The 60,948-nt window shown below is 41.3% G+C and overlaps 1 protein-coding gene across 9 annotated transcripts; it reads left to right on the top strand.

Annotated features, from left to right (window-relative positions):
* Positions 1 to 11,710: 11,710 nt before the first annotated feature.
* On the top strand, positions 11,711 to 41,865 carry tle3b (TLE family member 3, transcriptional corepressor b). Of its 9 annotated transcripts, none has more exons than XM_029427451.1 (22): positions 11,711 to 12,191; positions 12,725 to 12,952; positions 13,532 to 13,632; positions 13,812 to 13,875; positions 16,068 to 16,112; positions 22,097 to 22,159; positions 22,927 to 23,001; positions 26,260 to 26,295; positions 28,694 to 28,898; positions 29,855 to 29,913; positions 32,407 to 32,529; positions 33,124 to 33,174; positions 33,609 to 33,764; positions 34,766 to 34,901; positions 35,243 to 35,415; positions 36,036 to 36,112; positions 36,207 to 36,456; positions 37,243 to 37,490; positions 37,697 to 37,844; positions 37,939 to 38,089; positions 39,399 to 39,475; positions 40,430 to 41,865. In XM_029427451.1, exons 2-22 carry the CDS (start codon positions 12,929 to 12,931, stop codon positions 40,535 to 40,537), a joined length of 2,370 nt encoding a protein of 789 aa, XP_029283311.1. In that variant the 5' UTR covers positions 11,711 to 12,191; positions 12,725 to 12,928; the 3' UTR covers positions 40,538 to 41,865. The 9 variants fall into 9 exon arrangements, with proteins under 9 accessions (XP_029283311.1, XP_029283336.1, XP_029283304.1 ...); XM_029427476.1 differs by having other exon boundaries at positions 22,927 to 23,031; positions 26,263 to 26,295; positions 29,897 to 29,913; XM_029427444.1 differs by having other exon boundaries at positions 22,927 to 23,031; positions 26,263 to 26,295.
* The last annotated feature ends 19,083 nt before the right edge of the window (positions 41,866 to 60,948 follow it).

Below are 60,948 nucleotides of genomic sequence, written 5' to 3'. Positions count from 1 at the left end.
GTAACTAGAAGTTGGTGGTGTTGAAAGTCTGGCATGGAACCATTTGGTGATGTATAACTGTTGACACAAAAACTTGATGGGAAGATGTGAAATAGCACAAAATGTATCGCCTAAAGCATCGCCATTAATAAAAGCACACAGTCTCAAACACCAGCAATTAGACCCATCTCCTGGAGGAAGTAGCCCACAGCAAGCCACACCATTACTATGTGTATTCCTCTATATAATGTGTTAATAGACATTCATTGTCAAAAGACATGGCGCTAATAGGTCGAACATGCAGGATACTAACTGTTGAATGTAGCTGATACAAGATGTGAGCGCCGTGACTGTCAACATTTAACATTGTGGGATTTATAACGATTCCGTCTGAGAATGTTTTTTGTAAAAACATTTCTTTTATTTAAATAGAGTCTCTGTATGCAGCTAATCTAACTTGATAACTTTTCACTCTCTGAATCTACTAATAGGGAGTTTTAAGCACAACAAAATAGTAACTTTGTTTATATCGTGCTAAATGTCAATATCTGAAAGAGCTGTTTCCTTGTCTGAACAAGAGAGTGAATGAAAGTGATGGGCAGTGGGCAGCGTGCCAGCCTCAGTGATAAGTGGACCACTGCAGAGCTATGAGTGTGGAGAAACCTGATATCAGGATGGCAGCACTCAGCATGTTAGAGGTGAGAGACAGGCGGAGGGAGGGCATAACACTGACAACAGCATTGCTTTTAAGTGGACGGCTTGAAGATATTAACACAAGGTGCTGTTTGGCTGTGTGAGTTAATGACACGTCAAGCAGAAGTGGTGCTGTGAGGAAATCTAACTAGACCTGTGAGTGAAGGTGAAACTCTGCACAGACTTCCATTTTGTGCCATGTGAGCTTATTGGTTTCAAATCCGGTGAAGTCTGCATTTTCGTAAGCGGTGTATTTATGTCACAGTTACTTTCTGTTCTGTTGCTTTGTGGTCATCTTCTAGCCTGCCTTATCTTGTCATAGTCATGTGACTGGTACAGCCACCTGGAGGGTACGACGACTGGGACCTCTATAGAGCTACCGCACAAGCCTGTAAAACGTTCATCTTTTACAACCTACAAGTGTTTAGATCATCTCTCAAAAGAGGAAAAGCAAAGATCAACAAACTGCAAGGCACATGTGACCCATATACAGCTGTATTTGAATCATTAAAACGTTACATCTTGTGGAGAATCCATCCTCTTATACTGCTGCCAAGATGAAAGCATTCAAAAGATCTGGATGGGTCAATGATGCTGTTTGAGAGGTGATGATTAGAGATGATAACACATCTTGTAAGTGTGTAGAGCCGGCACACATTCACATTTAACTGGTGAATTAAGGGTTTACTTTGTTTGTTGGAACATTGGAAAGACTGACCAATGATCAGCGAGGTAAAATAACTGTTAATGCCAATGGAGTCTGGTGGCTTTGAGGAGAAGTGTTCTCGCAATCAATCCACAACGTCCTCTTCACTCGGTTTTCGATTCTGTAGAAACACAGCGCTGGCTTGTTACCGCTTTGGTTTGTGCATCCAATTGAACAACAACTATCTAGCATTTTGGCTAACAGTGGGTGTTCCCTCTGGGCCATGACGTGAAGTGAAAACTATGAATTATTTCCCCATATTAGGACACTTTGTAAGATGTATGTCTGGTTGAATAAATAACCATTTCATTATCAACTTCTATTTTCTGCAATCTTGCTTAGGTGTGCTAAAAAATGTCATCTTATGCTAATATTACGCGAGCTGGTGCAGTGATGACTACAAATAAAATCAGAACAGCAGGCTGGATGTGATTGGTTAAAGCAAAATCGAGTCTTTTCCTGAAAGAAAACATCTAACACGAAGCTAATGTGGTTCTGAATGTGAAGCTAGGATATATTATATATATATAATATATAATATATAAGGAAATATGCTTTAATAAGAACAGTAACCTTGGTGCGATTACATCAGCGATATCATACTTCCCCATTCCAGTTCCTTGAACACAATATGATAGGTTCTGAATTTATTGCAGTGGGTGGAGGAGGGTAATTAGAGCTATTGATCTGCTAAATGATAGCCTTCGCCTCGTGCTGAAGGGCATGTGCTCAGCAAGTCCCGGTGTTATCTGATGACCCATGAAATCAATGGCCTGGCTGCAATCTCCCAGGTGATTTAACTTATTCCATTTATCTCACAAGGCTGAGAGGGTCCACATGCACGAAAACAGCACATAAGGCCACGCACACCATTGCATACTTTTAATAAGCATGCATTAATGCTACACAATTCCCTCTGAAGTATACATGAGTGCAAAAATCTCATCTTGCTTACAGTCCGGAGGCGCTGCGTATAGGGGCTTGTTCCCTAGGAAACCATATTTTGCTCTGGTCCATAATGGATTCAGGTTGCCCGCCGAGTGACTGATGAAAAAAGGGTCATTACATAGAGAAGACATTTTGAAATGTCACCAAGATGTCAGGCTGCCCTCACATACTTGTAGACAATTTTTTCCCCTCGTTTCTAATAAAGATTTCACGTTGTTACAAGAAGACACGCGGCTGAGCGCAAACCTCCGCCAATAATAATCAATTTCCAAATTTTACGTGCTGCAGCCTTTGCAACAGTTTTATGTTTGTTATTCTTATGGTCTGGTTTTCTAAGAAGATCATGTGACTTCCCAAACACCAAGTGAACCTGAGAATAACAAAATTAAAATGACGAAACAAAACCACCAAAATTGAAACTTGATAACCACATAAGCACACAACCAGAGGAGCGAACATTGGAGATGATACTAGAAATTGATTATCGAGATAGTGACATGAACACATGAATAATGAGAAAATGCCCTACTGGTTTCATATCACCTTTTTGAAACTACCAGTATGACTGTAAGCAATAATGCAAAGTAGTCTCTTTTATAAAGGGACAATAAGGACAAAGATTAATGTTCTGAAAATCATGATAATAATGTATGACGATATGTACAAAATGAATGCTAAATAATAGCTGCCTGATATGATTATGTGGAGAGCAATAAGATAATATCTCCCTCTAAACCCAAACCTGTCTCCTAAAATGTACATTCATATACAACTAATTGGCCACGACAAGTAAAACCGGTCGTGTTACGTTTTCTATCAACATAACGAGGAAATGTTATTAATTAACATATGCGGCAAGTCGCCAAAATGAAATTAACATATTTATCCATATAAATAACCAATCATGCCTGCAAAATCCATTCTAAGTGACTACCGCATTATTGAGCTGTAAAACCATGGGAATTATAATAATGCTCAATTAAACTTATATTAGTTTAACAATAACGCTTTATCATATTGATCATCTTACAAATAAGGAAAGATTGTTTTCTGGTTTGTCCAGAGTGACTTGAATCATGAGACACTATGTGATTGTCAACATTTAACTGAAACCACAATCTTTTCCTAATCTTAACCTGAAGCGCTTTTGTTGCCTAAAGCGAACCACCGACGGGACCCTGAGCGCTGTACGCCCGCCCACCAGTGACTCTGCTGTGATACATAAATGTAGCACTTCAGTCACTCAAAACAACACGGCCTGTTAACATAATCCATGAACAATTGTCAGCACAACGTAATTGGAAAAAAAAGGTTTCGTAATATATAAAAAAACGTATGTATAAAAATCTGCTGATCCATTTTCTAAGTCTGAACTAAATTGTGTTAAATGTTATCTGTGAAAACAGGGAGGAACACTTTTGTTGCTGTTGTCAGGATAATAAGTGTGTGTTGTTTTCTTACAGTTATGTTTTAGGGATTGTTTACCATTTCATTTACCCAAATGGATCCCCAGATAATTTGTTCACTTGCCTCTCAGGGCTTTCGTAGTTGCCAGGCCAAGCACCTGTTCTTCATTGGTAGCAGTAATAGTAGAAGGGGTACTTGGCACCTCCCTGGCTGTGTTATCATTCACTTGGTAAAGGCGAAGTGGGCCTCATCGTCATCACCAGGTTCCCTTTCACTCTCCAGCTGAAGGACAGGATAAGGTCGTTTTGTTGACCTGCTTCTTACAGCAGCCACTTGGACGGTAATCACAAAAAATAACACCAACCCACTAAAGAGCCTTACACCGGGCTGGCCTGTAGACCCGGGCTCAATGAGTGCTGACTAAATGAGCTCATTAATCACAAACAGCACCAGAGGCAGAGCCATTCTTAATTCATTAATGCTCAGCAGAGCAGTCTGATAAAAACACAAATTCATGTTTTCGGTATCAACAACCATGAACTCCAGATTGACGCTTTGTGTACAAATACTCAAATTTAATGAGTGCTTAATATTTCGTTGCAGGGCGATAGGTCCATAGAATACAACAACACTTCAACTAACCTGCATTTACATGTAAGCTGTATTTACAAAACTACAATTCTAATGATATGTTTTTTTAGGCTTTTAATCTGAATTATCCTCTTTGTTTTAACAATACTAGTTGCAGATTGTTACTGCCGTATAAAATATAGCTAGGAATGAATCCGAACATCTTCACAGATAATGTACAAACTGGAATAAGGCAAGTCTTTCAGAGTGTTAACATCTCCAAGGCTTCTTAAAATACAGGAACAAAAGGCACTGTAAGGAGCCTCCTGTCTTTTCTCACTTCTTCACTCTACCTTTAGTACCTTAACAAATTGCTACGATAGACAAACCTTACTTGTCACAGGTTTTCTCTTCAGAGGATGTGGCCTCCTTTCAAGGAGGGAAAACGACAAAGCACCAGATAGGATTTAAAAACAAGAAATTCCTCAACATCCTCTCTGTATTTGAAAATCAGTTCTGTGTAACTCAGCTTACTCCGTTGTAGTCTAACAGGTATGTTATATCAGCAGAAAACAGGAGTACAAATATTCTCCATATTGTATTTTATTCCTCCTTCTATTTTTCCTCCTGTTTTCTGCTGACATGTCATACCTGTCACGTTACTTTCTGTAGGCATGATGAAATGGACAATCAGAGAAAAGACTGCATGTGTTCAGTTCCACTATTTCTTCTCCAAACACGCACGTGTGTAGGCCTACATATGTGCACACACACATGCAGTATACACACCAGTCAATAGGACAAACAAATGCATGGACTTTTGCCAAAAAAGGCCTTCACCTTTTTTGTTCAGACACTACTCATGTCTGTGTTTGTCTCTTTTGATAAGGCCCTTTCATCTTGTTTGCATTGATTACAGGCTGACGAGTCACAGTGATACACTTAGGGGCCCTATTCATGTCTGCAGCCCCCGCGACACACACTGGGTCCATTGTGGCGAGGAATGTCTCCTTTCATGGCCTGAACCCGCCTGTGAAAGCATGTCAATAATCCCCAGTCAGTGGGTGCTTCACAATACTGCTGCGACCATCCCACCAACCGGACCGCTCTGGAAATAGGCCCCACTTTGCACTCCTCCAAGGAAAAAGTGAGTGGGATGGCTGAAAGAGCGGACAGTTGAATGGATGAAGAAATTAATCTGATGGATGCTGATAATCAAACAACCTTACAAAGGTGAGACTACTTACACAAGAAGAAAAGCGCTAATCAATGTTAAGCCTTTGAAGCATTATGCAATCCCTCTTCATTTATAACCTTCTCACATATTCCACCAAAAATCTCAAGAACAGCTTTATTGCTTTGCACAGCCCCTCCTTGTTTTCACACTGCAGGCCTCCTCAAAGCGACTGAACATGGTTTCTCTTCTCAGGAAGTATCAAGATCCTTGTATGCAGCAGAAGCAGGAACAAGCATCGGTTTGCTATAGAAGCTGTAGACTCTGTCCAGAGGAGTTGTTTCAGCAGAGAATGTGATACCATGAGCAGAATAAATGGGATTTGATTCTTTGGTGGCCACTAAAGTCATTGAAAATATACATTAGTTCTATTTATTTTGGGGCTGGTGTGTGGGGAGGTGGCTGAATGAGGCTGGAGGAAACCATTGGCCAAACTCTTGCAGAGACGGGAGTGAAAAGAGCCAATCATTGCTCTGTAAAGAATTAAAACCACCTCTGCAAATAGCCCCAATATTTGCCTAGTGCCTCAGAGTGGGAGTTTCACAGCGTCTGGGTTTCCAGTGCAAATAAACAGTGCAGAGGTCTACAAGGGTGGACTCGCCCCCCTTATCCCAGAGGTGAAGCCCAATCCTTTGTTGCTGCCTAATCTAGGCCACTCTCTATTGAGTGGGATAAAAAGTGGATCTATGTGTGAGTGTGTGTGTTTGTGTGTGTGACATATCCACGGTCCTCATAGTGTGAGATGAAGCTGTATGATAATGTCTGTTTGTGTGTGGTTCTTGAATCAGAGTCTCGGACCTGGGGAGACCGCTGTTGTGTTTGCCAGTTCCCAGATAACCCACATCCTTACACTGCAGCTACACATACCAATCCCAGGATCCTCAGCGCAGAGCACACTGACAAACATCAGCACGATTGACCAGCAACTCTGCATAAATCAACAGTACCGGCCTGCTTGAGATACAGTTTGATGAATAGAAGATGATGTAGATTTGATTACAGTTGATTTTGGACAGTGTAAAAAGAGCTGTAAGGCATACTTGACATACAACATACACTGCAAACTAGAGGTCATCACAGGTCATACCCACAGAGACCTGGCCCAGGACCTCAAAGTGGGAAGGGTCTAAATTATATTCAGTCTAATTGGGTCTGTTAGTATCCCATTGTATTGCCGTAGGTCTCGGGTTTGTGTGTCAATGTTTCAAATCCCAAGGGGGATCAGAGCAAACCATCAGATCATGTGTTCTGTCATAATCATCAATGGAGAAAAGATAGTTTTTTAATGCAATATGGAGAGTGTGAAGTGTGAAATCTAGAGGAAAATTACATGTATTGCTTCCATTTCGGCCCGCAGCTGCTCGTTAATTGGTGGCACATCATACTGCCTTTCTCGATTAAGGTCGTTTCGGGTCGTTCTGGTATCATTATCCCCAGATCTATTTGAAGTGGGTCTGACTGTCCTTGGGTGCCTTTCAAATCTGGGTGTTTTTTAAAAGTTATTTATGCGCACCAGGTCCAAAAATGTTGACCTGTTAAGACCTCGACTGCGAAGGCATTATGTGGACGAGCAGTGTGGCTCGTTTGACAGACTCATTATATACTTCTTTTTGTATTCCTTTATGTTAAAATAACAAAATAGACGTGTATGTTTTCAGTGTTTCTATGTAATAATAATAATAATAATAATAATAATAATAATAATAATAATAATATAATGTAATGTAATGTAATAATAATATGTAATAAATCATGTATAAAGTGAATAGCAGAAAAAGCTACTTAGAGAAGTACATAGTTTCTAAACTTCTCAAAAACCATCTCAATGTCATTTTCATGTATAGTAACGTGGAAATTAGTAGGTTGAAATAGTGCCTTGGTAAGTGACTTCCAAGTCATCATATAATACTTACTAGTCATTTTCTCCCTCATTAATCTTGGCAGCATCCCATATTTGAGGTGTTGGAAGAGATTTTTAGCATCTTTTTGGGAACTTCAGTCTGTCAAATTAACTGGTTTATTCTGTTTTTAACACCCTAAAACTTCATTACACATAAGTACACATAGACATTCAATAATTTCAAGGCTCGCAGTAATTTATACCAGAATAAAGTGTGTAGAGAGCAGGTCGCCATATTCTGATAGAGACAAATTAGCATTCATACCTTTTGGTAATTGAGTCTCTAATGAGTCACTTTTTTATACATCTGTCGCCTGAATAAAAATGCGATCGCCATTGACAGCAGCCTGAGTATTTACAAATGGCGGGTTTGTGCAGGATGTCCCTTGTTGTAATGATGATTCTCTCTGATCAATCAGTGGTCTGCAGTGTTTTAACGAGGATGGCGATGTTGCTCCGGGCCCTCTTAAATTTCTACGTACATTTCCCACGAAGCAAAACTTAATGGGCCAGTGTGTAGTATAGCCTCTCAGCGAGGTGAAGGTCCTGAAAGATACCACGGCGTTACCACAGTCTTTTGTACTTTTCGGCTTGTTTTGCTTTCTTGTAAAGGGAGGGGTGAGCGGACGGGTATTCATTCGCAACGCTAGATGCCGCCAAATCCTACATACTGTCTCTTTAACGGCGAGTGGACACACACGCTGTTAAAGGCTACTTAACGTTGGCTGTCTGTGGTGCTGAAGGTGATACTGAATACACTTTAATATAACTTTGCACATTTATCTGTCTGAAAATCATGTTATTTATTTCAAAAAAACATCTGTGTGGGTGTTAAAGACGGCACAAAGAAATGTATTTTACTTGGAATTGTTAAGAATAAATTAAAACAGTCTTCAGCTTTATGATTCATGGCAAGAGGGTAAACTTTGATTTAACTGCTGCTCGAGAAAGACGTTATGCTTCAACTTTTATTAAACCTAGAGTAAGACAGTGATGGTTCCACGTTTCACAAATAAGCAGGTCTATTGTGATTTGTGAATGTCATTCTGCTGTCATTTCCGCATTAGACTCACTGTGTGTGACAAACACACGCTTATATAAATAGAGAATATACCATCAGGAAAGTGACATTTCAGCCAGAATACATTAGTTGACAAGAAAGGGAGGAAGACAATGACGACATAAACTTGGCAGATCAATTGTGCAAAAGAATTGATGGTGTTCATGATAAAAATATGGACCTAAAATGAAAAACTTAAATAAAACATGTTGTTTTTGGTTTCTCCTGCAAGTCTAAGAGGTTCTTAAGACGCCTTTAGCCTCCTTCGAGTAAGCAGGAAGTACTCGTTAATCTGGGAACATTACTGAGAGCCTCCTCAGTTACTATGCTTTTTGGAACCACTTAGCCTGGAGATGCTTTTGGGCAACAAGTCCATGGTCTTTACAAAGGAGGCTACACTAAATTGCTCCTGGAGCCTGAATTTGTGTATCTGTTCTTGGTCTATTTCTCGTACATATGTAGCCAAGACTCTGCAAGTATGTGTGTTCAAGGTCAAAGGTCAAACAACGGAGAGGCAGACAGGAAATTATTTCAGTGGATATTTTTCTTTTACAGAAAGATGAGTTGATAGTCAAAACATTTTTCATAACTCAACAATGAACTTTTCATACTTTTTCATTAAATATATCAAACATATACATACATTGGAATATATCACCATATTATAGCTCGGATTACATAATGAACCTTTATGCAACCTTTCTTTTATAATTCCACTTTTTTTTGGCAAGGCTGTGTCACACTAAAGCCTAATTTGTAATAAGTCTGTATATCTATGCCATTCTGCACCTGCACTTTACCTGAGTTAGGTCCCAGCACAATTCAGGTGCATCACTGGCAAGGAAGGACAATTCTCTCAAAATGTCTATTTGTGTCACTTTACAAAGCTACTCATGCATTTTGCTATTTTACGTCAAGAAATTGTAAATTCTAAGTGACCTTTTCATATAATAATGATGGAGGGCCATTACATGTCTAACTAAATATATGTTTTAAGAAAAACAGAATCATCAACATGGTGCTGTTGGTCAGTGTAAATCAGTGTGTGTTATGAGCAGCTGGGAGAACTTGTCAAGTTCCCTCAGGAAGCTTTGATTTTGAGAAGTGCAGAAAGTTTGTTGCTCACACAGTTTACAGTTTGTTTCTACTCCAGCGACTCTGATTACAACCACGACTGTTAAGATAATTCATCATTAGGGAAGCTTTGTGTGAAAAACTCTTCTTTAAAGTCTCCCGGTGAGTGTGTAGCTTACTGACATGCCTTCAGTTTATGAGTTATTATCCCAACTCATGTCAGAGTATCTGCAGGAGGGATACATTTGTTGCTAAGCAACAGCTAAAGCTCGCAGCATGCTCGCTATAGTTGTGTGCAAAAATGTGGTATACTTCCTGGCTTTTGTACACTTTGCAAATTATATCAAATGTAATAACATTGAGTTTAGGTTTGAGTAGTTATATCTGCATTTTAGAAATGCTTTTCTAAAGTGTTAAAAACACAATTGAAAAAAAAAAAATTCAATCAAGGAACGGCCATAAAGTATTATTCACAAATAATTCACGTTTTCTAATCTGATTTAGTTGTTCTAGATTGTGTCACTGGCAAATATTTATTCATTTATGACATTTTGTATCATATTTTCCACACACTTCAGTTGAAGTTTCCTCTTATTTCCCTGTTGACATCTGTCAAATACATGCATATCAAAAGAGTTCACTTTTGATATAATCTTGAGGTAGTAATAATAACTTTATTTATATAACGCCTTTCAAAAACAAAGTTACAATGTGCTTTACAATAAAAACATGATTATAGTAGGGATAGGGATACATTTATTTTAAACTTAGAAAAAAGTATTATCTTAAGACAATCAAAATACTGACCCTAACATTTAACAAAATCTTAATAAACCCATAACATGATAAATGTCCTAGTGGTCTAGCCAAACACAATCTACTTGTTTCAGAAACCCCATTTCTAAATTTAAATATAAGTGTACTGAATGGACACCAAGATAAACAAATAATAAATAGAGTTTTCTAAGAAAAATGAGGGCAGAAACGGAGGAGTGAAACGAGCCCATGTTTGAGCGAGGTAAAAGCTTTGTTTTGCAGCAAATGTTTTCATGGTGGAGGGTATTGAAGAGGGGGGAGAATCAAACTGATATTTAGCCCCTACTGGCTTTTTTTTCCTCCTGCTTTTGTTTTATGCAAGGCTCTTTTTACCACATGGTAGTGACAGATTGTTTGAGCTGAAAGGAAAAGCCATTCGAAGCTAATTAAGCAGCCATTCCAGGCACTATTCGCAGGCAGGAGGGAGAGCAGCACAGGCATTTGTCAGCGCCGGACCCAACGTGGGTTTAATTGACAACCCGGGCTCCTGACTGACAGCTTCTCCATCCCTGAGCCAATCGTGAGCCGCGCAGGAAGACAGCTGCGACACCATTGGATAGAATGCAGTGTAGGGGGCGGGAGAGGACCCACGTGGGGGCCGGCACAGTGAGCAATTCTTGATAGGCTGATATCCTCACGCGCAGACGTGTTGTAGACTACCTAGTGCTGCTGATAGGGAAGCTTGTAGATGCTTGAGGTCTCGTTAGAAATAGGTCGATCAATTCAAGTCACTCAAAGGACACTCTGCTGTAGATTAAGCCGTATTCACATCTTCTACTGCACTACGGGTCTTGAATTAATTCTATGTGCTTTCTATTTTTCTTGGCATAGTTACATGACTTATTTCTCATTCTTTTGCTTCTGTACTTCTCCTTGAATTGAGAGCAGAAACTGTTCAACTATTGTTCAGGTTCAGACTTATAATTCTTCACATATTATAAGCACATACCACATTTACAGCCTAATACTTTTATTAAAATGAAAATTAGGTGGTAGGGTTATTATCTGGTTTACTTCAGCATACAGTGTTTGGAACGACATAGTTTTTAATGATAAAACTCGCAGGTGAATACGTATAATGTAAAATTCTGAAACACCGGTTGAAATGCACTGATATATAATAAATTATTGCCTTTTGTTTTGAACAAGTTGTTGAACGCACCGAATGTCACTTCAAATCCAAAATGGCGAACATGTGAGGTCACATACCGCAGCCCAATCAGATCGCAGGTGCACTGCACACCCCACGTGGGGGATACCGCGGTGTGATTGGTCACCATGGCTAAACTCCTTTCGGAGAACGCGATTGGTTAGAGCAGGGCCCTCTCTCGGCAGTCGGTTCCTCGTGTCAGTGCACAGTCTGTGTGTGGTACAGCGCGCGGCGGAGGAACTGGGTATACCCAACAGCAAGCTAGTGGTATATTTCACAACGGCCGACATTAGAAAAAAACCCGATTACTCGCCAAAAAAATAATCTTTGGACTTACTGGAAGACTCGTGTACTACTACTGGATCTAATATTCTTTGAAGTTGTATGCGGTCAACTACTCGTCCCGATCGAGGGGTATTTCAACGTCCGACCGGACGGAGAGACGCTCTCCGCCTCGGGATCACCGGGGTTTTAAAGGACTCTCAAGGGGCAAAGAAGAAGAAGTGTATGAAAAATAGAAACGGCTTCGGACATTTTCCGCCCTTATCACTCCGTGGTGACGGTTTCAAGTGAAGGATATTACGCTGTTCGTGTCTGGATACTATTATTGTTACCTGTGCAGCAGAGACAGGGGAGGAATCAGCCCAGACAAAGGTAAAAAGGGCGACATGAAGAGAACCGCTAACAAGACGGGTGTTGGTGTGGCTTTATGGCAGCCCACTTTGAAAGCAGCAGCTCCTTGTTTTCGGGGTTTTTTTTCCCCCGGACCACCTAAACAACCCCGTTGTGTGTGTTCTTGTTCCCTTTGTGGGAGACAACTCGTTAGATTTACGAGAATTACAAAGCCATCAGGTCGTTGAGGTTGTAATCAAAAGTATCAACTTTGGGATTTATTTGATACGATACAACACATTTTGCTGCCACTCTTTGTTTTTCCTCACTGCGTAATGCAAATCCAGGCGACAGATTTAGATTATTGACCAAAAATTGGAAATGAATGAAAAGATAAAAATGTTAATTACGATTTTAAAAAAAGCTTTTGATTCTCATTTTGTTATGGAGTAGATAATAAACCGGTTAAGTTCATAAAGCTTTATTTCCTGTCGATTTACAACCAAGGTGCTACAGTCGCTTGCTGCGAAAGTGATTCAGCTCCTCAGCTGTGCCTCGTTTTCTGTTTTGTATAGGTACAAAGGAGAGGCCGACGAGGTGATACATCCAGTGGTCGGGGTCTGAGTGTGCGCCTCGCAGCCGAGAACAGGGCTTTGTCCGCCGCCATCCTGCGTATACAGGGGAGGGGGTGGCGGTGATTTACCGCACCTTCACTGGGATTACGGAAAGAAAGAAAGAGAGCGAAAACGCACCGAATTCCCTCGTGCAAAGGACACGACATGTATCCACAAGGCCGGCATCCGGTAAGTAGCTTTCTTTGTCACTATTTGTAAATTGATGCAAATGCACCGCCCTTCAAAGTAGCCTAATTAAATCGTCAGACTGGAGCTGATCCACACCTTACTATTTATGGTCTGCTTAGGCGCTTCACTCTGGCAGGAGAGAAACTGGAAGATCGTGTTTATAGGCGATAAGATCAGAGCTTTTGGTTGAACTCAGGAAAGTAGATCATTGCCTCCTGCTGTAATACGACTACATTCCTCAATGCAGTATGTTGAACTCACATGTTGACACGGCTAAAAGGTGAATTGTGCTTTTTGTGAAGCAAACTGAAAAACCACAACTTTATGTATGTTTTTTAATCCCTCCCTCACCATCCTCTGCCTATAACGTAACATTACTTTGGGGATGAAGTGACTCTCCGTGCACATATTGTTATTCTGCCAGCCAGGGCTCAGGGGAAATGTGAGGACAAACCATCAAAAGAAAAAATAACTGTTTACCAAGAAAGAGAAGGGGGCGGCTAGGGAGAGATGGGACTATTATCTGGACTGTGGTTGCGTTATTTACACCTGTGGTATCTCCAATCTTGCATGTTTCAGGCACCTCACCAGCCAGGGCAGCCTGGCTTCAAGTTCACAGTAGCAGAGTCCTGCGACAGGATCAAAGACGAATTTCAGTTCCTGCAGGCCCAGTACCACAGGTAATGACCAGCCTACTGTAAACATCATTGGCTTCATGCAAAGAATAGGAAGAGGAAGCTGCGTCTGTCTTGTTCCATTTTTCTAGCTTCATACACTGTTCAGATTGTTTTACTTTGCTTAATATACCAAAATAAATGTATGTAACGCCTCATTTTATTTCTCTCTTCTCTTCCTAAAGTCTTAAAGTGGAGTACGATAAACTGGCCAATGAAAAGACAGAGATGCAGCGTCACTACGTCATGGTAAGGACTGTCATCGTAAAAATCTGTGAATCTGATTTAAAGCCGTATCCTCCCTTTAGCCTCAGGTGAACAGTCACAGGTGGTGCAGCCCTGGTGTTTAGCAAAGGCCATGTTAGCCTTTGTCCCTGCTTTGTATCGTTGACTCTCGCCAGTGTTTTCTGGTTTCATTGGATAAGAAGGTGCAGGGTGGGGGTGTTGGTTGTAACTCTAGCAGGGGTCAAATGTCCAACTATTGATTGTTGGGTGTGACGACCCCCTCTATGGCTCTGGGGTCCTCTTTATGACCCTCCACCACCCCTCCCTAACACACCCAACATGGCCCACGGGGGTTAATGACTGGTCTGCTGCTTTTGTGCATGAATCAGATGGTTTCCTGTATTTTTTAAAAACTTCTTAACCCACAGTGAACCATTGGGTCATTCAGACACTTTAGACACACCCAGGGGTTTCTCAGATATGGGGAGAACAACCATAAAGATAATAGACTACTTGTTGGTGCCAGGCGTTTTTTGAGAAATCACCATCACAATATAAATGAGAATATTTTTAGATTATTGATATCACAATATGGGAAATGAATGCAACATTTCACATAATATTATCAAAGTGATGTTCAGTGCCGTGAACTACACGCTTTCCACCGTTTTGTATTTTATCAGACAAAACTCTGCTTTCAATCGCTAATGTGGAGAACAGACTTGTGTAAGAGGATGATGTGATATCATATCATCTAGTTTAATCAGTTACTCAACCAAAAGGAAATTAATCAGCCACTGTTTTAAGAATTTTAAGTCTTCTTGGGTAATTTTTTTATCAGAAATGTCAAACATTAGCTAATTCCAGCATCTCAAATGTTGGAAATTGCTGCTTTTCTTAGTCTTTTTATAACGGTTAACAGAATATCTTTGGGTTTTGGACTGTTGGTCGGTTTGGGAAATTGTGATGGGCATATTTTCTCTATTGTGATCATATTATAGACCAAATGAGCAGTCGGTTATATGAGAAACGGGTCAACGGTTTAATCGGGGCTTAAAGTAAATAGTTAAAGCCCTAAATATTATTACAATACAATTCAATTAAAGTCATGTAACCAGTAATGTCAAACTGCTGTACAGCCCTACATTGCTTGTGTGTGTACTTTGTGTGACAGCACTTTTACCATTTTCTGAAAACCTTACTTGAGAGCTCGGATTCCTTGAATCCCTAAAAATAGGTGCTTAGTTTTTTATTATGGAGCTGTGAAGGAGTTAAATGTGAAACTGTTTCAATACTGCAATTAAAACATTTCACTCAGTTCAGAGCTGATCAAATATAGACACAACAAATACGTGTCTCTGCAAAGAAGACCCAACTCAAAGGTTATTTCTAATACAGTAACTTCTGCATTGTGTGCGTGGAAAAAAAACATCCTTTATCTGACGAGTGTTGAAACTTAGACCTCACTCTTAGTTTGTGTATGTGCGAGCTTATCTCGTTTGTACATGAAAGAAATGACTTAAACCAAACGCAGCAGTATGTTTGTTAAATATTATTTTCCCTGTGAGGAACCAGAAGGTGGTGGGAGTAGCTATAATAAATGGAAGCTGTTTGATAAACAAAACAGACAAACTACTCGGCTTTAGTTTGTATCTGTTGGTGGGCTCACAAGCTTTTGGTAATCATCAGTAGATAATGTTGTTTTCAATGATGGTAGTGCCGTTCGCGTGTGTTTTGAATTCACAGAGAGTGTGTTTAGCTCAAAGACTTGCAGTGCCCAGTAGAAGTAAATGAGAACGGTAGCCAATCGTCTGTCAGCTGTGGTTGCACGGAACACGAAGTTGTTAACGTCTTTGGTAAATGTCAGAGTGTTTTTAATAGCTCACCCCTTGTGCTGCAACAAGTATTCAACTCGTCTCTTTTATTGTTTGGGTGCTTTAGAGGACGGATAAAAATGTAATAACAATCAACCACCATTTTCTTCACAGCCAAACTCTCCGTTCCTCGGTAGATAAAAGTCACAAGTAACTTGAGGTTTCTATTTAGTTGACCGCAATCAAGAAATATAGATATCACAAAGGATACATATCTGGGATAATGCCTCTACTTACTTCATTGTACAAATGAAAATGCATATTTGAATAGTCTTTGAAACAAAGTTGTTGGGCGTGCTTTATTACGTATTAATGTTTTATCTTCTCTCCTGTATTTTACAGTACTACGAGATGTCCTATGGGCTCAACATTGAAATGCACAAACAGGTATGTAGCCATATCAGGGATGGTCTGTGTACAGCCAAAACACTGTTGTTTTCCCCCCTAGTGATCGAGGACCACACACACACACACACACACACCTGACCTTACTTTCTACCCACATCCTTAAATGGCTTTAGGAGGCATACACATACTGGCTTCCTGTAGTGAAAATGCTGACATACTAAACAACACGAAGGGCACGCTGCCTGATGGGGATGGTTTGATAAGATTAAAGTGAAGTATTTGGCAGACTGTCTGCGAGGATGTGTTTTTTGTGTGGTTTGTCCTTCTGATTGTGTGTGTGTGTGTGTGTGTGTGTGTGTGTGCGCGTGCGCGCACATATGCCTGCACTATTCTGTGTCTTCGTCCCCAGTGCCAGCCGGGCTAAAAGCTCATTAGTTCAGCTGCCACCCAGCACTGGGCATCATGCTGCAGTGGAAAGACTTCTACAGATGAATAGGGCAACAATATCTGCAGTTGTCTGGAGGCATGAAGAAAAAGGGGAGGGGGGGGGTCAGTTATGTTAAAATCATCTACGCCTTAGAAGCAGTGGTTACGTTTCACATCGGGCTTCTTTGTTGGTTTGGCCTGTCATGTCCAGAGTTTTTGAGGCATGTTGGTTTAGTGTTTGTAGAAACCATCCTTCAACCCAGATGGTTAGTGAGCTTAAAGCCCCTGCATCCTGCTGAAGTGTCCCCGAGCAAGACACAAACAGCTTAGTAGCTCCAGCAGTGCTTTTCTGTCAGCTGTGCTCTCATATTTCCTTGGGATCAAAATAAGTGTTTTCTTAAATTACTTTTTAAATGTAGTTTTTTTTGTCTGTCTTGGTGACATCTTGATGTCTCCTGACACTTTTGTTGGAAATATGTTTTCTCACTCAATGTGTTTTTGTAGGGCTGAAACCATTAAATTAACTTTTTAAAAGTCAAAGATTTGCTTCTTTTCTTTGTTTTTATATTATTCTAAATGGAATATCTCAGACTGTTGATTGGACAAAACAAGCTCTCTCTGTTTGTCATGTTGGACTATTCTTGTGACATTTTATGGATTAAAATGAATCTGATAATTAAAATAGTTGTTAGTTACAGTTTACAATTGGCATTAAATCATAAATATTCCTAAATGCTCAATCTGACTAAATGTCAGATTACACCTTTTTAAAAAACAATGCAAAATGTCGGTTTAGCTAAAGATCTGACCCGAGGCCTTTTAGTCAGCCGTGTAAAACCTACGCTTTCTTTTCTATTAACAGACATTAGCATAATGTTTTATTCAGCTCACTTTAAAAGAAGAAAAAAATATTACCGTGATCTCAAGATGCCCCTCTTTTATCTTTCTCCATTTCCATTTTCTCTCATTCTGTCTTGCCTTCTGTTTCCCTCGGTCACCTTTGCCTCCTCAATTCTCCTTTTCCACCTCCTCCTCGTGCCCTCATGTCTTTTCATTGCTTCACCCTCCTCTGTCTGCACCCCTACCCCAACGACGTGATGTGAACGATGGCCCTTGTGTCATTAGCTGTGTGATATGATGTATGAGAGTGGGAGTCTGTCAGAGGGGGAGATAGAGACTGAGAGAGGTGGGGTGGAGGCTTTATGACTCTCAGATCCAGAAGGTTAATGGCATCAGTGGGAGGGTAGCCCAGTTGGAACATCAGCACACGGCACAATTCATCAGGTGTAGACTGTGTGTGCTTGTGCGTTTGTGTGTGCTAACTAGCTGTTATAGCCCCCTCTGTTCTTGAGCGCTTTCTGTCAGGCACTTATCACCAACAAGAAGGTTGCAGGGTGGGGGTGGAGCTGGTTGTTGTGGGTGGATGCTAGTGCAGTGGACAAAACAAAGGGGGATGGAGACAGGAAAAGAGTGAGAGGCTTCAGGGTAAATGGGTTAATCGACTGGTCCTCTCCTGTGCATCCCCTTTGTTTATCAATAAGCCCGGTGGAGTCGGCGGAGCACTCTGAATAATGCATGATTCCTGCCACCTCCCTTATTCTCTCTCCCTTCTCCCCTCCCCAGTGAACGAGTGTTTGTGATGACATCAGCGAGAGGTAAACAGACAGCCCTTAGCTGTCCCTGTTATTGGTAGGTAGGGAGGGAGGGAGGCTGGATTATTGGATGCAGGCAGGCACATTACTTTGTGTTTGTGTTGGAAGATTTATTGCAGAGTGGAAAAAGACATGATAAACTCACTTTGTTGTTATCGCTACAAAGCTGGATTGAAAAGCAGGGGGATGTGCACAAACCACACATGCATATATAAATAAATACTCATATCCCTTACATGGTAGCAGAAGATGTGTCTTTGCACACAACCACTGTAATTGAAGTTCCGACAGACACGCAGCTTCCTCTACGCCGCTGCTGGGCTGAATGGTTACTAGCGAAGGGATCTGTGCGGTTGCCGGGGGGTAATTTGTTTTGACAGTGTCTCTTATGATGGCAAAGAGTGCAGGGTGGAGGTAATCACCCTCGCTTGCTGTCAATAAGTGATTTTAATTAGCGCAGCTCATTAGGCTGCCTCAGCAACATGCCCTGCTGACTTGGTGGTGGGGGTTGCTTTGTTTTTCACTACCTCTGTTCTCTGTTGTGGTCCATGTTTATCTTTTTGTACACTTGCCTACATTTTGATTTCAGTTCTCTCGTTTGGTAAATTGAAAGCACAAGGAACATAAATAGAAGACTTAACAATAACCGGATTCAATACCATGCTATTATATTTGGCTGCTTACTTTTGTTGCACCTTAGGTAGCCATTTTGTGCATCTGTTGTATGTATCCATTTCCTCACTTGTTGAGTGAATGAGGGAAACAAAGTGCTTCATGAAGGAGAGTCATGTCTGTTTCCTCGATGGAGGAAGAGGGTGAACGGAGGAGCAGAGGGAGGGAGAAAAAGAGCTTGTGCAAATGAATAATTTATACAGGATTCCTGGAATTGTTTGCCAAGGTGATGATGGCCGACCTGTCTCTAAGCCAAAACAAACTGACGACGAGAACTCACACGCTCTCTCAAGGGAGCTTGACGAGGTTATTGGAGGCTGTGAGACATGCTTTATTTTGATAGCCAGGCTAGAAGGGCTGGTAGAACAGTGTTACACAGTGTGCGTGTGTGTTTACATGTACGCAACCAGCTGAGGATAGTTTTGTGTGTTAGTATGGTTAAATGGAAGAAAATATATAGTGTGTGTCTTTACACGTAAACTGCATAATTCAAAATGAGATCTATTAAAAAATATTGTTCACGTGGCGATTTGAAATCAGATGGTGTGTGTGTGTGTGTGTGAGAAATAGAATGACATGCACATACAAAATATTCTTCATGCATTTGTAATGTAGAAGATACCTCTAAGTGCCTCTTTCTTACTCTGCTCTGGCTGAGAAGATAATTCCCAAACACCATCACCGTCATATGCCACTTGGTTTTCTTGCCAATTGAATCCTAGTCAGAGACTCTGTTCTCCACTTGGGGGCTAATGCCTGGAGCGACAAACAGCCAAATGGCTTTCAATGCACCATTGACAGAAGAATGCAATGGAGAGAGAGCCTCTCCAAGCTCTGGTGCTACTAGACAACCCTGAGTACCTGTAATTGTGGAGCTGCAGTGAAAAGCTTCTGCCGGCTCAAAGGCTTCTGTTTTTAGTGGCTTTAAGTGACAATAAACTCTTTCCAGTGCCTGTCTCTGTCACTAAAAGCACTGTGGAAAATAGTGCCTCCAAAGTAAAGAGGGAGTAATTTAAGAGTGCTGCGTGTCATTGGATGTGATGTGTTATGAGTTTTTTCTCTGCCAAATGGCTGTGAAAAAGTCGTGTAAATAAGCCATGTGCCCATTTGCCCTCCCGAACATGTGTGAACTCTGTCTGAACAGAGTGGGGAGACTCAATTTGAAAAAGAAAGGACAAGATGGGGCCGATTCAGATGGCGGATTTTACGGTTGATGCACGAGTTGTGCTTGCCCTCACATTCTCTGATATTGTAGCTGAGATGAGACGGGTTTAATGTACAGCATTAATAATTAGGCCACACAAAGGAAGTCTGTTCCTTTTTTTTTGTTTTATTTCCTGCATCCAAAATAATATTTTGACTGTGGGTAAATTTTAGAGGAAGCTAAGAGGTTCGGGAACATTTAACCTTAAAACACCGTTGACACAGCTCGACATGATCTCAGCGCTCAAAGCACCTGGTGCTCCAGCTCGCACTAACAACTCGACACAAAAGGCAGAGTGCACCTGAAATCCATGAATGTTTTTGGCTTCCATTGGAGTGGTGATTTGCTATGAACAAATGGATGCCTTTCTTGGTGAATCGGTTTGTGGTGAGGGTTTGTAATGTCGTTGCTCTAATAGCTGAGTGTATCAGCATACCGCTGTTTCCTACAAGCCCCAGGTTGCTCCCCTTGCAGCCATTTCCAGAGAAGTGGTGTGATACTGAAACACTCTAATCCTACTGTGTGTCATTGTATCCAGCCCCCGCTAATGATGATGGTTTATGAGTCTCCATAGAGCTCCCTCCCTCTCTTTCTCTTTCTCTTTCTCTATGTCAGCCCCTCTCCCCCAGTGCAACCCCCTCCCCACCTCCCCACTCCCAGTTATCCCTCATTAATTTCCCGTGCCGATCAGATCGACAGGCCGAAAATTCAATTTAATGACCTGCCTCTTTGCTGCGCCTAATATGATTTTACAGGCCGTTCTGGTCAGGGCCCCAGCACAATTTACATAACGATCAGCCGTGCCAGATAGCGTTGCCCCAGCAACAGAAGGGGAAGAGGAGAGAGAAAGAGGAGGAAGGAGGGAGGGCACAGAGGAGAGTACTGGAGATTAGCAGGGAGGGGTGTGTAGGAGTGTTTGGAGGAGGAGGGAGGGAGGCAGGCTGGATGGAGAGAGAAAGCAGTGAGTCTAAGGTCAGACAGGAGGTTGTGAGATAATTCCTGACAGGCCAGCAAAGGTCTGTGCCCCCCCTCCTCTTCGCTCCTTCTTTTCCCGTCTCCCCTCCTCCAAAATGAAAAGAGTGACACAGAGAGCTGTGCAAAAGGCCACCGGCACCTCCTGTCCCCCTTTTTCCACGTTTCTTCTCCTCCCTCCCCCTTTCACAGTCAAAGAAGGTTAAGGGAGAAAATGAGTGGAATGCAGCGGCATATAAAACGGCGGGAAGGACCTCTTCACCCCCACACACCTGCTGGGCCTCCACCCCTAATCTCTCAGAATCAATTAGTTCACCTCCCCCGGTTCAGTCAAACTACATTACCTTAGTGTCAAATCAGAGCGTTTCACTTCACCATTCATCACTACCCTCCCCCTCTCCTTTATTCTACTTTTGTGCTCCTCTCCTTTTTCCTCCTCTTCATCCTCTCACAGATTTTAGAAAAGGAAATGGGTTTGGGCAAAATGTCTTGGGACATTCAAGTGCGGTAGGCGGGCATATCCATTTGTCCAAATGCAGCGCTGTAAAGTGCTCTATGTTCGTCGATCCCCACAGTATCATCTTACTCTCCCTGCTAATATTCTGTGGTCGATACCAAAGATGCCTCTGATAGATGGGACCAGAGAGTTAACCTGTCTGCTTCAGCCTGCCCCACCCCCCTCTCTATGGGCCGTAATTATGAAGTATGGACCTCGTTATGGCCTCTCCAGCCAGATGGTATTAGCATATTTCAGCCTCCTAATGAAATAAGGCCTGAGTCTAATGGAGGCAGGAGAGAGGGCAAAGTAAATTTGTTCTAAGGCGGTCCCAATTTAGTTAAGAAATACAGGGTCTATCCAGATGGACGCTGCAAACGTGTGTGTGTGTGTGTGTGTGTGTGTGTGTGTGTGTGTGTGTGTGTGTGTGTGTGTGTGTGTGTGTGTGTGTGTGTGTGTGTGTGTGTGTGTGTGTGTGTGTGTGTGTACAGACGCACACCCTTTTGTTTTATAGGTAGTTTAAATGCTTGATTATAGTGTTGCCTGTAGTATGCAGTATACTGAAAGACTATCATTATAACATTTTCTCTCTCTTCTACAGACTGAGATTGCCAAACGTCTCAATGCAATTCTGGCTCAGATCATGCCGTTCTTGTCACAAGAGGTGAGTGTCACTCCAGCTCGCAGCATTTTAAGAGTGAGGATAATTTCATCCACCATGCACAGTAACTGGGAGGTTGGTGTTTGTGTCAAAAGGATGTACGGGAATGACGAGGCATATTATATAGTACAAGGGGAAAAAAAATAGGAATACAGATTTTAAGCAATTATGTTAACTATGAAAAGATAGACTGTTTTAGCAGCACAACACTACTGAATAATGCATTTCAATCATACATTTAATAAAAACAAGTTAATTACTTGAATTGCTTTTCCTCCCTAAAGAGTGCAGCTCTGCACTGTGAGACTAAACATGTAAGAAACTTTAAATCAAGCCTACAAATGCCTTTTTATTAAGTAGGAAACTACAGTTGGCTGTCCCCATCTCCTGGCACAGTTATTCTAACTGTCTCTCTCAGAAATTATTCCAGCTGGTAAAAGCACCCACATGGATGGAAGTTATGCCTCGGGGATACAATACTGTACGGAGTTTGTGCTTTGTTGGTTGTTATATTCTTGATTCAATTCTTAACTCTTGTTCTTATATATCGTGCTCTACCTACTATCAGTCTTTTTATGGGACTGTTGTGTCCTTGAATAGGATTAAATTACTTTAGTGCATTATGGAGCACATTTCCCCCCTCAGCTAAAGAGCCCATTGGTAGACTTGTTCAGTAAACCATCAGTACAGGCCTGGACGTGTGCCTTTTTCAGTCTTCTGTGAATTCTTCTCCATCAGGAATCTAATCTTTGTGTTTATGTGTCTTGCAGCATCAACAGCAGGTGGCTCAGGCTGTTGAACGGGCCAAGCAGGTGACGATGACTGAGCTGAATGCGATCATCGGGGTACGTGGACTTCCCAATCTGCCTCTGACTGTGTGTATACCCCCTTTTCTTACTTCATTTGACCTGAGGCCAGGGGCAACACTGCACTCATAGAAGAGGGCAGGCACTCCAGTAGAGACATATAGAATATTTAAACGTGTAACATTATGCTTACGGGTTTATTTCACCTTTTTATGCGCTTCAGTTAAAGTGTTTCATGTCAAGGATAAGGGAAAGGGTAATAGATTCAGGAGGGAAACAGGGGTGAAAAGGGAACAAGTGTAGCTTGGTGTATTTATATGCAACCATTTTCTTCCTCCTGTCTGTGGCATTTGAACATTCAGACTGAATACAAACCAGCAATACTATGTCCGCTTCACTTGTGCAGACTTGCCCCTGTCTTCATTGGTTTATGATGTTTTATATACGTATGCAATGTTTGCAATCGTGCAATATGGTCTTCACTGCTGTATTTCTGATTGTTGGTTAACCATGACCTGTCAGCACGCTTGGTGCGGTTCCTAACAGCAGCTGTGCTCTGATTTCCTCAGGCAGAGTCAAAGGACATCTGATATAGTAACAGAGTCCAGGCTGAGATCAGATCACCGTGTTTCTCAGGTTTCACTTTGGCTGCACTTTAATTTTTGATAAAAGGTTCCAGCCAACAGGCTTACCCTTACCTCTGACCCAGCAGCAGGAGGAATTAGAGTGGTCAGGGTGGGATAAGCATGGTGGTTGTAACAGAGATTTACAGCAGTGTGGACATAACCTGTACTGAGCACTTGTAAGGTGTAGAGGGTGAAAATGTAGCCAGCAGAATAAGAAGAATATGAAAAAATTCAGTTATTCTAACGAATGAGCGTTCACACACTGCTAGCCTTGTAGTCACACCATATAAGCAGCTTCTTTTGTTGTTGCGAGGGCAGCAACTAACATCATTGATTAATCTGCCAATTCAATTAATTGATGAATCATTTAAGACTATAAAATGTCAGAAAATAACCAAAAATGCCTATCACAGTTTCCTCAAACCCTGGGTGCCATCTTCAAATTGCTCATTTCGTCCAAACAATCAGTTCAGTTTTCTATCGCATAACAAAAATGTATTCTGCAAATCCTCACATCTGTGAAATGTGCCAAAACATTTTGCATTCAAACGCCTATCGATCGAGTCATTTTTGAACTAGTTTGTGGGTATTTGTACTTCTTTTGTTGACAACTGAAATGAGTAAAAAAAAAAAAAAATAGCATACAGCTCCTTTTTAATGCATTGTCTGTTAATATAAAATGTTAATATTGGATTTTATTTACCTCTAACTTCTAATGATGGTGGTTTTGCTACCATTTTATCACCCCTTTGTTGACATTGTGGGAAATATCATAGCTGTTGAAAACAGTTGGGATTGTAAATGTTTTTTTCCCACTTGGCTGCTTGTAATTACAGTCTCAACAATATGACGTGTACACAGCATTATGTCTGCTCCAGCACGACTTGATGATTTGGTCTTCCATCTGCTTTTATTGGAAACACTAACCGCCTAGCTGCCTTTTTTTAATAGCCAGCTTGGATGCAGATGGATAACTGACCCTTTTGATTAGCCCTCTGTAGTAAGAGGTTAGTCAGCGGTTAGCTAGTTCCACTGGTCGGGGGTCAAGTCTAATGAGGGGCAGATATCGAAATTCGATTAAGGTAAATGAGCCTGGAGCACAACCCCCAGTTTTCAAGGTAATTACTTCCTGTTTCCTTTTTTTTTTTTTCAACCCGCTCGGTGAAACAACGGGAGGGACCCTGCCTTCATTAATGGTGGGCAGGGTCACACAGAACACACGCACATACAGGAAAACAGACTTTAATTATAGGAGCGAAGACATGGCAGGTGATCAATCTCCATGTCCCCGCAGTGCGAGTGAGGCGGTGCTGCTGTGAGGTTCTTGTCATTAACGTCTCTGTGATATTCAGAGAGCACGAGACTCTGGCAGCTTCATACAGCAGCTAGATCAGACAATAGGTTAGAGTCCAGACACATTAACACACAATGTGATGCAATATATACTATATACTGCATCATATATACATCACTTGACGTATAAATATGGGATTTCTAAGACACAATATTAGAGGCTGAAATGATTAGTCGATCAACAGAAGATGAATCGCCTACTATTTGGATAATCAATATAGTCTTGTCAGTCGCTGCTTGAAGGGAAGAATTTGCTGCTTATCTTTTAGTTTTAGCTAACGGTTATATAAAGCAAGCAATATGAAGACGTCACCATGGACTGTGGGAAACTGAGATGGGCATTCTTTACATTATTTAAACGATTGATAATTATTATTATATTATGATCATTTGTCGCAGGCCTAATCCTCCTATTTTTATAATTTATATAAAAATTCATCTGGATTTCACCAAAGTGTCTGAAATCCTGTAAACTAGAAGTTAACATATTATGTGACGCTTTTTGTAACGCATTGTTTCCATCGTGCCAACTGGCTGCACCGTGTTAAGGAGACTGAAAAACTAAGGCAAAGATGTAAACTAGTCTTGTCCGTTCTACAATATTTTGCATAAGTTTGGCCCGAGGCGACACATGATTAAGTTTGATTTGTCAGAGGTGCTGTCTCATTTCCATGAGGGCAACAGGGTCAGTTACAGGTGGAGCGCTGCTTATCACCAACCCTTATTCTAATGAAAGCACACAATGTAAAGTTTTCCACTGCCTGGTTTTGTTTCTGCTAACTGTGAACTCTGTGATAAATGTGCATGTTTTATTTGCTTGTGCATATTTACTATATTACAAAAGATCTTATTTCCATCTGTTTTGAGTGTGTTAATGCTTTTTATATAAAGTAAGAGTCTCCACACATGGGACACATTGTTTGACTTATCAGCATCTGCACGTGTTAATGTCTGAGGTTTTGTCATGTTTTAGATGATGATAGTTGTCATTTTTAATCTTAGGTTGCTCACCTTAAAAATAAAAATATATATATATTATCCTGGAATCAAGCTAAGTGTTATTGTTGTTTTCAATGTCTGAACCATCCTGATTCCAGCCTCTTATATGTGAATATTTGGTATTAAACTAAATATTTTAAGGGTTTCTGACTGTTGATTGGACAAAACAAGCAATTTGAAGACTTTACCTTCCACTCTGGAAAATTGGTCTTCGTTTTTTATAGACTAAAGTTTTCATTGTCCTCTTCAGTTTTCTTGCTTGTTGCTTGTATCATTTCTGGCTGAATCTCTCCTCTTCCTCTCTCTTTTGACTCAACAGCAGCAGCCGCCTCATAGTGTCTACCCAGCCTTCATGGTCAGTGTTCAGGTTCCAAACACAGAGAAACAACCTGTTTTATCAAGTGTTTTAAATTGCTTGTTGGCAGTCTAACATGTGTCTTTGTGAAGGGGAGCTGATGCCTTTTTGGGAGACAAAGCATGACTTGGGTGTGTTTGGATATTTCATCCTGTTCTTTGTCTTCCTCGCTCGGGTGTCTCAGATTTGACTTCATTTCTAACCTCAAAAACGTTCCTGTGTCTCAATCCTTATTCCAATACTGAACTCACTCAGGTCTGTTGTTAATGCAGAATGTAGTCTAATCTTTGTCGCGGCAACTGAAGAAAACATGATGAGCCACAGAAGCTGGTGTAAAGCACAGGATAAGTAGGTAATGTGGCGATCATTGCCAGACTTATTGAGCCAGTGTGCCAGCTGGTTTGTGCTGGTGCTGTTGACGCTTGTTCCACCTGACAGTACAGTTCTGCAGGGAGCCAGCTTCGCCTAGTTAACTTTAATTGCCTGTTTCCTGTGGAAGTTGCCTGAGCTGCGGCGGCATTTACACATAATGAAAAAAGATAAGTGTGAAAGGAAGCCAGCTCTTTATCCATGAATATTGAATTGGAAGCAATTTATTTTCCTGAATTTTTCCCTCTTTCTCTCTCCCTCCCTCACCACCCCCCCGCCCTTGTCTCTTCTCGCTCCTCTCCTCAGCCATAGCTCGTTAATGAGGCTTCTTGATAATGATCCCTGCACGCTTTTCCTCATTAGGCACACTCAATAGGGACGTCCCTGCCTCAATCCCTCGCTCACTCTCTCTTTCATTCTCTTGTTATTTTCTGATTCTGCCTGTCCCTCCTTTTCTTGTTCTGGCTGGGCCTTTCTCTTTTTTCTTTCGCTCGCTTTTTTTCTCTCCACAACAATTGGGCTGCTCGGCACACCAGTACAATATCGATTAACAATGCCGCCCCTCAGTTGCTTCTATCCATCGTACGATTTCAGGTCCAGCTCGACATAATGAGCTGACTGAATAATGGCCAGCTGCTAAATAAACCTTTAAATGTGGTAAGCCACCAGATATACCCTCGTCTAGTTTCTCCATTTTACGTAATGAATGTATGGATGAGGCTATTTAAGTTCTAGCCAGCAAGCAGAATAGCAATCATGTTTTTTTTTCTTCTTTGGAGAGGCAGTTGATGGTTGTGCTAAGTGTTATTTAACCTTGTTTTAAAGCACTTGCTTCCCTCTTGCCTGAGTGGCTATTTAACTCCTGTCTATCTACTCGCTGCTCTCTGGCTGCCTCTCTCACACAGACATCCGTGGCCTCTTGGGAAGTGTGTGTGTGTATGTGTGTGTTCTCCACTGTGTCTGTGCTTAACAGCATTTTGCTGGAGGAGTGGGCATGCTTGCTTGGTTTTCCAGAGTGTTGAAAGGTTTGGAGGTTTTCAAGTGTAGACCTATTGATTTTTAACCATCCCAACTATGATTGAAGCACGGTGGTTTGGGCGAGAGCAAAAAGCACTCGGTATCATTTCAGACGAGCAGAGGTGACATGTTGAGTCGAACACAGTTGTCACAAAAAGGTCTGGGACCATAAATAAGAAACGATAAGCACTTTGTAAAACAGTGTAACAGTGTTGTAATAAGTGAAGAGCATGAGCTGGAAATAATCTGTAGTATAAACCTGGAGGCACCCAGGCACACCTCATTCATGTGCAAACCTTTGAACAGAGCTGATTCAGACACAACATTAAGCATAAATGTAAATCTGCTTCCAGCTTCTCTAATGTGATGATTTGCTGCTTTTTCTTTGTTTTATACTTCTTAATTGAGTTTTATTTAGTTTTAGACTGTTTATCAAACTAAACCAGAACGTTAAAGACGGCAGTTTGTGTTCAGGAGAGTAGTGAATGTCTTTTTTTGTTATTTTAAATAGCTTAACATTTAATTGAATAATCAAAACAAATACATGATAGATGAAAATAAGTTAGTTGTAGACCCACTCTGCAATTCTGTTTTTTTTTTTGTGGTGCATAATTAATGTTATAAATCAGCCAGAATGTGGTTTAAGTTGCTAAAATGTGACATTGCTGCACCATGATACAAAAGTCTATTTTGGGATAATACTGCACAGCGTAAGACAAAGTAATAATTAATGTAATGTATTCTGTTTCAGCTATCTAACACTTTGAGCCAGACGATAACGTACTGTACATCCACAGCTATGAACAGAATCAGTTTTTCCTCTCACAGTGAATGAGCTGGATCAGCATGTTGGCAGTCACTGTCGCTCTGCTATTATGCATAAACGGTTTGGCCTTGAACTAAATGTTGTCAAAGCCAGCTCTAATGCATGAGTAGAGTGCGGTCATTCATGGATTCACTTTCCAGCCGACCCACTTGTCCTGTTTTTTGTCTCCCTGCGTTTTGTTTACAGCAGCAGCAGCTCCAGGCTCAGCACCTTTCTCACGCGGCCCACGGCCCCCCTGTCCAGCTACCCCCACACCCCTCAGGCCTGCAGCCCCCCGGCATCCCCACTGTGACGGGTGCTGGATCCGGCCTGCTGGCTCTGGGTGCTCTCGGCAGCCAAGCCCATCTGCCCGTAAAGGATGAGAAGAACCACCACGACCTGGAGCACAGAGGTGAGGAGCGCCCCCTGCCACCCCCCCCCCCCCCTGCTGAACTGCTTTTACCAACCTGATACCTTTTATCTAAGAAACACACTTTTTAAATGTTAGCGTTCATGTGCAGAATTACCGTGGGAGGAAATATCTACACATGTTTTCATTTTTATTTTGGCCTCACCACTGATATATTTTGACGTGAAAATAAAAGTTTAGTTTGTACTAACATAAGGAAACACTACTGCTTGTGTGGAGGATAAACCTGTTTGAAGAACAGACTGAGTCCAGATGTTGCGAGTGAGTCATTTATCAGAGATGTAGGTGGTACCGCTGGTCTAATGTGAAAATAACCTGCGCTGTGTTATTAGAAATGAAGTACCACATTCCAATAAGTCACCCTTTTGTAAAGGGTTTATAAAGTGTATCTTATGGCTTCATGAATTAATAATGCTTTATAGATCCGTTACAAGCCATTAATAAGATTCTGGTTGTGAAAGATATGTTTTGCCAGTTGGTCATTCATCATGAAATCATTAATTAAAGCTAAGAGTTTCTCACTTTCTAACATGCCATCAAGTCTGCATTAATTAAGAAGAGTTCCTCGCTGTCTAATAAGCTAAAAGGAGTATTTTGTAGGTCATCTGTAATTCTAAATGTTAAGTTATTAAGGTAATTATTTCGTAATTCATAAAGTCTGCTGCAGCACTTTTCCAGAAGGTCAGAGGTCAAGTTGTCCAATAATGGCTTATGACTGATTGATAAAGTGTCATTAAATTATATATTAAGCATTAATAAAGCTATTACAACTTATAAACCCTTTAAAAAAATGCACCTTATTATAAAGTGTTACCTAAATGAACTCTGCAGTCGCAGACATGAGCTTAATCTTTTAGTTATTTTATAATAAATGTATAACTGCTATCTGATTGGTGGGGACACCCATACTAATTTGTGTTTTGCTTGTCTCTCTCCTGGCCCCTCATCTTTTCACTCGCCCCTGGCCAATCCTCTGAAAGAGCGTGAGTCGAGCACGGTACGTTGACTCTCCATCTGTGTGTGTGTGTGTGTGTCTGTCTCTTGACTCTGCCGGTCTCTGGCTCACTGTGTTTGGTGATTAGGTGTGCTTTACGTAGACTTAAGCCCCACTGTTCAATAGAAATTCGTGCTCTCTGTGTAGGAACACACACATTTCTGTACTCAAGGGGGGCTGACTGAAATCAAATAATGAAGTCTGGCCAAATAAGCCAGTGCCATCTAATCCAGGTGGAAAATGACTCCAATCAGTGTGCGAGGATTAGTAGTCAGCTACCTCCTTTAATTTCAGCACAATTAAAAGCGACTTTGACTCTCCTTCTATTCTTCCCTCAGCACTTTAGAAGATTCACTGTTGCATGTTTCAATACTGGACTCTTTTTTTTACTTTTCTGTCCTCTACTTCTTCTTCTCTCACTCATTTACTCCTTTCCACTTCTTTTTCTCTCCCCCTCTGTCTCTTCCCATCTCTCGCCTCCTTCTCATGTTAAAGTCCTTGTTTATTGGACTGGCTTAAAGCTCCCAGTTAGCTGGTGCGTAACGCTCTGTTGGATCTGCTTGGCCAGATTGAGTTCCTATTGACTGGCCATTCCTGAATGGGACCACTCATGTCTGAAGGGAACCCAAACTCTTCCCTCATCTCGTATGGTGACGAGCGGCTGCCAGTACTGCCTTACCTGATCTCCTCACCACCCTCCCCCCTTTCTCTCGTTTCCACCACACACACAGTCTTCCTGTGCTGTTGTCTCAGGTCATCTGATACCAGAGTTGGAGGCAACTGCAGGGTTATTGAGTCTAAGCAATCCCTTAAAGGTCACAGGCTCAGATACACAGACAGACTGTAATGCTGTAGATTTCGGTCTGTCCAGGTGGCATCTTCACACCAAGCCAGACTAAAACTCTGTGTGGCTTTCTTTTCCACAACTGTAGCTAAACACATTTCCATATTCTGACCTGTGAAGGACAGATGTGGAACTGAGAGAATGTGTGTGTGTGTGTGTGTGTGTGTGTGTGTGTGTGTGTGAGAGATTAACTGCCCAACCACAGTGTTTTTTTATATCGTCACACTCCACTCTCTTTGGCTCAGAAGGTCTTTACACATTTATTTGGCCCTTCACTCAAGCTGTTACCTTTCTCTGCTGCGCTTCTTTCTCTTCCCGTCATTTGCATCCAAGAAGTCCGACATCTTCCTCCTCCCTCTTTCACCATATCTGTCTGTTTTGTGATGAAGGCAGGGGTTTGTTGAGCTGCCTGACAGTGGCGGCTGGCCTCAGGGATTGCTTGCCTTCACCCATCCTCCCTCCCTCTCTCCTTGCCTGTTGGCCTGTTTGGCAGTGCCGCCCCACCACACCAGTGCCCAGACTATAAAAACCCCGTTTGCAGCTTCTGAGAGAGTGCCAGCCTGCCCGGGTATTCCCACTAGTGGGGAGAACTCATTGCCACCCTGTTACGCTCTCATTGCTTGCCAAGTTCCTTTCCTGTTTTGCTCTCTTGTCTTTCTTCTTCCTCCCTTTCTTTTTTCTTTTTTTCTTATTTTCTCACTCTGCCCCTTTCATGGCTCTTTTCTCTGCTGGCAACATCCTCTTTGTGTCTTCACATTGCACTCTTGTCCAGGTTCCCTCAATGGCCTCTTTTGTTCCTTCCTCTTTTTTATTCTAGTTGATTTTCATGAACTCTGCTGTCATTTTCTGCTGTTTAGTCACTGACCTACCACAACACAAACACGCGCAGGCACAGACGCACACACAGGGACTCTCCATCATCATCATCAACGTGGGTATTAGTTACCCAGTGAAATATTTTGGTCACTTTTGTATTTATTTGCGCGTACTTGAACGTCACAGACAGAAAGTCAGGAATGTGTGTGTGTGTGTGTGTTGCACTCTGCTCCCACCTCACAGTTTCTCTTCAATCTGTCCTATGCATCACCTTGCGTGCGAGTTCAGTGCTTTTGTCTTCCAGAGGCGGGTTTGCTCAGCTGCCTCGTCTGTTTCCTCCTTGCTCCATTGCCTTGGCAGCAGCAGCAGCAGGGCTAAGCTGTCCCAGAATCCTCTTCTGCCCCTTCTATCCCAAATCAGTCCAGTAGCATTGTGTGTTTTAGCTTTACAGTCAATATTGTCACAGCTCTGACAAAGGAAAAGGTTCCAGAACCATGCATGGACTTAAACGCACCATTTGGTTGTTTCTGGTTTCTGAGGGTTTGTCGCTTGCTGCATTTAAGCCCCAAAACATTCACTTGGCTGAGGGGCATATGCTGGCAGGGCAGGGTTTGCTCTTTTTTAAGTCACCTACATCTGGCACTAAATGTTAGTAAGAGTTACGCTGTTTATTACTCCATATCATGGCAGCATGGGTTTAGATGGAGCAAGAGGAGCAAGATTTGCTATATTGGCAGAACGCACTTCCTCACAGTATTTTGAGTATTCTAAGATTCAGAAGGTGTAGCACACTCAGAGGGAACTGACGGGGTCTGGCTGCATGTTGTTGTTGGCAGAATAACTCGGTGTCGCCATCAGACAGCCTGCGGGCAGCAAGTGAGAAGCACCGCGGCTCTTCAGATTACAGCCTCGACTCCAAGAAACGCAAAGTGGACGACAAAGACAGCATGAGCCGATATGTGAGTGTTTATTGGTTTTATTGTTTGTAGTGTTAGCTGATGGTGGGGTTCCTGCTTGTATTTTAACTTTGATCATCTCAGTGTTTACTATATTAGGCCACTCTCTTTTAAAATGTTTAACTTCAGGACAGAAGTAAATAAAAGAAAAGCAAAATGTAGCAGGAAAATGAATAAACACCCAGTTTACTGCCGGTGAATGTTTTTATCTAACCGCCACAGTTTTGTTGGGCTTTTTCAATTGATGCACTACAGATGAGCTTACAATTAAACATATTTGAAGAACATAGTTTCATATAATAAATGCATTTAGTATCAGAACTGTCTCCAGTATAACTATTACTAGTATAACAAGTTACACACTTATTATCAGGAAACTTTCAAGAAATTGTTATTATTATTATAAAAAATTGGACGAGTAAATTAAAGTGTTACACACATGTGTACAGTATCTAAAGCAAATGACAAACAAATGCTCAAAAGCTTCCAAAGTCCATAAATCTGGTCTCTGATGTTGATCTAGTTGTCAGAGAATATGACTGCACTGGTTTAAGCTCACTGTACTGTAATGTAAAGCCTGTCGCTCCTTCTTTTCAGGACAGTGACGGAGACAAAAGTGACGACTTGGTGGTGGATGTTTCCAATGAGGTGAGACTGCGTTTGAACAGAGCTGCTCCGCCACATTCCTCAGTGTGAACGCTGCGCAGAAACTATACACAGCTCTCTCTTTTTCATTTGTCTGTAGAAGCCTCAACACCTTTAGCAGCGTTGCCAAGAAGTCTGTCATAATATTGGTTGTGTGTGACATGAGTGTGTGCTTACTTGCTGTATTTCTTTTGCCATTCATGCAGAACGTAATACAAAGAATACAAAGAGGAAAGGGAGTGACAGGTGAATGAAGTGTGTGTGTATGCGTGTGTGTGTGTGTGTGTGTGTGAGGGAGAGTACGAGCACGCACAAGTATATTTATCTGTGTTTGCACATGAGGCCCCGGTTTGTTTGACCTACATGTACGTGCCAGTGGCTTTCCTCCGGTCTGTTTGCTCAGTCTCGCTCTCTGTCTGTCTCGTTTAACTCTGTAGGATCCAGCCACCCCTCGAGTCAGCCCCGCGCACTCTCCTCCGGAAAACGGCCTGGATAAATCACGAGTCCTGAAGAAGGATGCTGCCCCCAACAGCCCCGCCTCCGTCGCCTCCTCGGGCAGCACGCCGTCCTCCAAAGCAAAGGACCACGCCCATGTGAGTGACAAACTGAACGACTAGAGAGAAGATGAAATAAGGCAGTTATAGTGGAGGGTGAAGTGACAGACTAAAGGGCATTTGTCAAGTGAAGTGGGTGTCTGTGTGAAGGACTAATACGCAGGCGGCTTAGGGGCTTGAAGGGGCAGAGATGCACTCTCAGGAAATCAAACCCTGTGGCTCACTCCTCTCAATCTCCTTTATGGCTTACCCAATAAATGGTCATTTCTTCCTCGGCCTGAGGCTGTAAATAACCCAGAGACACGGCAGCGGGGGAACTGCTGTCTCCCTCTTTTTCTTGCTTCGTCTCATCTTCTCCCACATTTTCTCTTAATACCGCAGCTCTCACTAACCAGGCTAAAACAACCCGCGTGTATCTGTTTTACATAAACCATTTCACTGAGGATTAGGGTAGATTTATAGTCCACATCACTACCCTCCACCTCCCATGACACCCGGCTTTTCTCAGTCCCTCATTAGTGTGTGTCACCAGGCTAAACCCCACACTACTCTAACTCCGTCTGCAAAGGAAGAAAGAGATGGATCAATTATGAGAGGAGTGTTGCCAGCATCTTGCTTGTCTAGCCGCTCTTAACAAGCTTGACTTCTAAGCAAAGGTTTATGCCCCTACCCCCACCACACATACACACACATCGTGGCTGTAATGAAGTGTCAGTGTTAGATTGGATTACCTTGAGCCGTCCACTCAGATTGTCACTCTGGATTTCTCTGCTAGTGGGGTTATTTTGGACTCACGTGGGGATTTTTTAATAAAAATTTTTACACTCTGGCATGTTTCGTGTGTGTGTGTGTGTGTGTGTGTGTGTGTGTGTGTGTGTGTGTGTGTGTGTGTGTGTGTGTGTGTGTGTGTGTGTGTGTGTGTGTGTGTGTGTGTGTGTGTGTGTGTGTGTGTGTGTGTGTCAGAGTGAGAGTAAGTGGACGTACAACTTTCAGTAAGCGGATATAAAATAAGGTTTCACGTGAGGGTTTTTATGTTTTAGAATGACAAGTCGTCCACACCGAGCCTCAAGTCCAACACGCCTACACCGAGGAATGAGGCACCAACACCAGGAACCAGCACCACTCCAGGACTACGGCCTCTTACAATGGGGAAACCACCCGGCATGGAGGCACTAGGTATGTAAACATAGATGCACACCTTCACTGTCACCCTTATTTAGAACTGAAATCATTGATTGATAGACAGCTTATTTGATACAGGACAAAATAAGCATTTTAATGACATTAAATTGGAATTTGTGATGGCCATGTTTCCCTGGCCTGTGACACCATATGGACCAGACAATTAATCAAGAAAGCAATATTCAGATTAATTGATGATAAAATAATCCTGAAGTTCATTCTGGACCTAGTAAACATTAGATCCTTTATCGGTTGTTCTGGAGCTTTCTATCATATCTCCCAATCTGTCATTTCCACATGTACCTATAAATCACTTTACACGTCTTCTTCTCTAGCCGCCCCGGCCCTGCGTACACCTCTGTCCATTGCGGGTTCATATGCCTCCCCGTTTGCGATGATGGGTCATCATGAGATGAACGGATCCCTGACCAGCCCGGGCGTCTATCCGGGTCTCATTTCACCGCAGATGAGCGCTGCAGCTGCTGCCGCCTATGGACGCTCACCAATTGTTAGTATTCCAGCTTCTCTATCAAATTTAATGCACACAACTGAATGAACAAAGCTTCTCTTCTTCACATATATTCATTCATATATTCCATCAGTTTGACACAACAAGCCCTCACCAGCGCCTGTATGAATTATCCTCCCCGGCTGTAGGTTGTAGAATCTGTTTGCAAAATGCCTTTGAAAAACTTTAACATTCATCCCGTATTTCCATAACTCATTGTGAGTATTTCTGCTTGGCTGGCTGCAGCTTGTTGTGTGTACATAATGAGAAAGTACAAAGACAGCCGAGCTCCTTTTACTTTGATGTTAGTTAGTTAGCATTCTAAAGGCTTTAAACAAAAAAAGAAAAAGAGGCTCGCCCTCAAAATGCATCTCCATGTTTGAAAATCTCCCAGGCTTTCATTAGCATTAGCAAGTGGGATGTTGTAGCCTTGTGTAAAGCCTCTCTGTATGCAATGAAGCTGAATCTGCGCCTTTTCAAGGGATTTGCCTGGAAACGATGGTACGAGAGTTCCTCAGGGCGTTAGCACATAAAGTGAGGCATAGTTTTTAATTTGAATATTAGCTTAGTCTAATTTATCTTTGCTGTTTGTTAACTCTTGACTCCTCTTGCTCATGCAGGCGGGGTTTGACCCTCACCCTCACATGAGGGCTCCAGGCCTGCCAGCCAGCCTCACGTCCATTTCTGGAGGAAAACCGTAAGCATCTGCACTTTTGAATTTAGCTCTATAACAGATGGCATATACTTCTTATCTCAAACTGACCATCTTTCCCTTCTTCCGTCCCCCGCAGAGCTTATTCTTTTCACGTGAGTGCAGATGGTCAGATGCAGCCCGTGCCCTTCCCTCCAGATGCACTGATAGGCCCGGGCATCCCGCGCCACGCTCGCCAGATCAATACACTGAGCCACGGGGAAGTGGTGTGCGCTGTCACTATCAGCAACCCCACACGCCACGTCTACACCGGCGGCAAGGGTTGTGTCAAGATCTGGGACATCAGCCAACCAGGCAGCAAGAGCCCGGTGTCCCAACTCGACTGCCTGGTAACTAGCCGACGTGAAAACGTGTTTGTTCAAGAGTTTCAAATCCGTGTTAATACTGCGGGTGTTTCATGAGGTCTCTGCGATCGGCCTCCTTCATTAAGATTTTCTTGAGCATCAAATGTAGCCTGTCTCCACATCCCACCGAAGCTTTCCCCCAGATCCCAACAGACAGATGTGAATAATTCAGCAAAGTGTCTCACTGCTGTGCTGAAATAATCTTTGGTGAGAAAAGAAAAAGCCTGCTGAGTAATGATGTTCTGATTGGCCAACCCTGTCTGCCATTACCCAGCTCATTACTTCCTCCCAACTGCCTCCCATTTCTCATTTTGATACTGTGGCTTCATGCTGTTCAGCTCATATGGCCTCCAACACCCTTAAGGTGCGTCCAGAGTGCAATGGGGTCTTATAAAGCCATCGGGGTGCTGTTTTAATTCGACCGAGAGCTTCCGCAGATCTATCGATCTGTCTTCTTGCTCTCTTGGAGCCTGGCCAACAGCTGCAGCCTCGCTCTCTCCCTGCGCCTCTTGTTAAAGCTGACATCCACATCTTCACTATAACATGAACAAGAGACAGCAGCAGCCTGAAAACTTCACCCGTCAAAGAAAAGCTCTGCTTGAGTTTAAGTAGAGATGGTCTTGACGTGGAAAACAAGGATGTATGCTGCTCAGCAGAATTGTAATTTAGTTTGTTTTCAACCTCAAATTGTTCTTTTTTGTTTTTACGTAGATGTTTCACGTTTACAGATAAATTACACCAAGATCGTGACAATACTTGTTTCTGTTCCAGAACAGGGACAATTACATCCGCTCCTGCAAGCTGTTGCCTGACGGCCGCACCTTAATAGTGGGTGGCGAGGCTAGCACGTTGACCATCTGGGACCTGGCCTCGCAGACGCCCCGCATAAAGGCCGAGCTCACTTCCTCTGCTCCGGCCTGCTACGCACTGGCCATAAGCCCCGACGCCAAGGTGTGCTTCTCCTGCTGCTCGGATGGAAACATCGCCGTGTGGGATCTCCATAACCAGACCCTCGTTAGGTCAGTACTTTTTGTTTTACACGTTGGCTTTAAGCACAAACTGAAAGACTTCATTGACTGATTTTCGACGTGTGCTCCAGGCATTCTTTAATACACAGCTCAATGTGTTTGAAGAATAAAATATTCGGCCACCGCCTTATTGTTGGAGATGGGAAGGCTTTGTCCTCTGTTCCTCACCTAATGTTTGTTATCTTGTTGTGTTTCAGGCAGTTCCAGGGACACACTGATGGAGCCAGCTGTATCGACATCTCCCACGACGGGACCAAACTGTGGACCGGAGGGCTCGACAACACCGTCCGCTCCTGGGATCTGAGGGAGGGGCGACAGCTCCAGCAACACGACTTTACCTCACAGGTAGAGACAAGCGAACAAAATGAATGCACCCTTTTAGGTGATCCTTGTCGCTGATGTCGTCTGATCCAACTGTGTTGTTGTCTCCTCGTTGCAGATCTTCTCGTTGGGCTACTGTCCCACTGGAGAGTGGCTGGCTGTGGGCATGGAGAGCAGCAACGTGGAGGTGCTTCATCACACCAAGCCTGACAAGTACCAGCTGCACCTGCACGAAAGCTGCGTCCTCTCACTCAAGTTCGCCTACTGTGGTAAGTAACCGGCTCCTTAACACAGACCTATGGGGGATGACCAAATATTTAGGCATTCAATAACCAGGAGATGGAGATTTAAAGGTTTCATTTTATGTGGAAAATACTTTTTTTGCCTTGTGAGCGATGGTTTGCCATTAAACTTGCTGTCGGTATTTATGGTTGCCCGAGGAGGAATAAAATGATCATGGCCACATCAGGCCAACTCTACTTTTCTAAACTTGTTTTTGCCATATTTTGACATTAGAGAACAAAATAAATTGGCTCCAACGTTCTAAACTTGATCGTTATTGGATGACATTTCATAGTTACACGTGTATTACATATGTTGGTGTTTTAAAGCTAATTCTGGTATTTCGTAGACTAAATATCTTAAAATGTGACAGTTTTGGGACAAAAACACAATGAAACAAATGTAGTATTCTCCAAGAGAATTACAAACGTGGTAGTGTAGAGAAGTCTTTGACGCAACACTTGGACCACCACAGTTGCCAGAATAAATAAATGTGGAACTCTTAGAGTTGTTTGGTGACATTGTTCTGCTGGGGGAATGTTTGACTCTCCTAGCTGCTGCCTGCTGTTAAATGTGGTGAACATGGATTTCTCCATGTCTTTTACTCTCGGCTTGACAAAATCTTCCCGACAAGCACTCTGTTAGAAACCAGATCCTTGAGCCGTGTCTGATTTCTGCAGTCTAGACGAGCACTAGCTGTGTTGGAGACAACTTCTCAACAGCTTCTGTAGATGTAGAAGTGATTAGTGACTCTGTACAGTCTAAATGCACATTACAAAGGCGTGTAGCTGAATGCATTAAGAAGGAAGCTGTTATTTTACAAATATTCTCATTACATTTGTCATTGCCCTTTCAGTGCAGATTATTGTGCCTGCTGGGCAGACCAGCTGGTGTCAAGTGTAAGGCTCCGACAAATGAGGTTTCACTCCCCCCCCCCCCCCCCCCCCCCCTCAAATGTCAGTAATCATTTTCTCCTCACGAGACCCCCCACAGCACTGTCTCGTATCACTGCCACCGCAGAACTGGTTAATTCAAACGTGGCTCACTGCTTCAGAGCTCTTGCTGCTACTAATTAAATCATTACCCAACTAGTCAGTTGGGCAATTAATCAGAGAGTGATTTAAATAATTATCAGAGTCTTCATTATGTGCATTTTATGATTCTTAATGTTTTTTTCCCCCCAATAAGGCTTTTATGTCTATTGATAGGCTATTACAGAGTCACATGTTAGCTGTTGTTGTGGGCTGGAGGTATAATGTGAATCAGCATGTCAAGGCGTCCGTTCTGTGTCTGCAGGTAAATGGTTTGTGAGCACGGGGAAGGACAATCTGCTGAATGCGTGGAGGACTCCTTATGGTGCCAGCATATTCCAGGTAACTACAATAAACACAGACACGCAATTAAATGAAAAAAGGTACAAAGATTGTTCCTTGATTGAGACGAGGAGGTGATTTCACAAAATAGTATCTGCTCTTTGACACGCACATTTAAAAGTTTGTATTCTTCAAGCCTGATTCTATTTTATTTTGTTCCACATATTTTTCCAAAGAGTGAAAGTCTGTGCTCGTGTTATAGCGACGCTGTAATCCTGCACATAATTCAGACATGGTCTATCTTGTGTAAAGCTAAAAACATGTTCATTTGCTTTTTATGAGTGCAAGTACTGGTTGGGTCTTCCAACTTGCATATTGTTAAATAAGTCTCAAATGATTAGTCAATCGACTGAATAATAATATTCAACTATTTCAATAATCTATAATAGTTAGAATTTGTTTCACTATTTTAGCTTGAGATGAATTCAAACACTCTGAGTCCAGCCTCTCAAATGAAAGGATCTGTTAGTTTTCAGTTTTTCTGATTATAAACTGAATATTGTTGGTCACTGTTTTGTTTTTGTGCAGAATAATAATTATAAATACCTTAAATCCACCATTACAGCCAATAATGTGGTTTAAGATTTTTAAACAATTCAATAGTTTTTTCCTCAACATTATACTTAGTGAAGACTTTTGGTGCAAGCAGTTAGTGTTGTTGTCGCTTACTGTAAGACCATAATGCTTTGAGAAAGATACGAGAGGCTCTGGTTTCCTATTTGCATTAGAAATACACGTTGGCAAACTACAACCGCACCAGCGCTGCGTGTGTAATGTTGTGCTTGTGCTGAGACGAAGACAGTAATTTAGCTAATTCAACAGTAATTATACTGAATCTGTCCACCTCCTATTGATCAAGTTTAAACTGAGCATCCTTCATAAAACTAATGATAGAAAGAAGTCAAAAACTAACTAAATGAAAACTCGTCTAACTTGAGTTGCTTCCTTCCACAGTCGAAGGAGTCGTCCTCCGTCCTGAGCTGTGACATCTCCGCAGACGACAAATACATCGTGACAGGATCCGGTGACAAGAAGGCCACCGTCTACGAGGTCATCTACTAGAGAGGAAGGAGGCTCCTGCCCTGCTTCAGCACTTCTGATGAGACCACTTTTACTTCCCCTCCCGACCATCCGTCTGTGGACTACAACACGCTGGGACGAACTACAGATTTGGTAATCTTACCTGGCGGAAATCGGTGGAGCTGTTGGCCGAAGGATGTTTGTGCTGGAAAGACGGTTTTTCTTCTGTCCGTTCTTGTTTTGGAGGGTTTATTCTTTTTGGGTTACACATTTTTTTGTGACTTCTAAATTTTTTTCTTGTTTTTCTTTGAGAATATTTGGGTGTACCCGATGAAGCCGAGCTTCATTTCTGAGAACATCATTCCCCCAGACGTCTTGTGAAAAGTGTACATATTGGATTAAATAAAAGACATTTTATATATATTATAAAAATATATATATTTTCATGTCCTGGGTGTACTTGTGATGATTTCTTTTTTTGGCCCACTCTTATGCCATGATATTTGAGTGGAAGAGCAGAAGATAGATTAGAACTTTTTAACAATTTTACTCTTTGATTTTCTTAAAGCACATTCTCCAGGCTGACCTTTTCAGAAATCGAACAGAGGAGCATGAGACTTGTAAGTAGGAACGTTTTGTGGAGATTTTAAAATGGCCTTTTGTCACAGTGCTCTTACCGGAAGATGGAAGCGTGGAGAGCCTCGGCTGGTTTGGACCACTGTGGGACAGAGCGGGACACTGATTCAGGAGAAGAGATGGATGTACATTTAATTCATATATATGAAAAAAATACCTTTTTTTAAAGTGTACTGCTCTGTCTGTGCTATCTTTCTCCCTGTTTGTTTTACCTTGTTAGATTATGGGAGATAGGGAACGTTTAATGTTTAGCCTAACCCTTGGACCTCAGTTGGCAGCAGAAGCGCTGCAGCAGGCACAAACTGGAAGAAAATGTGCTTTTTGCTAACTTGACGTAATATGGATGTTGAATTGCACCATTGATTTTTCGGCTACAGACTTAAGTTCAATCTGCGCTATTAGAATCCTTCTGCCCTTTGTATCTTATCAATATTCCTGGAATATGTTTGGTTTGCAGAGAGACATGTAAATGCTCACGAGGACGGAGGAAACGGCACTTATATGTAAACAAAAATGAGGAAATCAAATGTGTCCCATGTTGACGTTAAGACAACGGTGAATAATTCTGGTTTGTACACTGTGCTCCTGATACTGTCAGCATTTCCCACAAGAAAATAAGAAGGGGCGATGAGCACCGGCTCCTCTGAATCACACCAAAGTATGTAGCAAATGCTGTCGGCACTGAAAAGAAATGTACAGTTGTTAATAAATCAATAAAACAGTTTTTTTTAGAATTCCTTGTGATTGACCTGCTGATGATCAGATGTTGCTACAACAGTGAGAGTTTAGCACCGAGTCCATGTGCTACTGTGTGGTTATAGCAGCTTAGGTGGAACTTTACATTATTTTTGGGAAAATGCACTTATTTACTTTTCACATAACATTTTGTGAGGTTGCGACGAGGGGACTTATGATCTCAGTATCCCTCAAATCTTGAGCAACGCTTGATTTGTATCTAATGCTTATGTGCCTCTGGCTATCGCTGCTCGGAGGCATAAAAATGTCATGGTATAATATGTCATGAATAAGTTATAGTACAGCCTAGTACCGAGGTCACTAATAGGCTGACCACGGTCCGGACCTGGACCCAGACCTATAAATTATTAAATTCTCATTAGCGGAGCATTTTTATTTTAAGTGGCGCAGCTTTTCTAACCTTTATGGCACCAGTTTAGCGACCCACATGCGTGACGCTACTCGGCCAATCAAATCTGTGTATATTGATGAGCATTGCAACCCGGGTGAGAGAGAAACACACACGCGTACACACACACACACACGTGAGAGAAATGTAGTAGTTGCTCTAAAAAGAGAAAAGTAAACTACAAATACGGAGCTTTTAATGTTCATTCTTCCTACGGGTAGTTAAAAAATAAAAGCAACGTGAACCACAGCGAAGAGACTAAACACAATTGGTCTCGGTGACGGCAAGTAGCCCAGTACATCTTGACAATTTGAAGTCTAAACACCAGACCGGCACTGTTCTGGATCCGAGAAACGGTAAAAATGAGTTTCTGTTGGTGTAATTTTTGATAAGGGGAACTGTTAAATGTCTCAATTGTGACAAACGGACTTATATTTGTCAGCGCACACACTGATATGAAACAAGTGAAGTGTGACAGAGCGGAGCTCTAAACTGAAGTAAAAAGGTGTGAGAGAGACCGAGACGCTTGTTGTGAGTTAATGGCTTTGTTTCCAGACGGGATGGTTTGTGGTTTCAGGCCTGCTGACAGGAGTAATGGTGGGAGGGGAGAGACACACAGCTCAGGATCTGTGGCCCACACACACACACACACACACACACACACACACACGAATCACAGAACCAGCAGAGACACATTCGGTCGCACTCACATTTCACACACTCCCACACACACCTCAAAGAAATGACAAACTACTTTGTGAATTTGTCGCTTTGTGCTGCTATCAGTGTTGATTGTGAAACAGGATTTGATGATAAAATAAATAGATAAAACACCACGCCAATAACGACATGATTATGAAACTGCAACTCTCGGTTTGTTCGGTCATGGCTTCCATAGATTATTCATGATATGCACTATTAATGTGAGTGTGTGTGTAAATCCTGTTTTACTGACTCACCGCCCTGAACAGTTGCTGTGTCTTTTATATCTTCCTCTCCCACGTCCTCTCCCACTCTCTTGTTCTGCTCCCACCACAGGCGGTGACTGCATTCATTTTCACTCTTGTGGGGGTGCTGGCTGTAAGGCTGTGATTTCCCACTGTGTGTGTGTGTGTGTGTGTGTGAGAGAGAGAGAGAGAGGAGGAGGGGGGGGGGGGGGGTTAGGGATGCAATATGTGGCGATTTCTTTGCCATGCATTTCCCCTTACTGTGTGGGCATAAGTGCTCTGTACATATGGCTGAGCTGTGCATACATCATGTACATACAAGTCAGAGTTTGTGTATCACATGTGGTTCAGTTTAGGAAACTAAAACACTGAAGTTGAGGTTTAGGAAAGACAATTGACCTTTCAACATGTACCCAAGATCATTCCCAGAGGTGGACGAAATGCTCAGATCTTCTACTTAAAGGTAAAAGTATTAATACCACAGTATAGAATCCGGCTTTGAAAATGTACTAAAGTAGAAGTACAAAAGTATTAGCATGAAAATATACATTTCAGGATTCTATATTATAATATTATATTACTGGATTATAATTATTGATGTATTCTCAGATACAACAAAGTGCACTCGTGTGCACAGGCATCACAAAGCATCTCTCAGGACTCCCAGGGCTCCACACAGACCTGTCGACCTCATTTGCATATTAACATCCAATCACAATGCTGCCAAAATAAAGATAACTGAACACTTACTGATAACAGATGACATGTCATTATTCAGATTACATATCCAGATTTAGGCATTTTTAATGTCTATCTTAAAACAATACTATCGTGTATGTACAGTCCATCACAAGATCTGTTCCTAAAATGATTCCACTGTAAGAGATAATAATTCACAGTCTTTATTTTGTGTCATTTTGTGTTTTAAAGCTCAACATGTGAGGCTTCAACAGTCGTATTTAGTTAAATTAAATGGGTTTCTTCCAGAGATTTGGTGATTGTCTGTCTGTTTCACTGGACAGCGTCTTCTCTCTGAGCTGCAGGGAGACGCAATAAACACAGAAGTGTGAAGACTTTGGAAGATTCTCACTTAATTTGAGTAATGCAACTGCTGAAGCCTCATTACTTTTATTTAAACTTTGGGAAGCAGAAAGAGGAATGTGTGGAAATACCATTGGACCGCCAGTGTGAACAGGATGTTTCCTTGTACATGGGGGGACTGTACGTATTGTTTTAAGATACTGTAACACCTAAACATCCAAGATGTTTTACCTTAACATGATTAACAAAAACAAAACACGAATATACACATACCTCTGTTTTTATATGTGCTTTGATATTTGTTTAAATCTTGCAGCGCTGGAAGAAGTATTCAGACGTGTTACATAGCCTAAGTAAAAGTAGTAATACCACAAGGTAGAAATACTCAGTTACAAGTAAAAGTCCTGCATTTAAAATGTAGCTTAAGTAAATGTACAAAAGTATTAGCATCAAAATATACTTAAAGTACCAAAAGTAAAAATACTCTATTTCTTATACTGCAGAGGAGCGATGTGATCAATAAAGTTTTATCTTTATCCACAATATTACGTGATAAATTACTTTGTGATCATGTTTTGTATTAATAATCTGAATCGACAAAGTAACTTAATGTATCAAATAAATGTAGTGGAGTATAAAGTACAATATTTTCCTCTGAATTGTGGTGCAGTAGAAGTATCAAGTGAAGTACCTCAAAATTGTACTTAAGTACAGTACTAAAAAATACAAATGAAACATTGTATAAAAAATATCTAAATGTGTCTCATTGTCCATTAACTCATAAAATAAAAGCTGACTGCTGCAGTTAAAAGCTTCTAACCACTTTGAGAGGCTCAGCCTGTAAAATCCTGATGCAAGGTGTTTTTTGTTCTCTTGACAGTCGAGAGCTTTTGCTGTGAAGGAGAAGGGCGCTCCACCTCTCTCCTCTCTATTTTCTCTCCTCGGTCCATTTCAGCGGCAAAGGTTTTACCCTCCTTTTACCTGACAGCCTTCAGATTTCATCTCACTTTCAGAGCACGGCGAGAAGCAAAATGATGAGCCTTTTGTCACTAAGACAGGCCTTTTATGTTTCCACTGGCTCCTTTCCTCAATCCCATTTTCAGCAGTTACACCCCTCCACATCTGTCTTCTTTGTGTATCCACATCGATTGGGCTGAACCAAGTTGTCTGGAGAAAAATAGAGAGGAGTGTATGAGGGCGCAGTATTTCTTTTTTTTAAACGAGATAAAAAAGAGAGAAGCTCTATTCCTTTCTCTTTCACTCGCTGGGTAACCAAGTGCTTGCGGAGAGCAGTGTGAGATTAAAGGGAGCTTGTGTAGAGGCAGAGAGCGCCGGTGCTTCAGCTCCCAGAGGTCATTTTGGTCCCTTTGATAACGTTCAGGCCGCGCTCCATCTTCTGACCTGTCCTCAAGATGAGAAGCTTTCATCAGGCTCTGCTGGCCACAAGAGCCCACTCAGGATCAGGGGCTCAAATTAGAGAAGGTGTGTGTGTGTGTGTGTGTGTGTGTGTGTGTGTGTGTGTGTGTGTGTGTGTGTGTGTGTGTGTGTGTGTGTGTTTTTAAGTGTTCATAGTATAATTCAAAGCTTTCACTGTTATAAAAGCCTTGTCCCTGGTCTTTGATCACACAGACTGGTGAGAACAATGCCTTAACTCTAAATGATTTGTCCAGGAGGGGGATCTGAAAGGATTCAGGTAAAAACAAAACAGTGGAGGAGGCGTCCTGTAGTAAGCTAACAGCATCCTGACTGTATACTGAATATCAAGTACACACACACACACACACACACACACACACACACACACACACACACACACACACACACACACACACACACACACACACACACACAGAATCCTCACAGTATGGATTTGTGACTTTCCTGAGAAGAACCAAGTAACCCTAACCTTGTGGACCATCAAATAAAATAGAATAAAATAAAGAAATCTATGGCCCCAAAATACGGGGCGAGGGTTCATGATGTTAAATTGCTTATCAAGATTATTAGAAAATGTAATCACAATAGCTCTCTGACGTCATTGCAACAAAAACATGAACATTACTGTGGAAGCGCCACAAAAGTAGTATTTAAATAGCAGGAGTTCATGTTATTGTGTCCACTATATGTGCATTTGATTTACTAACAATGAACAACATGAGTAACATTTGACATGTAATGTTTAATGAAAGTATGTTCTCTAAAGTATCAGGTCTGTGATGGACCATGATGGTTATCACTTGATGAATTTTAGACAATAAATCCTTTGTACTTAAAACACAGCATCAAAATGTCCCGAACTTATGCAAAAATCAAAAACACTTGAGATGTGTCCAGATGAAACAGTGTTGTGGTGGGACTTAATTCTTAGTAGAAGAATAGTTTAACATTGTGGTAAATACGCTAATTTGCTTTGTTTCCAAGAGTTAATTGAGAACATTGATACCACTCATGACTGTACGGTAAATACGAAGCTGGAGCCAGCAGCTGGTTAGCTTAGCTTAGCACAAAGACTGGACACAGATAGAAACAGCTAGCCTTGTACCTATCAGCACCTCTAAAGCTTTCTAATTAACATGTCAAATCTTTTTTGTTTAGTCGCTTTTTCCGAAATGGTGTAATATTCCTTTAACATCGAGGAGGACAGGAGTTCAAAACAAACCTTTAAACTTTAAACACTCATTTTGCAACGGAAACAAATGCACACGATGTTCCCGATATTAGCCACATCCAGGACGTGTCATTAGGAAGATTTAGGAACTTTATCTGGAGGTGAAAGGGTTTATTTTTCATGAGCTGAATGAGGGAAACACCTTCATCTGCCAAATCTGAGCTCAAACTGTTGTCTCAACAGACACAGCTATAGTTTAAAATACATCTTGTGATAAACAGGAAGTGATAAACGGTGACAGACAGCAGAACAGCGGCTCACAGACACAAACAGAAAAATCACTTGCTCATTTCATTGGATCTGTAAAAAGGGAAACTGTGAAACACTCCTCACAGCCCTAACTGCCAAGGTGAACACGGGGGTTAACAGGCTCAGCAAAGCAAATAATTGGTACAAATAAGTCATTAGCACAGTGGAAAGGCTCGGATAAAATGTGAAGGAGCGCTAATTGAACATGATTATAAACTTACTTCCTTCCTCCTCCATCAATTGGAGCTGCAACGAGGAAGTCCTCAGAGATAATTAAGATCACTTAAGAGAAGCTCAGATGTTCAGTACAGTCAAACATGAGGAGTTTAGCACAAAACTAATCCATTATTAAAATAAGTCATTAATTTTACATAATCATGTGATGGTTTCCATACCATCCCCATGAAGTCTTAGCGCCATGATGCAATATGTTTCATATTAACATTTGATTCAATGACTCTTGAGTCTCATCACCGTCATCGATCTCCACGTCTAAACCATAGCAGCTAAAAACCAGCTTCGTCTTTGTTTGTTAACACACATCTTTCACATTCACATTCAGAATAAAAATAGAATAAATCTTAAGAAGTTGGACCACATTAAGACTAAAACTAAAGATTTAATGATCAATCTGCAGATTATTATCACATTTTTTGGTATTGAAGTTCAGAAAATATCATAAGCAGTTCACAATAAACAGTTGTGCTGTATTTCTGTTCGATTTATGTAAAGACATCGTGAAGAGTAAATGTAGCTAATATATTATATTTGCTAAATGAATTAGTTGTGACAAGGACGCTTATTTAAATACCAGAGTTTCACTATGTATTCTAATGTGTTGATATCTATATTTTAAAAGCAGTTATTATTTGGTTGTTTAATAACTATTAATCTGAGCATTTTCAAGCCAGAAATAATGCTTCAATCCATTTGAACGGATGAGAAATCCTTTTGAACAGCATGTCGACACACAGGACCCTGAACATGGACTGTTTTGGTTTGCAGGAAACATGTTTGATGAAGTGACACATCTATAAAGATAATTGATTGAATGTTTGTCAGGTTTCTGGGGTTTGGATTGATGACATTATATTGACAGTGTGTGTCGGTGTGAGTGTGCATCTAATCATGTGAACATGTGTAACATGTCAGTCACACATTAGACCCATTAAGCCCCGTGTTCCCTGGACGCAGGTAAATATGTCTTTCATGTAGTCGCTCTGTATCCTGCAGTGCACCTGTAACCTGATCCAGGATCTGTTACACAACAAACACCGACTGAAGTTAACAGACTCATCTCTGAGACCAATGTGCCTGTTCCAAATGTATGAATGCTTTTAATTTGCACCTGTACTTTGTGAAAGTACACATATACTACTAGATTACTCAGTCCACTGTTTTAATTTGAATTAGTTTTCAGTTATTGTTTCAATGTTGTCGTATTTTTGCAAATGAAGAAAGAAAGAATAAAAAAGTAATCGTGGATTCACGTCAGATGTTCTGTGTGAAGCTTTGTTTTTAAAAGTGCTTTACAAATAAAGATTACATCACTATGATTATCCTTGACATGAATGAGAAGTGTGTTTGACACCAGAGCCACAGTCCTTGTTTTTAAGTTTCAAGTTGAATCAAACTTATAACATATGTAGTTAGTTTGAAGTTTAGTAATGAAGTGAATGAACTACCTTCTTAAAGAAAACAATGTGAAAGAGAAGAGGAAGGGAAGGTGAGAGGAGGTCATTGTCGAGAGGGAGAAGTGAAATGAAGCCGGAAGCCTGACAGGGCTTTGTGCCGTATGAACAGGTCATTTGTTTGGGTGGGTCACAGTGGTTAAAAGAGCCAGAGGAAAGTGAGGTGCCAAGTTAATGTGACAGGCAAATGAGTGTGAGCCTGTTCCTTGGATTTCTATGGGCTTTATGCAAAGCGAGAGGCGAAAGGGGAAACTGCCTATTCAGCGAGGCAGTCAGTGTGGCAGCAGAGCGGAGGAGTCCAGCCAACAGGAATTCAAATCAGCGGTCAAAACACCACACTGAACATAATACTGCTTTGAAAACTGGATTTAGTCGGTGAAGCTCATCAAATAATCAGCCAACTCTGTCGCTGATGAGGAATACTGCCATGATTTGTAAAGGATGGATTGGCCTCTTTATATTTTCCAATCAGTAATAAAAACATCTTTGCACAAGGAACACATGACACATCTTTAGAAATATCTTCAGACACACACATTGTAGCTACTCAGGAGTGATGAGCACAGTTATGAATAAAACGTAATATTATTATTATTAGTATTGTTATTATGAGCCCAGTAAAGATTTTAAGGCAACACTTTCTATGACGCTGATATCTATAATGCATGATAAACATACTTACGATCATTTATAAACTGTTTACAGCACTGCATACTTATAGTTGTAAGCATATTTATAATGCTCTATTGCAATAATCACAACACACTATAAAGCATTTTATAATGACTTATAATTATCAAGTAATATAACACTTCATAATTGTAACTCACTGATTTTTGCAAGGGTAATAGTGTTTTATTATTCCCATAGTTGTAATATAATGTATAATATATGCTTAGAATCTATGTTTATACCGTGCTATAAGCGGATAATAATGCATTCTAAGTATGTCTATAACGCATTATGAGTGATTATCATGAGCGTCATAGAAAGTGTTACTTAATCTTCATCAGATAAAGATTAACGAGAGATCTCGTGTCTGTCAAGGTTTTCATTTTGAGCTTCAAGTTAGCATTCACTTGGAAATCTTACTTGACTGAAAGGTGTGTTCGTGTACACACACACACACACACACACACACACACACACACACACACACACACACACACACACACACACACACACACAAACACATGTAAGCTCTGACACTGACATGTTGGACGTGCCCTGAATACCTCCACAGGGAGACAACCAGGAGACGTCCGGATCAGATGCCCTGAACAACCACAGCTGGACACTTCTGACACAAAGGAGAAGCAGTTCTCCTCCAGATGTCTGAGCTCAAAGAAAGATCCAGAGATCTCCTTTATAATAATAATAATAATAATAATAATAATAATAATAATAATAATAATAATAATAATAATAATAATAATAATAATATAATAATAATAGTTAATACATTTCATTTATATAACGCTTTTCTAGATACTCAAAGACGCTTTACAATAGAAAAACATTTCATACAAACAAACATACATTGTAAATAAACTGTACACACAAGATGCACAAACAAAATCGCCCAGAGCTCTCGGCTGTAGGTGGTTGAGATGGAGATCAAGCAGTAAATCGAGTTTTGCCTTCAAGGTCAGATATGTCTCCACAGAGAAGTCCACCTGTCGATATCAGCCTCCATTAATATTTGAACATCCTCGCTTGGGACAGCATTTCACACCCAATTAAATGCGACCAATCAGCAGAGAGCTGTTCCTTGCAGTTGCTGAGCGGAGATCAATAGACCAACAGACAGAACAATGTTTCTTAGTTTGGTCTCTTAGCCTGCCTGCGTTTCCTGGTTGTAGAGACAGAGACAGAGAGAGAGAGCGCCAGAAACAGCATTTTCTACACGCCTCGTCCTGCTGATTTCACAGAGAATCGTTCATGACTTCAAACATATTTTTAGAGCTCTGATAGTGCTCCTTATGCTTCCTATGTGAGTGCTCTGATTAATAAATGTATTCTTTGATTTTGAAACAGTAGCCTGTGTTATTTAGCCTTTCTGAGGCTATTGCATGGTTAAATCAATTCATTTTATTTTATGAAAAGAATTGCCCCCTTGCCATTTTGAACAGGCCCTCAGTCATTCCATGCTGGCCCCTGGCCTGGGTGTTGGTGTTCTGCTCTGTAACTGCTCAATACTCATGCATCAGTAATAAATGCCTGTGTCTGTTTGAATGCACATGACCCCCACCCCCTCTGCGTTCCTTGAAATGATGCCCCTCTGTTCTTCAGATGCGTCTGCGGTTCATGCCCTGTTACATGCCCAATTACAACTGGAATGCTCCGATTTGTCTGTAAGCTCCGATTAATCGTTCTTGGTGCAAAGTAGTTTGGAAGAGTCCAAACAAGCAAACAATAAGGGAGGCCTCCAGTCCTTGCTCGAGGTACTTAAACCCAAATGTGGATGTAGTGTTATATTGACCAGTATGTTTAACACTTTCACCACCAACTCTGCAATCATGAAGCGGCCTTGAGGAGTCCGATAACGTCAATCTTTCCCATGTCTACCATCCATTGAGATGTGAGCGTGACATTACGGCAGAACATTTGGAAACAGCTCTCGCTCAGAACCCCAGCAAGTAAGCTAGCTAGTAGTGACCATTCATTATTTTAATAAATCAAAGAGATGTGAGGGGAAATAAGCCTTACGTGTGTAAAGATAGTCCACACGTACAGACGTACTGTAAACACTAAAACACACTTCAGTTAGATCTGCTTGTTAGAAAATTGCCATAGCAAACTGGCAGTTTGGAGAGCTGCAGAAGCCGAGGCTCTTCCTCTCTCTGTATCTACCCTGTGTCTCCGTCCGAGTTTCTCTCTCCGTCACACACACACACAGCATTTTCCCTCTCCCTCTCTCGACCTGTCTCACACACCATTACCCCTGTGAGGCGAGGAGACAACCCTAGCTAGGGGAGAGGTGGAGGAGGGGCGGCATCATGGGTAATGTCAGTAGACACATGTCAAAAGTACAGCCTGTGTCCTGAAAAAGCTGTGTGTGGTGTGACAGCAGTCCGCCTGCCGCTAACCCTGCAAAACACCCCCCTCCCCCCCACTAGAATCCGTCCAGCCGACACAAAAGCTTCCTGTGTTATCCCTGAGGGAGAAAGAGAGCAAGAGAGAGCCAGCAGGGAGGGTCATCAGCACTACTCCGCTAGGATAAATGCTTTTCCTCTTGCAGTCTCACCTCACTGCACAGCTATTGTCCTCAGGAAGAGAGGAAAGGGGTTTTGTGTGTCAGAGAAAAGCAAAAATGTGTGTGTGTGTGTGTGTGTGTGTGTGACAGCAATCATGTTTGTGTGTTTGGGTTCAAATACTCAACACACACAAATCACTTGACAAACCTCTGAACCTTTCCCTTTCAATTCCACAACTATGAATCAAATAATCGTTTTCTAATGACACAACCTTCTGTCGGTGCGATGCTTTCCAGTCCAGCCCTGGTGATGATGATGATGATGATGATGATGATGATGATGATGATTCATCATCTACGCTTCACGGCCAAAAGTATGTGGACGCCAAAACAGCTGGAACAGCCTCCACTCTTCTGGTTCCAAGATTTGGGATTTTCTGGCTGCAGAGATTTTCTCGCATTCAGCCACAAGAGCATTAGTGAGGTCGACCACTGATGTTGGGCGATAAGGCGTTCCAGTTCATCCCAAATGTGTGATGGCGCTGAGTTTAGGGCTCTGTGCATGCCTGTCAAATTCTTCCACAGTGAACCTTGGAGACACATATCTGTGGTACAGTAAATATTCAGAATGCAAGATGCAATATTAGTATTATATTGTTTTGCCTTTGGATAGCACAGCTGAATATAGACAGGAAGGAGAGAGGGGACGAGATGCAGCTAAGGGGCCTCGGGGCGTTACCGAACCCGAGCCGCTGCAGTAAGGACTCGCTCAACCAGGTGAGCTCCCGTACGTTCCCGAAATTATAAAGCAATGCACGTTGCTCATGTATTACCATGTGACCTAGATACACACCTTCTGTCACATGATAACAGCTGGTCATAGAAAGGGGTCAGTGGACAGAAAGATCTGGGGGGCATCTGACAGGCATTTGACAGGAGTTAAGGAGATAAATGTTAATTTATTTATCATAGACCCCTTTACACCTTGCATTAAAATGTGCCTCGTATCCAAATTGTATCTTGTATTGTATGATTTAGCCTGCTTACATTTAAACCTGCTAGCAATATACTGTATGTCTCCAGAGTTGAGATCGATCAGCTCAAACAACCGATAATATGTTGCATGTGGTTTGAAAAAACAAGTGCATTTACACGTTTTGGATTGATACACAGCTGTACATGTGTTCAAGCTGTAGCATATTGCAATCATCCCCCAACACGCTTTTTAAAGCAAGGTGTAAAGGGGGTAACATTTATGCTCAGTAAGGGAACCTTGTATTTCGAATATTTACTACAGAACATTTCTTTATGGATATGTCTTTGTGCACACAGGCATTTACATGTTGGGGCAGGAAAACAAATCTCAGCTTCTCCCTGACTGTGTATATAGACCCATCATTGAGCTAATGCAGGGTAAGCAAGGACAAAGTACTGGTTGCTGCAGAAGGCTGATCTGGGATCAGAGGAGAAAAACAGAGAAAAGCTTGATTTTAGAGAGAGCTTTGATTTGGAGAGAAGTGCTGGGATGAGACAGGACGAGAGATTAGATCTGCTAATAGGACAGTACAGTATAATTAGTGAGATAAGCTACAGTAAAACTAAAAATCTTTAATTCATTTACATTTCATGCACTGATGTTTTAACTGTATGTCCAGCCGGTGGTAAATATAATATGGTTTTCTTGTCATTACATTACAGTTCCTTTAACAATAAGTGCAAACAATCAATGAAGATACAACTCCGAACAGCAAGAATCTTGCAAGTACATTAGCTTCAGATAGGTGAGATCCTTTAAGTGCAGAACAATCATTTCAAATAAGCCAAACTGATGTAAGAGCATCATACAGAAACGATACAATAAAAATTCAACCATTAGCTTCAAATAAGCTAAACAATGTAGTGCTACATGGCCGAGGTGCAAATACTGTTGAAGCAACGGGTCTATTATAAGCTAAATATAGTATGTAATGTGGATTACACATCACCTAGTATGTAATGTATGCATGTAAACAGTAAAATCACAGTTCCATTTGAATTACATTTGACAGCAAGTGTAGCGTTCAAAAGAGAGTCTGCTGAATGTCGTCTCATGACAACATGTATTTATCTCTGAGCTGTTTCCTCCACTCAAAATGCAAATGAATTTAAATCTGCCACTCAGCTCTAATTAAGAAGACGTATCAGAAATAGCAACAAACTGAGCTGTTTTAATGGCTATATGCTTCTGGTACTACAATAATGATTCACAACCTGACAGCACGATGATCACGCACACACACACTAACAGACACACTAACACTATATCTGTAGTAAGACTTCATTACATCTTTAAGATTAACTATGCTACTAAACTCTAGTCTTCACACTAACAACGTGATACTTATGGACTTATTGCACAAGATGGGTCAGAAACACGCCTTAAATGAATATGGTATCTTTGAACAAAGCTGGAAAGCTGGTTTGTTTTTAAAGAGCAGACAGAGGCAGAGCTGTAGCTCCGTAATGATATTATAAACATTATGATTACAGTCATTGATGCACATGGAACTGACATTAGTTATTAATATAAAATGTTAAAACTAACTTCAACTAGTTACAGAACAAACTGGATGAAAAATGTGTCAAGCTGCTATATAACGATGCATGTGGTCTTCGTTGTGTGATTTAGTGTTTGCTCTGTTTCCATGAAGGTTTATGTTTTTTTTTTAATACTTTTTATAATATTTCTATATTTGCTCTCATTTCACATTTACATTTTTCTTACTGTGTTTATGTTTGCACCATTATACACCAAAGCAAATTCCTTGTAAGTCAAAAACTACTACTACTTGGCAATAAACCAACTTCTGATCGTGTTTCTTCTGGTAGATTTTAAAACCGAATCCTCCACAGCTGAGCGAGCAGCAACAATACTTTCCCTTTCTGTCATGAGTGCAAAATCAATATACAATGCAATATCATCAATATTGTGATTTGACAATTCTTTTATTTCTTTCTGAAGATGTGTCCTGGTATTATCACGAACAACGAGGGCACACCATTCAGTGCACATTGAACTAATAACATTGTTTAAACTACCTTGTTTAATACTGTTTTCTGTGTTTTGCTCCAGATGTTCTACATACACAGAGCAACGACAAACAGTTCCAGTTGTAGTTTCAATAGACATCAAAACATCTGTTATGTTGCATCCGTGTCCTCCACATTACATTCAGACAGTTCAAGGCTTTGCTACAACGCCTCAGAACGTGCATTACACAGAGATGACAGCATGTTTCTCAGGTGAACCTGATGATCTCTATTATTCTGCCTTCACCAAACAAAAAAACCCCTCTGTGCTTCATATCTTGATGGAGTGTAGATGTACTTCAGTAACCCCTCATATTTTCCTTTCAGCCTCTCCACAGCGAGATTACAGAATACAGTGAGCATTATAAGAGGCGCACATAATTGCCCTCATTTCTGCTACAGACAAAAGCCAATGTTCTGGCTGCTCTTAAGTGAACTGTCGAGAGTCCGTCAAGGATTCTTCAAGGCTGCAGAAAATTGTAAGGGTCTTTTTTTTTTCCATGACTTCAACCAATCTGAGGATATTATGAGTCTCCCCGTTTAAAAAAAAAACTTGTTTTCACAGATTGCAGCAAAAAACATTTTCTTCTTTTTTAGACTGAAGTGAGGGTTTCTGACTTGATGTTGGACATTATTATTTATATTCCTTTCTGTTTTATTCATTATTCCTTGTGTGACTGATGAGTTGGCTTTATAACATTTTTACTGCAGCTCAAAAGGTGCGAGTTCACACTGCTGACAATCTTTTACTGCACAGGATGATAATGACTTCTGCTTGGGAAGAATTCTCTCATACAAACTAAAGTAAGACATGAGTGGTCAGTTTGTGTCTAAGTAGCGAACAAAGTCAAATAAGTCATCCAATTTAAGTGAAACAGAGTATTATGTAAATGTGATATGTGTGTACAGCAGTGATGTTTGGCATCAGGCATTTACATAAGACTTAAACCTCAAGTTATTTTTCAAAAATGACGAAAAATAAAACAATATTTTGTTTCTATGTGGATAACTGACAAGATGATCCGGCCTTAGCGCTTTACAAACATTGTGATCTCATCTTTAAAGGTTTTATTTCCAAATATACAATTAACATCTGTATTGATTGAAGAAATCATCATTTGTTCCCTATAGGTGGATGCTGGGGTGGAGGAGGGGCTTTTAAAATGTAACATGAACAGCAGCAAGTGTCAGCACAGTTTTCAGGTAAGCAGTGCAGCTGCAGGCGTGGGAGCAAAAGAGTGAGCAGAGCATTGACAGCTTAAGTACAGTGGCATAATCAAAAGGTGCGTGAGATATATGTTGCAGTGAAAGAAGTAAGACATGTGAATGTAGTGGTGAACACGAGGTAGCTGCCTGAAGTTTTGCTATTGTTACGGCTGTTGTTTATGCTTTTTGAGCCTTTTCAGAGACATTTATTCATTGTAATTGTGTCCACATTAAGTAGACAGAGGGTGTATTTCCAGAGTTGATGAATCTGAAGTCGCCGGTGTTGAGTTGCAGTGTGGAAGGGAAAAGAAAGTTTCTCCAAAATGATGACGTAGTGCTTTACAGATATAGTTGTGTTGTGCAGCAGAAATTTTCAATGCATAAAACAGTGATTTGATTATCACAGGAATGACTGTTTACCTTGATCAACAGGTGGCATTTATGAACAAAGAACAAAGAACAAAGTGTTCACTGCAGTAGAAGGAGAAGAGATTTAGCCTTTTTCTCCGAACGTTTTATGAAAACAAGCCAGAAATGTTCCAACAGTATCTTCACCTTCGCGTCAACATGGCCTCAGAAGAAGCTGGTAGAGCAGGTGTTATTCTAGCTTTTGTGAGGGTGTATTTAAGCTTGTGTGTGTGTGTTCAGTGTAAATGTCCGCTGGCTTTTAACAACGTCAGACCAAAGTCACCACAGATTGTGCGCTTGTGCTGTGAGGACCCAACCCATTTAGGGAATTCAGAGGGTATTAGTTGGTGATTTAGGTCCTAATGAATGGGTTGCCAAGCCACACAAGGACATAGCTGTGTCCTCATCAAACACACACACTCACACACACTAATCCTTCAGTGAATTGTAACTAAGCATTGCTCTCACCCCAAACCCTTCTTCTTGCCATGCTATACACCAGTTCGTGGGACACCATCTGGTCTCCTCGCTTGAAAAAAACCGAGATCTTGTCAAAGCAGCGTGAATAAGCGCACAACGCCAGACTCCAAAAGCCAACTGAAGATGAGAAGACCAAATATTGCCCCATTACTCATCCTCTGACCCCCAATGTCATGTCCATTATAGCACACCAACCATTGGGGTAGAACCAATCCTAACCCAGTTACTATTTGCATATGAAAGGCTTTAGCTTCAGAATATAGCATCCAGAGAGGTGGCTCTGGCTCTGATTTCAAGGGATATTTAGCCCCCTATTCAGCCATCAACAAAAGACGGGCATTCAGACAGCCAAGGAGGGAGGCAGTGCTTGCTGAGCCGTCACAGAGCTCATTTGTTCTCTTCTGTTTACTTAAGCCTCCCCCTTTTTTTTTTCCTCTCCCCTCCAGAGGCTTCAAGCATGGATGGGTGGGTGATTGGGAACCCTGCTTCCATCACTCCATCCCAGTGGGAGAGATAAACAGCAATTTAAATGGTAGTCAGAAAAAGGTTTTGATTTGCATGAAATTATCGGTCAATCAGCACGGTCGACAATCATCACGGAAACTGTTGGTGTGCTGTCGAACAGAATTATTCATTTGTTTTAACTCCTTCTTCATCCTTTGTTCAGTTGTTTGTATTGTGTGTGTCAATGTGAATATATCTGAGAGAAAGAATGTGTTTTGGTGTATGTGTGTCCACGAACTTTTGTAAAGTGATTGATTGCACAATGTCATGGTTGTAGAATAATAACACCATCAGCGTTTAGTTTGGTTCTCTATAAGCCTTTCACCATGCAGTTCTGTCTGCCTCTGTCTCTCCCTTTCACAATAAAAGCCCTAGACATATACACTGCATCACTGCCTACCAGAGAGAAAACGCTGCAAAATATCTTACAGTAGCTGTACCCAGGTAGTGGAACAACAAGAATACTTTTAACTGTGGAAACTGCCCAGCAAAAGAGCCCCGTCAACGGAGGAGGCAAAGAAGGCGAAGAGGAAGAGTGATACATTTCTTTCTTTTTACTGAGATCAGTGAGTAACCCTGCCTACGTATTAATACTGTCAGGTGTTTTACTCTGCCTTTATCTCAGCACTGAGATCAGGGTTTCTCATTCTTTGGGATTCTTATTGTTGTTTCTTGCTTTGTACAGTAACGTTAGCCACGTTGCTCATGATATAAGAATAGAATAAACAGATCAATCTTATTATTATTACATATTAAATCAACGGACAGAAAAAAATAAATATGTTATCAACATCTCAGTTGCGTAGTTTGTCTGGAAACAAATGCAACGTGTCCCGTGTTGTTGATAGCTCTGAAGAAAACAGGAAGAGATCCGACAGCAGCACCAACAATAATACTGAGTCCACACGCTAGTCTTTTCTCTTTTTATTAAGTATTAAGTGTCTTTAGCCTCTGATAGGGAAACACTTGATGAAGCTGAGAGGCCTCCTAATCTGGTTTCTGCCACCACCCACCTCCAGGAGATCGTCTGAGGGGAGAGGTATTTGTAATTATATAGGTGGATTAGGGAGTGGACTGGAGGCCACATGAACTAGCTTTGTCATGTCTGTCGAGTCGTACTGCACGTCTCTCACACAAGGTGCTGTCAGATGAAGGGCTGGAGGAAATAAAAACGTCGGCTCCAGATTAACTGGGTGCAGTGGTGGGAGATGCACGAGTGAAGGGAGGCAGTTTGATCAACACCAGATAGAAGTGAGTTATAAAGAGACGTTGTAGTTAGACCACCTGCAACAATAAAAGTAGACATTTCTTGTTACTTGTTGGCCAACATATGTTTTAATACCAAGTAAAAGCATGTTGTAACTCTGGTTAGCAATAACTCAGTGCAGCCTGAAGATGTGTTTTGCAAAAGGGGCAAAACTGTATTTCAAAACTCTGCTAAAACTCGAATCGCCTGCATGAGAGTGCAACTAATTCTTACAGGGAAAGAAAAAACATTTACTTATGTGTAAAAGTAAAGTAAGAACACAAGAAAAAGTAAAGGTTTGATTCTTGATATAAGAATAACTCTAGGTGCTCCACAGATTCAGTACAACTCAACATACACCGACAACAGCTCACAGTGAGAGTAAAACAGTTTTAGTGTACACCAACAGCCAACATGTACTGGCAACATGTGAACAAACAATTATATGAATTAATCATATAGTTTTCATCAACAAAAATATGTATCTGCTGAATCAGACTTCTACTATGCATTACTACCTCTGCTTGAAAAAGCAGTCCTCGACAGTCCCCCGCTGACTCACTCTGTTTACGATGTATGCTTTGATGGTAACGCTCAGCACAATTGAGATGGATTATGAAGGCTGAGGCTTCTTTGTGTTTACATCAATTAGTTCAATTCTCTACAGCTGCAAAAACAGATCATGCGTTTCTCTTCTCAACTGCCACAAACACCAAAACAAGCGGAAAACAAAGTCAAATTGGGTTTCAACAGGTTTGACTTTCTCATTCACATTTATATTACTGCCGAGTAAAAGAGAAATTAACTCAATTATTACTGCCTGGGGAAACTGTGAATTAAAATCTACCTGCTGAAATCATTTTCATGCACGGATGAATGTGAAAGAGCTGAACAGATTCATCTCTCAGTAAAAGGCTTATTGGTACTTTTCTAGAAAAGACGAGGCTGGTGTTTATGTGTCGGTTAGTCAGAAATCACAATCTTAAAAGCAGTCAACCTGACAGAACTAAATAATGCATGGGGGAGCTTTCTGAAAATGATGGATTAGTCTTTCAACATCAAATCAAATCAAATGTATTTATATAGCCCAATATCACAAATTATACATTTGTCTCAGTGTGCCTTACAGACTGTACAGGTTACGACATCCTCTGTCCTTAGACCCTCTCATCGCACAAGGAAAAATATTAGAAACCTCAGGGAGAGACACTGAGAAGGGATCCCTCTCCCAGGACGCACAGACGTGCAATAGATGTCGTGTGTACAGGATAAACAACAACATGATGATGGTGATTTCCCCTCACAATCAATATCCCTTCAGTTCATTGCATCACTCATTCAATTCATTGTTCTTTCATGCTTAAAAAATACATTAATAATGAATCTAATAGATCCAAAACTCGTTGTTGCTCCTGACAGACTATGTTGCTGTTGCAGTCATTGCAGAACACTTGTTTTGCATGCAAGGAAGAATATCTGCTTCCATGTCAATGATTTTGGGGTGGTCAGACATGCAACATGCACAAACCTTTGAAACTATAAAAAGTAGTTATGTTATTACTTTCTGCTTTTCAGTTTTAATTGGGGAAAGGACGATGTGGGCCAAGAGAAACTAGTGCATCCTTTCTGCACAGGGGCACTGTCCAAGGTGCTGAAAGAGTTCCCTCTGCCTTCAGCCATATCAGCTTTGCATGTGTGTGTGATATATGTAAATACATTATGCTCGCCAGGAAGAATGACTCTCAAGCCAAAATGTATCTAAATCAATTCAAAAAGCACCCACACAAAGTCTCCTTTAATGCAAAACAATTGTTCACTGACTGGTGAGTAATGTCAGTAAATGCCTTTCTTGATCACTTTTTTCGGTATCTGATGTTGAATTGCCTTGTTCACCACCACAGAAAAAAACAACTAAAACATGAAAGTAAAGTACAACTTTTTATATTTGAAACATAATTGAGACTGCAG

The sequence above is a fragment of the Cottoperca gobio genome, chromosome 3 (assembly GCF_900634415.1).
Source record: "Cottoperca gobio chromosome 3, fCotGob3.1, whole genome shotgun sequence".
In the NCBI taxonomy this organism is placed as follows: domain Eukaryota; kingdom Metazoa; phylum Chordata; class Actinopteri; order Perciformes; family Bovichtidae; genus Cottoperca; species Cottoperca gobio.
The sequence above is the reverse complement of the archived record's forward strand: the minus strand, read 5'-3'. Positions and strand labels throughout refer to the sequence as shown.

Excerpts from the sequence above, each read along its gene's own strand:
- tle3b (XM_029427437.1), top strand. The coding sequence starts at position 12,929 with ATGTATCCACAAGGCCGGCATCCG. Across the intron at positions 13,633-13,811 it reads CTGCAGGCCCAGTACCACAG|TCTTAAAGTGGAGTACGATA; the intron begins GTAATGACCAGC and ends CTCTTCCTAAAG. Across the intron at positions 39,476-40,429 it reads ATGGTGCCAGCATATTCCAG|TCGAAGGAGTCGTCCTCCGT; the intron begins GTAACTACAATA and ends TTCCTTCCACAG.